Source organism: Protopterus annectens, chromosome 6.part0 (genome assembly GCF_019279795.1).
Source record: "Protopterus annectens isolate FY-2018-M chromosome 6.part0, PAN1.0, whole genome shotgun sequence".
Taxonomy (NCBI): Eukaryota; Metazoa; Chordata; order Ceratodontiformes; family Protopteridae; genus Protopterus; species Protopterus annectens.
In genome coordinates this window covers 972058651-972130739 of record NC_056737.1, presented here as the reverse complement: position 1 = coordinate 972130739, position 72089 = coordinate 972058651, and positions in this window count along the sequence as shown.

The following is a 72089-nucleotide window of genomic DNA, read 5'->3' as shown; positions in this document are numbered from 1 at the left end:
TGTAAGACACTGAAATCACTGGTTGTAGCAATTTCAATGATCAATGCTACTTTTGTTTTCTTTCCATGCACTGCTATATCTGGTTTTCTCACATCTATGTTTGAACTGTTGGTAATGGGTGATCCTATGTGATATAAACTTTACCATTTTCTATAATGCTTCGTGGCTCATGTTTCCAGTACTTCTCAGCTACATCAATATTGTAATGTTTGCACAGTCCCCAATGCAACAGTCTTACCCTATTATTGTGCCTTTCAGTATGCAGTCCTTCTGCCATTAGTATATCAGAACCAACAACAAAATGTGTGACTGTTTCCAGATCTGTTTTACAAAACCTACATTTGTCTGTTTCTCCCCCATGTTTAATGGACTTTGTAAACCAATGTTTACTTACTCCACTATCTTGGGCTGTCAATATTAACCTTTCATCTTTTGGTTTAAATTCACCTCTCCTTAACCATTCCTGTATTCAATCCTGATTAACATCAGCTTGTTCCAAGAGTTTTCTGTACTTGCAACTATATTATGCATTTTCCACATTTCTTGCCTTCTCATCTGATCCTTAATTAGGAGTATTGTTTTTCCTGTCGGTAACCAGGCTGGAGTCTGTTCGGGGTACACATAAACATAGTTCTTACTCATGGCTAAATCTTCATGTAAAGAAGTTAGGTAGTGCATCTGGGCCTGGGATTTTCCATTTAGGAGCTTTCCTTAACTTTGTTTCAGTCTCTCTGGCTGTTACTTCATCCCATTCCATATCCTGTATGTAGAGCCAAGAAACACCAGAAGGGTAAAGTACCAAACAAACAATGCTGTAGCTGACAAAAAAGAAAAAAGAAAGTATGGTACTCCACGACTATTGAAGCTGACCAGCAAATAAAAAGCAAAAGCCAAATATTCCTTTATTGTAGAACCAGTAAGCGCTTTCACGTTTGTGTCAACGCTTCATCAGACTTTCTAAATAACATATAATACAAACACTGTTTAAATATATTATCTAATTTATAATGAACCAATGAAATTCTTTCTTTAAAATCATTAAACTATCTTAAAGTGGCTGTGCTTCTTTAACATTCTCTATGTTCAATCACATAACTTACAAAAACATAGAGCAACACATATAAGTAAAGAATCTAACAAATATATATATATATATAAAAAACAACAAATATTTGTTAAAAACTCATATTAAAAAACATATAATATTAATTAGTATCTAAAAAACTATATATTTTATTTATTGCGTTTAGTCAATGTTTCAGTGCTCGGTCTTTTAAGAAGGGTTTTAAAGAAACCATTTTATTCAAACCATGGCCTCTGTCTGCCTGTAATCTGATGATCCATTTTCCCTCTTCTTTCTCTGTGTAATTGCCTATGTCCCCCAGTCTTTCTGTGGTAGCTATAGATTCTAAAACTAAAAATTTAAATTTGTGGGAAATGTCATTGCGAATGATATGTCTGGCTATTGCATTACTCTCATTCTCTCTATTAATAGCGCACATATGTTCTCTTATTTTTTCTCTTAATGTCCTGTTTGTTTTGCCAACATAAAAACTGTTGCATTTTTGGCATAAAGCTAGGTAAACAATGTTCCTAGTTCTGCAGTCTGTATAGTGTTGGAACTCATATCTCTTCTGTGTGTCTGGATGAACAAAAGTGATAGTATTAGCTATGTATCTACATTGATTACAGTGATGACAGGGAAAAGTCCCCTTCCTAGTTGATAATTTAGGTTTGATGTTTCTGTGTTCATAACATAGTATTTGTTTTAATGATTTCGTGTTCTTGTAACTAAATCTGGGGTAGGTCCCTGCTATCCTTCTGATATCATCATATAACAGTAACATATTCCAGTTCTTTCTAATCAACTGTGTTATTTTTTTATTTTTTTTCGTATAGGGAATAAGAAATCTATTGGATGTTTCCCTCGAGCTATTTACCTGCCTACTCTGTGAACATCTAGTTCTTTTAATATAAGGTTGGCCTACTGTATTCCATTCTATATTTTGTAGTGCCATCAAATAATTTTCATGATAGCCTCTTTCTACAAATTCTGTCCTTACATCTCTAATAGTTTCAGAAAACACACTATCTTCACTAACTATACGTGAGGTTCTAAGAGCCTGACTCTTAACTATGTTCTGATGGATATGTGATGGATGCATGCTATCACGATGTAAAAGTGCATTTCTTCTACAATTTTTCCTAAACACTTCTGTGGTAATCACACCATTATGTTTTTTTAACAACACATCTAAAAATTAAATTTCAGTCTGAGAATTCTTCCCAGTCAAAGTGAGAAAAGTCGTTGTTCCATTAATATATGTAATAAATTCATTTAATGCAGAGATATCCTCTCCCCAAATAAGAAAAACATCGTCTACAAAACGCCTATAATATTTAATAAATTTAGAAAAGAACATGTGTTCCAAAATATACGTATATTCCCGGTATGCCAATGCTAAATTTGCATAAGAATTGGCACATGGTGTACCCATTGCTACTCCCATTACTTGTAAGAAGTATCTCCTGTCGTATGTAAATACATTATTATTGAGTATCAAATCCATTAACATTGTTAATTTGATGATGTTATCATTGTTAAACTCCTTCTGTAATAAAAACAATCTCAAATACTCTATTCCAACATTATTGGGTATGCTCGTAAAAAGTGATGTGACATCTAATGTGACCATATAATCACCATCTCTTATGAGACCACCATTATTATAGGACGCTAAGGTCTCTAAAAAATGTTGTGTATCTCTCAAAATAGAGCTAGTTGACTCCACTAATGGCCGTAGTTGCTTCTCTACATAAATAGACATGGCTTCTGTCAGCCATCCTTTACTGGAGATTATTGGTCTTAATGGTGGATTAACTAATGTTTTGTGTATCTTGGGGAGTCCTCTGAATGTGGGTATTAAAGGTTTTTCTACCAAAAAATACTTGTATAATTGCTCATCTATAATATTGCAGATCAAAATATCATACAAATCATCATATACCCCTTTGATCAATGTGTCTAACTGTGACAAGCTCAAACTCTTATATGTGGTGGTATCATTTAACATATTATCTATAGTCGTATGGTAGAACTCCGTGTTTAACACCACAACCGCTCCCCTTTATCTGCTGGTCTAATAATGATGGAACAGTTATTCTCCAGCGTCTTAAAAGCTTGTCTTTCTTCTTTACTTAAATTATAAAACTCTGGTTTCACTTGTTGTTTATTTAACTGAAATACTGTTAATAAATCCTTCTCACATGCTTTTTCAAAACATTCAATCAGAGGGTGTAGCATGGGCATATAAGACGAAGGTTTCTTAAAAACATGTTCATATTCAATGTCATTATTAATCTCACTATATTGTAAAGACAATGCTAAATTTCTAGAAAAGCACTTTACATCAATTATTAAATCTACCACATCAACGTGCTGCGAAGGGATAAAAGACAATCCCTTGTTTAAAACTGCTTCTTCATCAGGTGTTAACACATAATTAGATAAATTTATTGTAAGGTCCGATTTCTTCTGAAACTCGTGTTGCTCGCACTCTTCTTCTGCGACTTTCCGTTTCCTCCCTGTGTATTGTGGACTCCACGACTGTTGCTGCACAGGTTGAAATGGTAGCGGAAAAGGGAGTGATGATAAATCCCTCATGGTGGTAACTGGCCCAATGTTCTGTTTTTGGAAGTTATGTGATGGAACATAGAGAATGTTAAAGAAGCACAGACACTTTAAGATAATTTAATGATTTTAAAGAAAGATTTCCATTGGTTCATTATAAATTAATTAATATATTTAAGCAGTGTTTGTATTATATGTTATTTAGAAAGTCTGATGAAGTGTTGACACAAACGTGAAAGCGCTTACTGGTTCTACAATAAAGGAATATTGGCTTTTACTTTTTATTTGTTGGTCAGCTTCGATAGTCGTGGAGTACCATACTTTCTTTTTTTTTTTTTCCATTCCATATCCTGTACATTTGAGCTTCTTATTCTTTCTTTTACTTCTTCTATCCATTCAGCATCGTTGTTATGTTCCACAGGATCTTTACAGATATTTCTCCAAAATGTATCTATTTATTTTTTTTAGTGGTGTTTCAATTCCTTTTGCCTTGTTTCCTAATTCTCTATAAAACATTTTTGGGTCATCAATAACTTGCTTATTTTGTACTTTTCCTTTATATTTATCTACATATCTTCTAAGTTTTTCTGCCTGTGCTGATATTTTTAGTTTATTATTTGCAATAGCGTACAATAGATCCTGGTCTGTTCTGATACTGCTCATTGTTTTTAGCATGTCTTTCTGAGTATTTTTGTTGATCTGATCTCTCTTCTATACTCTTCTAACAGTGACACTTCTTGTCTTAATTGCTGTACAGTTTTCTCTATTTGATACTTTCTGATAGCATTTCATTTCTCCCCTTCCTTTTCCTTACTGTCCTGTGTTTTTGTGGTAAGATTTTATCTGTTATTATTTAGCTGCACAGTAATATATCCTATTTACTTCTGTTATATCATATGAATCTCTGTGAACAGTCCTAATTAATGTGTTCATTTGTTTTATCAAAATTCTAATGTTTTTATTGACTTTCTGTAGTCTGTTTCCTTCATTGATCTTAATATATCTATCCATCTCTATTAAATCAGTCAACTCTTCTCTTAGATCATTTTCTTCTAAACTGAAGGCACATTCTTTGTTCTCCATTTCCTGTGGGTATTCATCAAAAAGTTCCAGAGCATCATCCTCTGCCACATTCCCTTCAGTTTCATCCTGTGTCATCCATTACTCTTTCATATGGGAACTCACTGGCTTGTCACTCCACAAGATTGACTGCGTCAGAGTTGCCACAGTTTCCTGTTCCTTCCCTTCTTGTGCAACTCCAACTGAACTTTTGTACTAGTTTCCTGTGGAAGACTCCAAAGTATCTTCATATGGCAACTAATCAGATGTATCCTACTCCAATAGTTTCTCCATTGTTTGAGGATCCATTGCTTTATCCTGCTGTGATGTTATCAGTTAGATTTTCTACACTAAATCCTTCACTTCACAGGTAATCTCAGTTTCTATTTCTTTAACTTCTCCATTACTAATCCTCTGTTCTACTTTTCTTCTTTGTTTTCTTATTTTTTGTATTGTAAAAGTTTCCATATCCAGATCCCTTTGCCTGTATTTCTCTTCCAATATCTTTGGTACTGCTCTTTTTGTATTGATTAGTTTTGCTTTCTCCTTTGCATAAATATTGCACCATATGGAATCTCTTCTTCTTTCCCATGTGAATATTTCTTTTTCAGATGTCTACTGCTCCTCCAGTTTCTCCTTACTTGGGGGACTCGTTGTTCCATCATGCTGTGATGTAACCTGTGTAGACTTCTACATCAAATCCTTCACTTTGCAGGTATTCCATAACTTTAGCTTCTACTTTTTCAACTTCTATTTTATTAATCTTCTACATATCCTCTTTGTGATATTATTTTTTCTATTGTGACATTTCCATATCTGGATGCCTTTGCCTGTATTTCTCTTTGAATATCTTTGGAGCTGCTTTTTTGTATTGATTAATTTGGCTTTCGCCTTTGCATAAATATTGCACTGTATCACATCTCTCTTTCTTTCCCATGTTCATATTTCTTTTTTATACCTTTTAAAAATATCTAGATTTTGTTCTTTATATTTTGTACTTCCTCAGTCGCTTCATTTTCCAAACAGCCCAAGGTTTCTTGGTTTATATAATTTTTTTCATAAATCTGTTGTATTATTGAACACAATGTTTTATTTGAAGCTTCTGACAGTTTTTCTTGTGCAAATATGTTTCTTTCTTCTAATTTCTCTCCTAATCTTTTTGTATATCTTCTGTCTAGAAATGCTGCGCTTCTTGCCTAATAGTAGCAATACATAATTTCTTTCTTATCCTCAGTAGTCTGATCTATCATCTTCAGGTTGACAGACAAGATCAGACAGGAGTCCCCGTGGGCTATGATGTTTGCAGATGACATTGTGATATGTACTGAGAGTAGGGAACATGTGGAGGAGACCCTGGAGAGGTGGAGATATGCTCTAGAGAGAAGAGGAATGAAGGTCAGCAGGACTAAGACAGAATATATGTGTGTGAATGAGAGGGAGGATAGAAGAATCGTGAGGATGCAGGGAGTAGAGGTGGCAAAGGTGAATGAGTTTAAATACTTGGGATCAACACTTCAGAGTAATGGTGAGTGTGGAAGAGAGGTGAAGAAGAGAGTACAGGCAGGATGGAGTGGGTGGAGAAGAGTGTCAGGAGTGATTTGTGACAGACGAGTACCAGTAAGAGTGAAAGGGAAGGTCTACAAGAGTGTAGTGAGACCAGCTATGTTATATGGGTTGGAGACAGTGGCACTGACAAAAAGGCAGGAGTCAGAGCTTGACGTGGCAGAGCTGAAGATGTTAAGATTTGCACTGGGTGTGACGAGGATGGACAGGATTAGGAATAAGTATATTAGAGGGTCAGCCCAGGTTGGAGGGTTTGGAGACAAAGCCAGAGAGGCAAGATTACATTGGTTTGGACATGTGCTGAGGAGGGATGCAGAGTATATTGGGAAAAAGATTCTAAGGATGAAGTTGCCAGGTAACAGAAAAAGAGGAAGGTCTAAGATAAGGTTCATGGATGTGGTGGAGAGGACATGCAGGTGGTTGGTGTGACAGAGCAAGATGCAGAGGACAGGAAGAAATGGAAACAGTTGATCTGCTATGACGACCCCTGATGGGAGCAGCCCAAAGAAGAAGAAGATGTCTCTTTTTTGGCCTATCAGTTTTTGTGATTTTTGTGGACTACTACTTCCTTCTACAACAGGGGGACTATCCTCAAACAACAGGGGAGCTATTGTATGTGCTATGAGATAACCCTGAAGTTCATCTTTTATTACTTGTTACAGAGCCATTACCAGAAATAGTGCAGCCAAGGAGACAAAAGTCCCAAAAACCATATACCAGTATGTCATTTGATAAATCCCCTCCTCAGTAGGGAAGGAGCCCAAATAAAGTAGATGCCATAAGGGAACCAGTGGAAACCCAGTCTCCACTAAGACCTGCACAAATCTCTCAACTGTCCCTGTTTAGGAGGAATGTTCTTATTTTCAGGTCTATTAAACTTGGTCGCCTTCTTCGAAATAGTCACCAAAGTCATGGATGAGGGCAAGACAGTGCACAACAACTACCTTGACCTAGCCAAAGCCTTTGACACTATTTCCCACTCAGACATAATAGATAAACTCTCCCAGCTAGGCATCAACACATATGTTATCAGATGGGTAACTAACTGACTCACTGATAGAACCCACTTAGTCAAAATAGGGGAAGCCACCTCTAGTAGTAGATCTGTAGCAAATGGTATGCCCCAAGGATCAGTCTTGGGGCCTCTACTGTTTGGGATATACTTTTCTGAGGTGCAGGCCAAAACCAGTTGTCTGTGGCTGACCAAGTTTGCAGATGACTGTGAGCTGGGCACTGTCATAAATTCCCCTAGTAATGTGAACATCCTCTAAGAGGGCCTTAATCAAACTAATGACTGGTGCCAGAAGCATGGCCTCAAACTGAATCCCAAGAAATGCATTATTATCCCCATTGGGGAAAATGGTGTCCCACTAATTATCACATTAATAACAATGTACTAAGCATGCAGTCAGTCATGAGGGACTTGGGCACCCAGGTTGGTAGCAACCTGACTTTTGACCGCCATGTTGCCTCCGTTGTATGGAAGGCTTTCTACATGGCCCACCTCATAAGTAAGGATATTTCATCCAGGAACAAGGAGGTCAAAACATCCCTGTACTCCTCCCTTATCAGACCCATTATCGAGTACAATGCCCCTTTCAGCATGTACCTTGCCAAGCACATGCAACAGTTGGAGAGACCACAGAGGTTCCAGACCAGGAAAATCCATGGTCTCAAACACCTATCCTATACAGATAGACTAAAAGCCCTGTCCTTCTACTCTGTCTCATACAGACTGCTCAGAAATTACTTGTGTCTGGCATACAAGGCCGTCTCAGACTATGCCTTGATAGAGTTGCTGCATGTCCATAAGTCAAACTCCACTCTCACAACCCACACGCAAGGTCTCAACCTGGTCTGTGCCATTAATAGAACTTGTTGGTGGGATAGAGTTGTGTCCCAACGACTCCCCTGTCTGTGGAATAGACTTCCTCTCCATGTCAAGCAGAGTACCTCATGAGCCCTCTTTAAGAGGAACCTGGAGAACTGGATGGGAAACAGAAAATATACCCCTGGGATGCCACCTGTGTCCCTGCTGAACAGGAAAAACAGGTGCTGACTTTGTGGGAACATGGGTGAAATTCTTGGCTAGACTTATAAGGGCTTCCGGGGCCAATAGCCTAGTATCATCCTATGAGCCTATTAACCTATGAACTATGATTTACCCCTGCACAGGATGTCCCTATTTTTTTTGGTGTGTCCTTATTTTCAGGCTTAATTTACCCCTTCACACAATTTTACGAATCCCCTCATTAAATGTGATTTTTGAAGCTGTCTAGTATACAGAAAATTGCACTGCGACATCAACATACTAGTGGTAACAATAATTTAAAGAAAGAAGACACACATCATACATCTCCCTTTTTCTGAAGCAAAAATAAATTGTCTTGTGTGGTAGAATGTTGCAATACAGTTAATTAAAGTGTATATATTTTACTATATCTTTGATAATATTCATACTTTTCAATAATTTTTGTCACTCTCTGTTCTTAAATGTGCTTCTGTATAGTACCTAACATTCCTACTTGGAGTGGGAAGAGTTTTGTGCTACATGTTTTGTTTTTTTTTAATTCTCTGCTGTTTAGTTGCACCTACATTTTAGGGACCTTTGTTCCTATTTTCAGTGAAAACGGCCATTCAGAGGTTGTTGACCCATAACTTGAGTGAGACAAGCTACACACTGTTGAAGATCTTGCAGCTTTTGAAGATACAGCACCCCCATAACCTAGCAGTGTAACTTGTACTGTTATTAAACACCTGGCCCAGGTGAGCATGTCATTAGTCCACCTGTACACCTTTCATTGCAGTGTACTGATGCCTGTGTTGTGCCTTTACCCCTGTACCTTTGCAGCAATGTGCAGTGTGAATGAAGACATGTAGATCCTCATCTTCATACATGCTGATCCATATGATTAGTCTCTGTGTTGTGTGCTATGTCTCTGTAGTTCTTGGACTTTGGCTACTATTGTGCAGATATAATGTGTGCACTCTGATCACATATAAGCACATGCTTGAAAGTTCATATATATTCATGGATTATTTTACACTTGCGTGGTCAGTGCCTTTATTCCCTCCTTTTTGTGTTGTATCCCTTTCTAGTTTGTTGACTCATCTTCTCTTTATCAGATCACAAACTAATCTTGCTGGAGGTCCTCATCCCACCCCCACCTGAAATAAAAAAGACCACAGTAAAAAACTTCTCGAAAGCCGACTTCACACTTCTAAAGACTAGTGTGGTCTCCTTTAAGGCCCCCGAGCCAGCGGAAAACAGTACTCAAGCCACTGAATCACTTACAAATGCCTTCTACCAGCACCTGCAGGACTGCATGGATAAGGCAATCCCAAGCAAAACAAAGACTCTTTGTACCAAGGGCAAGCGTCCAGTCTGGTGGACCCCAGCCATAAACAAACTCTACAACAAAAGGAGGAAGCTACTACAAGATAGAGTAAAATCCTTAAAAGGTAAGACACCTTTGATCACTATAAGTAAAAGCTAAGAGCTCTCATAAAATCATCCAAAGCAAATTTTGAGAGAAAAATAGCTAAAGACTCAAAAGACAATCATAAGGCCTTCTTTAGCTATGTTAGAAACCTGGGAGGAAACTCCCAGATATGCTCAGAACTAGTTCAAAATGATGTGAAGATTACTGATCCTACAGACATTGCCAACATACTGGCTGACAGATTCAGTGCAAACTTCTCCCCTCCCCCCAAAAGGAGAGATATCTATACCAAATGGTTGCAGCTCCCCAAACATCTCAAACGCCCAAGTGAGAACTGCTCTCTCCAAAGCAAAAAACACAGCATCCATGGGACCTGATGGTGTCCCAGGCTGTGTGCTCCACGAACTCAACGAGGAATTAAACCCACAGCTAGGACAGCTGTTTAATCATAGTCTCACCTTTGGATACGTACCCAGGGAGTGGCGCACTGCGACTGTGGTCCCACTTCACAAAGGCGGTGCCTCCACAAACCCTGGAAATTACCGGCCCATTAGCTTGACAAGCCTTATCTGCAAAGCTATGGAGAGGATCATAATGGACCTCATAAATAAAGACATAGGGAATTTGCAGACTTTGGATCCAACCCAGTTTGGCTTTGTCAAAGGCAGATCATGCCTTTTAAACTTGGTCGACTTCTTCGAAACAGTCACCAAAGCCATTGATGAGGGAAAGGCAGTCCATACAGCCTACCTCGATCTGGCGAAGGCCTTCGACACAATACCCCACTCGGGTATCATTGAAAAACTCATCAGCTTAAATGTTAACCCATATATCACAAGATGGGTTGCAAACTGGCTGAGCGACAGAACCCACAGGGTCAGAGTTGCTGGCGCCATGTCAGACTCAAAGCCTGTCACAAGTGGTGTCCCACAGGGCTCAGTCCTGGGCCCACTCTTGTTTGGCATCTACTTTTCTGAAGTACAAGCAAACACAGGAGGGTTATGGCTGACAAAGTTTACAGATGACTGCAAACTGGGCGCCGTAGTCGAAAACACATCTGACACAGATATCCTTCAGAAGGGTCTCACAGAAACGGATGACTGGTGCCAGAGCCATGGCCTAAAGTTAAATGCCAAAAAATGCATAGTCATACCCTTCAGAAAAAACAAGGTTACCCCTAGCTACCATATAGGTGGTAATCCTCTGAGCACAGAAGAAGTTATCAGGGACCTGGGGACCCAGGTTGACAGTAGCCTGTCATTCGACACCCATGTAGCTAAAGTAGTTAGGAAGACCTTCTACATTGCCCACCTTATCATGAAGGGATTCACATCTAGATCAGGGGAGGTCATAGTCTCCCTATACTCATCACTCATCAGACCAATGATTGAGTACAATGCCCCATTCGGAATGTATCTGACCCGACACTTGCAGCAGCTGGAGAGGCCACAAAAGTTCCTCACCAAAAGGATAAAGGGTCTCAAAAATCTGTCCTATGCTGCCCGACTGAAAGAACTCCAGCTCTATTCAGTCGCTTACCGCTTGCTCAGAGGTGACCTTTGCCTGACATACAAGGCCATGTCTAACCCAGATTTGATGAATATGCTTCACCTCAAAAAATCTAGATCCGTCAGAGCCACAAGGGTGGGAGACTTAAACCTCGACATGGCTATTAATAGGACATGCTGGAGGGATAGATTCATCACCCAAAGACTCCCTATGCTGTGGAACAAAATCCCGGTATATGTGAGGCAGAGCACCTCGCTGGCCTTGTTCAAGAGAAATCTTGACCAATGGATGGGAGATCGCAGATATACTCCAGGGATTACCTCAGTGTCACTGCTAGACAGAGGCGCAGCAAAATAATGGGTATAGTTCCCCATACAAAAGGGGTGGTGTAAGCCACAAAACTATGGGCTAGGCTTATAAATGCCCTCGGGCAGATAGCCTAGTATGAACCTACGAACCTACGAACCTACTGTCCAGCTTAGGCTTATATATTATTTTTCCTTGCTTCACAGCCATATGTGTCATTTATATCATCTGTGTTGACTTTGCTCAATATGTTTGCCTTGTGTTTACTTTCCTGTCCAGTGTTTGATCCAGTCCCTGTTTCTCTTTTATTTCCCCTATGTATGACATGCCTTTCCTAGACTATAATAAATTTCCCTGTCTTGGCAGCTGTCCCTCACACATTCTTTCCTATCATATATTTTGCATTTTCCTCTACTTGCTAACCCACCTCTCTTTCCTCTTTCCTTCCACCCCCTCTCCTGATATTGGCTATACATTGCATTATGTCTGTTCCCCCACTTGGGCCTGGTTGCACATTTTTCCTGTCTGTATACTTTATTCTGCTGGTTTGTGGCCTCCTGCAGATAATGCGATACAGTTGGCCTTTTGGCTGCCTTAATGTTTACAGCATAACTACCTATATCTATGAAATTGTTGCTGTGGAAAATCTGTTCCCATATAGCAGAGCTTGTTGCCTTTTCTAGTCGATATTAGATTTCACACATCTCTGTGAGGTATGTAGGTAGCAGTGTTGTCTTTGTCTGTGATAATATCCCTCTAAGGCATTGTGGATTTTACTACTATTACTCAATCAGATCAGTATGTAGAAATTCCAGCTTCACTTCCTGTTGATGTTGTTATGAATTTGTACTTCTTCATTATCAGACATTTTTTTCCGCAGTTGAAGCCATCTACAACACTTAGCAGACCCTGTGGAATCTACTCTATAGCCTTTTATTTTTTCATATATTTTTGTGCATAGCCCCAAATGCATGTTGGCTTCTTTTGAAACAATATGCTTAAATGGAAAGTAAATCAATGGTATTGTTTAGAGTTGATTCATGAATGTTGTTTAAATAAAATTAAAGAAAAATTAAAAATAGAATAAAAATGTCATAATGATACACTGACTATTCAATGTCAAATTTAATGTTTCACTCTCCCCACGCTAAGACTGAAATTGATCCCATGGGATCAGTGCTTTTCCCTGGTTAATAGATTTAAAATAAAAAATAAAATTAAATAAATGTTGGTGCCATTTGAACTGGAAGTCAAGGATATAAGTCACAGCAAGACACAAGTTTCGCAAAGCATAGAAACAAGCCAAATGTGGCAGACATATGAAAGTTGTTGATGTCTTTTTAAAAGTTAAACCATCATGATCATTTTAGTGGTACATAGTTAATAACTCTTCTACTAGTAGACATAATAGACTCTTGAAAGATGATGAGATGTCTGAAATATCTTGACTGTTAAGCCAGTTTGTATAAACTAATCATCCTGGTGTGGTTTTGTGGTTGAAATGTGTGGTAACAGTACCCAAGAATGTGGAAGGAAAATGACATAATAGAGCAAGTCTGTCTGAGTTCAGGTTTTAACTGATGGCTAATGCACAGCTCGGTAAGTACTGCCAATGGCCTTCCTGAATTGTTTTTTAAGATAAAGATAAATTCTGGAAAATTTTATTGGAAAATTGTACTGCACTGACAGATGACATGAAATACTATTCAACAGTACTAAAAATATATTTGCTTTGTTATGTATTGATAGTCAACAAGACCTAATAAATTAACATTTTGCAAATAACTTTAAGAAAACTAAGTATAGTTATTTCTGTGAAAATGACCTTTCATTGAGAATATGCTTCTTTGATTAGCTTTTGTTTTTCCTAATAACAGTGTTTTGCTTTTGTTAAGGGTTATCGTTGTAACCTCAAACTTAATCTTGCCATATTATCATGTGTTGTTCTCGACTTCCAAATCCGCATATACCAGAGAAGTGTCTTATCATTGCCTGACTAGTACTAAAGAACAGAAGGTTCTTGCTACAGGGTTACAACATAACAAAATATGTTTAATGAAGAAAGCCAAAGGATTGTTTACATAGTTTATATGAGCTCAGTCTTTAAAAATCAAGCTCAAGGCTTTTCCATTCCTCATTTCTGCAGTAGATGTGGTGTTTTCTGGTATCCCTGCACATTCCAGATTCTTTTACTGTAATTCTTTCAACAGTGGCATGTTGTTTTAATAAATTTAAGTTTAAAAAATACTTACTCTCAACTAAACAGCATGATGCACACACTGATGCCATCTTCCTGAAGTGAATCATCATACTCACATTGATAATGCTACTTTAGATGTAGAAGGTCTGACTGAGCAGCCTTGTGTCCTTTGTTTCAGAGACAGAGAGAGTGGTTTGATTTGCACAGCAGTGATGTATTAATTTGCGCAGATTGATTTGGTTTCTGCTGAACAATTCCTTGTTTTACTTTGAGCTATTTTATTCTTAGTGATCTTTGCCCCCTTGCCTGCTAACCATCAAGACTCCTCAGTCAGACAGATCACATTCATTTGTAATTTTTGAAACTTTCCCTCTGACCTGAGGCAAGATCTTTCCAGAGAGGGAGCTATCATTCAGGCAGGCATGAGGGTGCTTTGCATACTTGCCAGCACCACTGCAGTGGGAGACTTTAAATGGCCCGACCCCACCCTCTAAACAGGAAGGTGAGCAATCTGTGTCACTGTGAAGGATCACAATACCTACCCTAAGTAGGTGCATACTCCAACACACCCAGCACACCTACCACACCCAGCACACTCCAGTACACCCAGCACACTCTAGCATACCCAGCACATCCAGCACACTCCAGCATACCCAGCACAGCCACCACACCCAGCACACTCCAGCATACTCAGAACAGCCAGCACACCCAGCACACTCTAGCATACCCAGCACATCCAGCACACTCCAGCATACCCAGCACAGCCACCACACCCAGCACACTCCAGCATACTCAGAACAGCCAGCACACCCAGCACACTCTAGCATACCCAGCACATCCAGCACACTCCAGCATACCCAGCACACCCAGCATATCCAGCACACTCTAGCACACCCAGCACATCCAGCACACCCAGCACACACAGCACACCCAGCATATTCCAAAGCATCTACTTTGAAGGCCAGACATCCACTCTTAGGCATCATATTTCCATCCCATTCCTTCTCCAGGGGGACCTATGCAGTATGTTTCTGCCTTTGCTTCACCCTCCTCCAGGATGGGCATGCCCATCCTCCTTTGTTAGCACCATCAAATGGCCACACTGCTAATCAAACTGAGGTCGCCTGGACCATAGTCAGCATTTATCCCTCTGTGCCACCGGCAGTGTGATCTTTCACTTTGAGCTATTGGAAATAAATATTTTTTTTACGGCTTATCACTTTTTACTGTACTGTACTGTAGCAGCTGTAGGTAAGTGGACAAAGTTTAACTTGATGGGCTTTGTTATGCAGCTGTATATAACTTTGTTTAAACTGCTGGCTGTTTTATGAAAAGAAACAAAATAAATATAAATATTTCATAGATTCTTGGCAAGTGGATGGCAGTGTGATCAAGAAGAAAATCATCATCTTTGAAAGTATGGGCATATATTAATTTTCTTTTGTGTTGCTACCTTGGCAGGAATACTGTCATGCTGGTAAGAGGTTCAGGTCCCTAACTGGTGAGACATTTCCATGTGGTGCATTTGGTTGGGGACATATGTCTGAAGTGACATTCATCTGCAGAGACATATGGCTGTTGCAAATTCTCTCTGGGTAAAATGAAGCATGCAGTGCCATGTCCACAGCTTAAATAAACAAATGTACAAGAGAAAAATAATGTCCAAGGCATCCAATATACCAACAGACCACAGATAGTATGGGAAGCATATTCAGCAGAACACCCATGGGCATATCAGTGGCAGTATCAATGCAGTACACAATGGCCAGTGCCTTTATTATTGGTGTAGACCATTATCCCCTACACAGTGTCTAAGAAACGTTCCCTAAAAAGCATACTGGAGCAAAAGTGTGACTGCAGGAGCATGCCTGATTTCCTCCATGTGATAGCACACGTCTACACTTTGCACTTATATAAGCATGTATTGTAAACCAATTATAAAACACTTTACTTCCCCTGTTCACATGCACTTCATTGAAACTGTGGGCATAGCACTGCGTGCTGCTCTGTACCCACAGGGAATCTACAATAGTGATACATCTCAGTAGCTGAATGTCACTTCAGCTATGTAGCCCCATCTAACTGTACCACAGGGAAATGTCTTGCTGCCTAGGGGCCTGAATCCATTGGTAAGATCTCAGATATTCATCTTCTTGTATGTAATCCCCAGGATGAATAAGAGGAGTATAATGTAATGGATCAGATGCAGGTTTTAGAACTAGGTTTGATTCATCTGCATAACCCCTGATGAGCTTGCCATCTATGGGCAATAAAAGGTGGTATAAGTGTTTTATTACACTTTTCAGCTGTGCTGTTTCATGCACAATATTAAACTAGTTTTAGACATCCAAGATGGCTGCCGACTGATCAAGCAGTTTATTTCAGCTCTCCTAGTGTGAAGAAAAAAATGATAAATAAGGGCTAGTAATTCTGACAGTTTTAGTAAAATTCAGTCACTGGCTAGTAAGTACACTGCCCACATGCCAATGCAGAAGAAACGTAGAGACCCTGAAAGAAAAACAACTAGAAAAGGTGAAGAAAAAACCCACTGACTGGAAAGAATTCTGCAGCTGTTCAGTAAAATGCAGTTCAAGCTCCAGCTTTGGTGCAAGGCATGACTTCTAGTAATCTAGAGGAAAAAAATAAGTCAGATGTGTTCAGAGGTGATTAAAATCAATGATACACCAAAGGAGTATATAAACTCAAATAACAAAAAATGGAAGAAGCTTTAAACAGATATTCAGATGAACTGATAAACCTGCATGCTTGAAATGAAGAAAAGGCTGCCTGACTATGAGACTGCTCAAAAAGAGCTATTTCAAAAATGGCAGAGTTACACAACAGAGCAGGCAGGGAAAACCAGAAAAACTGGAAGGAACAGACTGTATTAATTTTATGAAGGCACAGATAAGAAACTGGACTGGTATTCTACAGCTAGATTTATTAACTGAAAGGGCACATTGTGTGCATTCACCAAACCTGGCCATGAAAAAGGAACCAAGACTTGTAGTAGTAAAGATGCAATCATACAACTAGAAACAATTGATCCTGACAAAACTGTTGCAAAAGGGCAACATATTAAAAACTGGATACAGTAGAGTGTTTGTGAAAAATAACTATTCACTGTACACCAGGCAGAAGAGAATCACAGCAATCAGGGAATGTTGAGAAGCAGGTGTGAGATACAAGCTGCTATATCCAGCTGTCTTCAGAGTATTTTTTGTGCAGTATCAGTCATTTTTGATGCAGAACAGGCTAAGGAGTCAATACAAAAGTTTGCCCAACAAACAGTGAGTCATAAAACAGAAGCAAACTCTGCTTCTCCTTCTTCTGCTAATAAAGTTTATATACTTTACCAGTGAAACCTAAGGAAAATACTTAAGAGACAGAAAAAAAAAGTGCAAAAGCTGATTATAAGAATTGGGAGTTCCTTAGTCTTGAACCGGAGTCTGGGTTGGGAGATGAAGGTGAACAGGAAGAAGACCAGCAACACTAAAATTAGTGAATAAATGTGAGACTATAAAGCATTAATCCCATTTGTGAAATATGGCTTTACAAGGAAAAATGGAAAATTGGACTTTTGTTGACTTTGCTAAACTTGTGGGGAACTGGAATGCATATGCCCCACTTCGTTCGTCATTAATATTTGGAAGGACACTGAAGGTAAGGAGAAGAAAAGAAAGAAAAAGAAAATTAACTATAAGAAAAAAATTTTGTTCTTAACAGTATTTGTATAAAACATTTCATGATATAAATTGCACATTATTGTAGTAAAGCATTTTCAGTTATTGCTGTATGCAATAAAAGATACTAAAATAAACAAGTGCCATTTTTTCATCTTATTTTTTAGTTTCAAGAAAAGTAGGCTTTATAATGTAAAATGAGAAGAAAGGCTGGATAAAAGCATGTTTAAATTAATATGTTGTAATCTTGAATGGCTGAAGTGTGGAATGGAGTTTAAAAGTGCACATATTATAATATATGTAGAGATGATATGTTGTCTCTTACTTTTACATAGGTGAATGCCTGGATTACGGTCTTTGGCTTAATCTAATAACACGTTTTTGTATAAACAAGTAAATTAGAGGACATTGAATGTAATGAAAAGTTTTTCTTGGGCAAATAAATGTTCAGTATAAGTTGAGAGGTTTGCAAAGCTGTACATTTGGTACTTGCATTTCTATGCAGACAAGCTGACTACAGGGGGAACAGTAAAATCCAGAAAACTCTTTAAGGCTTAAGGTTAATATTTTCTAAAAGCATATAAGCTGTTTTTCACATTGGGAGGGGAATGAAGGTAAGACAAGAACATACAACAATTACAGTAAGTAGGAGCAAAGACTGTCACATGATTTTAAGTATGGACAACCTTAATATCCAGTTAAGTTATGCCTGTGTCTGTGCAGCTGTTAACTTGGGACAATTGTTCCTATCAAGAGGGTTAAACTTCATTATTTGAAGATGTACATAGCTTTGTGTATTTGCTTTAAGTTAATATGTTATGGTGGTATGTTGTTTTTTTTTCAAGTGTTTTCATTAAAACAATAAGTCTTGTAAAATATGGCATAGGCTCATATGGAGATGCCAAGGTATAAGAGATCAGCCTACCAAACATTAGTGGGTGCATGAAAATCAAAAGCTGAAAACAGGCATTAAAAATAGGTAGGAATAATGACTTCTTATCATAATGGCACCACTAAACATATTATTTTGGAATGTGAATGGCATCACATGTATAGGCAAAAAGGTAAGAGCATTGAATTATATTATGAACTGGGCATGTGGCACAATGGTTGTGTAGTTGTGGTTTACTTGTGATATCCACTGTCATGGATTCAAATCACACATATGACCTAAATAATCTATGAAAATGCAGAGTACAATAAGCAAATCTACAGAAGGCATAGTGGCACAATGGTTGTGTGGTTGTTTTATATATTGTTTTATATATTTTTTGGCATTGTTTTCTGTTTCTCATCTTGCTGAAACTGCTTACCCCCTATTTTTGAGGTGGAGTTTATAAAACTGGTCTAACAGCTTTTGTGTTATCTGATTACTTCAAGGCTTGCTGATTTAAAAATAGTTTCTGTTTGTAAATTCCTGCATACACTGTTGGAAACTCCTGGTGTCTGGCTGGTGTGTTATTCTCAAACAATCTGGAAATATATCTCTGATTGATAAGTATATTTCTTGGCATTTTAAACTTTCAGAGTTCTGCATTGTCTTAATTTTGCCTAACTGAATTGCTTTATATATTTTCTGGCATTGTTTTCTGTTTCTCATCTGTCCTGAAACTGTTTTTCCCCTCCTCCCCACCCTATTCTTGTGGTGTTGTTATAGATGGTGGCTTTGCAGTTGCCCGCCCCTACTGCAAATTTGATCTGAGACACCTCTCCCAATCTGGTGTTCACTCTACTTAATACAGAGAGAACATTTGAGAAGGCCAACCCACTTAGGTTCTTAACCTTGAATTTTTCTTCTGTTCCTTCTTCCTCTCTCCTTGCACTTTACTTAAAAAATAAAAAATAGCACTTTATTTTGCTTTTGCATCTTCTTAAAAGTATTCAATTGTATTTATTCTGCTCTATTTATTACTGCTTGGTAGTAGCCTGATTAAATTGTAACTGTTATTCTAAGCCTTTTGGTTTAAGCATTTGGGCTCCAGACCAGTTGTTTTACATTAAGATGGTTTGTGGTCTGCACTGCTGTGGCAGGACAGGTAGCTTGTACATCCTTCTAAGTTGGGAATTGCTAATTGAAGGCTCAGTGTCTGTTATTCTAAAAGTGTATTAGTTCTGGTTAAAGCACTTGGGCTTCAAGCCAGTTATTTTTCATTAAGAAGGTTTGTGGTCTGCACTCTTGTGAGAGGAGAGGCTAGATTCTGCCCTCCTGAGCTGGGAATTTTTGGTTAAAGGCTTATTGTGCCTGCTTATTTGAATTGTTTCTTTCTGATATTGGTGTGCCTTGTTTGCTGTAGCATAGACTAGATTCAGACATCCTGAATCTAGCTTTGTTTGTATAACTTGAGCACTAATTCAGGCCACCTTTTTTGGAGAAGGTTACCCTGCACCCAAGTGGCAGGAGTGTGCAGTTAGAACTTATCTGATTGAAGACTGCTGGAACAGGGCTCAGTTTTGAGCTTATTTACTGGCTAATTGGGTAATTTTTTAAATCAGTTTGCTTGTTTTTTATTGTTATATATAAAAAATGCACTTTATTAATCTGCTTTTACTGCATTTGTGTTTCTTCCTACTTTATTACTTTGTTTTGCTTTTGCTGCTTGTTCTTAAAAGTACTTAATTACATTTATTCTGCTGCATTTATTACTGCTTGTTAGTAGCCTGATTAAATTGTAACTGTTATTCTTTTTTTTTCAATAATATTTCTTTATTGTTTTTCTTTCTTTATTCATTTACAAAACATTTGCCCAAAAGGTATACAAGTGATGTTCAAACAGAAATTCTATCAATATTCTTACAACATATTTACACTATTTACATGAATGCTTCCATACTCTCTCTTAAAAGTAAAAAATAAAGGTTGTTTTCTCCAGGGTTAGTATTTTGGAAAAGTGTAGTTTCAATTATTGTTATGTTTTGTATTGTGTACATTGAAGAGGTAGTTCAGGTTCTATGTTTTATGTCAGTATAATATTGAAAATTTGTTCCCATGTTTTCATGTTGTAGGGCTTTTTGTTTTGTTTGTTTATTATGTATTTGTGGGCTAAGATGTGTTTTATCGCTAAGGTCCTAAAGTTTTCCCATGAGGTTTTAGATGGGGTCAGCCAGTTAGTAGCTATGTAGAGTTTCATTAGCAGAAAAATATTGATGAGGATGACAATTTGGGTTTTAGATAGGTTATTTGGGGGGATATGTAATATAAATTCCCAAGTAAGCATTTATGTTTGATATCCCATCTTTTGGAGTTGTACTTTCAGTGAGTTCCAAAGTTTAAATAAACATTTACAGCTCCAGAACATATGCAAAAGGTCAGCAGTTTCATCTTTACAATATGGGCACTTTGGAGAATTTGTAGGGTTAAATTTATGCAAGATAAGGCGTGTGTAGTAGGCATTATTGTATATCATAAGTTGGGTAAATGATAACTTTTGAAGGGAAATGGATTTTACCATTAAATTAATTGCATGTGCTATTTTATTTTCTTCCACCAATGGCAATTTTATTTCCATTATTTAGCTAAGAGTAACTGATTTTGATATTTGATGTATTTTATCAATTTATATGAGCATGTTATAAATTTGGTGTTTTGTAAAAGGGCTTGCCATAGTGATATACATTTCATTAAATCCTCTTTAATGATGGTTAGATTTTTAAAGTAATTTGTAGACATTTCCTTAATCTGCCTCAAGATCAATAGATATGCTTTGCACTTTATTTTGCTTTTGCATCTTCTTAAAAGTATTCAATTGCATTTATTCTGCTCCATTTATTACTGCTTGGTAGTAGCCTGATTAAATTGTAACTGTTATTCTAAGCCTTTGGTTGAAGCACTTGGGCTTCAGACTAGTTGTTTTACATTAAGAAGGTTTGTGGCCTGCACTGTTGTGGCAGGACAGGTAGCTTACATCCTTCTAAGCTGGGAGTTGCTGATTAAAGGATTAGTGTCTGTTATTCTAAAAGTTTATTAGTTCTGGTTTAAGCACTTGGGCTTTGGGACAGTTATTTTACATTAAGAAGGTGTGGTCTGCACTCTTGTGGGAGGAGAGGGTAGATTCTGCCCTTCTGAACTGGGAGTTTCTCTTTAAAGGCTTATTGTGCCTGCTTATTTGAACTCTTTCTTTCTGAAATTGGTATGCCTTGTTTGCTGTAGCATAGACTAAATTCAGACTTGCTGAATCTAGCTTTGGTTGTATAACTTGAGCACTAATCTAGACCATCTTTTTTGGAGAAGGTTCCCCTGCACCCTAGTGGCAGGAGTGTGCAGTCAGAACTTGTCTGATTGAAGACTGCTGGAACAGGGCTCAGTTTTTAGCTTTTTATTTGTTAATTGGTTAATTTGTTTAAATCAGTTTGCTACTGTTATATAAAAAAATACACTTTATGCATCGCCGCTTAGCTAGGGTTAAACTATTCCCAGCGCCATAAAGTCTGCTTTTTAAATGTTCCCTTAAAACTAGCCAGTTGTTTAGTTTTAGCAATCAAATCTGTTTTTTTTTTTGAGCTCAGCACTTGTTCAGAACTCATTGTGAGCACTAAATAAGCTACAAATTACTACAGCACTCAACTTTCCTCACTTTTCTAGAGGAAAACAGTTTTTAGTACTTAATAAATCAGCACCTATCCAGGCATGTCTAAGGGTCAGCTCCCGGTGTTTTCTCCTGTCTACCTGATGAATCTGGGCATCTTGGGGCAATGCAGCAATTGCCTCATGTACACAGACAACCCTCTCCTTCTACCACCCAACACTACAACCTGTGAGAGATGCACTTATATAGCCAAACTGGAAGCAAAGCTCTCTTCACCCAAGACTGGACTAGACAGTGAAGAGGAGAAGGAAAACCCTTGAACCACACCACACTCATCACATAGTCCCTCAAAACCTACACCACCAAAACAGACACATCAAAACACAAAACACACACCTACATTCGCGGAGGCTCTCAATAAAAATCTGCTCAAGCAACAGAGACCTCTAAAGCAGATAAGCAAGCAATCTCCACCCCCCAACACAACCCAATGACACACAGCCCACAAACTCAGTGTGCCACTCAACCACAGACCATAAGGCATAACAACGCACCCAACACTCTAGACATAGGTGACTCTATAGTCAGGCACAGTGATGTTACACTCACCAGGCTAAACAAGAGAAAGTTACTTTCAGCTGCCTGTCAGGTGCCAGGATCTGCCACATAACGTACACACTCAGGTCACTCCACAACAAGTACAAATATGACTCTGTCATTGTCCATGTTGGTGTGAATGACCTGCGAAGTACCTCCCTGGACTACATGAAAAGAAACATGGAGGAGCTTTCAGATCTTGTAGCTCAGGCAGGTATGACCCTAGCCCTGAGTAGCATCCTGCCGTCACCCAGAATTATACCACAGTACAAGGACAAAATGATTGACTTCAACAATTGGCTAAGCTTCTGGTGTCATTCTAAGGGGATCCAGTATCTGTTTGCCTGGGATGACATGATCAACAGACCACGATGCTTTGCCAAAGATGGTCTGCACCTGTCACCCTTGGGATTCCAGATACTGGCTAAGGCTCTTGCCACCACTATAGTGCCTTTTTTAGGCAAGGTTCAAATGACAAATTCACCACCGTAACAGGTACAAGCAAGCAAAATCTGAGGGTAATGCCACTCAATGCTAGAAGTCTAAACCTCAAAATGCATTCACTCAAGGTACTCCTTAAAATGGAGAACATCGACATCTGTACAGTGACAGAGACCTGGTTCAAGGCTCCAGAGAGCACCCCTGCATTATCAGGCTATAATTCATACCACACCTTTCGGCAACCTAACCTGGACCGAAACACTAAAGGCAGAGGCATGTCCATATTCATTAAGGATATCACACCTCCAGGCTAGTTTCTCAGCATAATGCATCCGAGATTACCCAAGTGCAACTAACTCTGGGCAAGACAGCAATCTAAATTGTAACTTGCTACAGATCCCCCATCTTGCCCCAGGATTCCCACTCCTCATTTCTTGATACATTGGAAAATATTAGGGTACAACCCAACACCCTCATAATGGGCAATTTCAACTACCCCACCATTAACTGGGAAAACTACTCATGTACCAACTCTTTTGCTCAATGTTTTCTGGAATTCATAAATTCCAACGCCTTGGATCAACGTATCCACACCACCACCAGGGGCAGCAATATCCTAGACCTGGTCATTACCAACATGGGCAACCGGTGTTCCACACCAGAGGTCAATTCCTCGTTGGTCATATCTGATCACAAGCTAATCGCCCTAGACATCCACATCCCGCCCCCACCCCCATTAGGGAAACCACCGTAAAAAAGTTCTCCAAAGCCAACTTCACGCTTCTTAAGACAGAAGTGGCAAACTTCATGACACCCATGCAGACAGACAATAGAGGTATGATTGCTGAATCCTACACAAATGCACTTTGTAGGCACTTAAACGAGTGCATGGATCGTGGTATCCCTAACAGAACCAACATGCTATCCTCCAAAAAAAGGAAGCCAATCTTGTGGTCCCCTGCCATAAACAAACTCTACAACAGAAGAAAGAAACTGTTGCAAAAAAGAGTAAAAATCCCATGATTGGAGGAACGCCCTGGTCAGCCTCAGTAATAAGCTGAGATTCCTCATAAAATCCTCCAAAGCTAGTTATGAAAACAAAATTGCCACTGATTCTAAAGACAACCACAAAGCATTCTATAGCTATGTCAAGAATCTCAATGGCAACACTTAGATCTGCTCTGAGTTACAGCACAATGGCACTAAATATACAGAACCAACTGATATTGCCAACATCCTGGCAGATAGGTTCAGTGCTAACTTTACTCCTCTCTCACTCCCTAAAGGGCCCTTCTCTATACCAGAAGAATGCAAAGTTCCTGTAATCATGGCTGCACAGGTAAAAACTACACTTTCCAAAGCTAAGAACACAGCATCCATGGGACCTGACAACATCCCAGGCTGCGTTCTACAGGAACTACAGAATGAACTGACACCCCACCTAAGCATCATGTTCAGTCATAGCCTCACCTCAGGCTTTGTGCCCACTGAATGGTGCACAACGACGGTTATCCCACTCCACAAAGGGGGAGCCACCACAGACCCCGGGAACTACCACCCCATTAGCCTAACGAGCCTGGTCTGCAAGGCCATGGAATGTATCATCATGGAACTTATAAACAAAGACATTGGTAATCTCCAAACTCTGGACCCCACACAGTTCGGGTTTGTAAAAGGCAGATCATGTCTCCTAAACCTGATAGACTTCTTTGAAGCAGTCACCAAAGCCATAGACAAGGGTAAGGTGGTTCATACAGCCTATCTAAATCTCACCAAGGCTTTTGACACCATCCCCCACTCTGGAGTTATAGATAAACTCACTAAACTAGGTATAAATCACTATGTCACAAGATGGGTTGCCAACTGGCTCACTGACAGAACCCACACTGTGAAAGTAGTAGACTCCAACTCCGACTTCAGGCCAGTGACAAGTGCAGTGCCACAGGGTTCAGTCCTGGATCCTCCCCTGTTTTGTATCTACTTTTCTGAAGTACAGGCTAACACAGAAGGTATTTGGCTAACGAAGTACTCAGATGACTGCAAACTAGGAGCCATAATCAAAACTCCTAATGATGTGGACATCTAACAAATGGGCCTCACTGAGACAAATGCCTGGTGTCAAAGCCATAGCCTCAAGCTCAATGCCAAAAAGTGCATTGTCATCCCCTTTGGTAAAAACTCTGTACCCATGAGCTACCACATAGGTGGTAGTCTACTTAACACAGTAGTCTCTCCTTTGATAATCACATCACCACAGTAGTCAGGAAATCCTTCTACATGGCATACCTCATCACAAAAGGTTTCTTATCCAGGAAAAAAGAGGTAATTGTTCCCCTCTACTCGTCACTCATTAGATCCATTATAGAGTACAACGCCCCTTTTGGTATATATCTCACAAGACATCTACAACAACTGAAAAGGCTGCGGAAATACCTCACAAAGAGGATTACTGGCCTCAAACAGATGCCATACGCAGACCATCTCAAAAAACTGCAGCTTTACTCCATCACATTTCGCCTACTTAGAGGCAATCTCTGCCTAACATACAAAGCTATGTCAAACCCAGAGCTGTTGGCCATGCTCCATTTAAAAAAATCCCGATCCCTCTGAGCTACATGCTCTAGGAACCTAAACCTTGTCACCACAATAAACAGAACATGCTGGAGGGATAGATTCCTGTCCCAGAGACTTCCCATACTCTGGAACAAACGGGTCTATATTACTAGAATGAACGCTTAAATGTTCAAATCTGTAAAGGTCGACCTTTACAGATCGAACACTTAAACGTTCAAAATAGTAAAAAAGTATATAGAAAAAAACATGTAGAAAGGGTTTAGGCAGGGGGCAAGCCCCCCTGCACCCCCACACCCCCCCACTACTTAAATATACCAACTCCGAGATCGCACTTCAGTGAACTACAGTGTGGAAATGAGAAATTTCCCATTCCCTACACTGTAGCGTGATCTTGGAGTTAGTATATTAAAGTACGGGGGAGTGCAGGGGGGCTTGCTTAAACCCTTTAGTTTTTTTTTCCATTTTGTATATTTTTTTTTTTAATTTTTGTAAAATTTCCATCACTTAATTGTTCGATCTATAAAGGTCGACCTTTAGAGATTCGAACATTTAAGCGGTCGAGCATCTAATATAGAACCGAACAAACTACCTATCTATATCAAACAAAGCTCCTCATTAGCACTCTTCAAGAAAAATCTTGATGATTGGATGAGAAATAGGAAATGCACCCCGGGAAAACCTCTGGGGCTCTTCTTGACAAGGGCACAGGAAAATAATTTTCTTGTGTGACGAGAGCCAGGGTACCTTTTTGGCTAGGCTTATATAGGCCCTAGGGCCAATAGCAGGGCCGGCCTTAGCTGAAATGGCACCCTAGGCGAAGTAGTGGTTCGGCGCCCCTTAAGCCTCACCCACACCATACTCATGAAACACCCCTATTTGAGCCACACCCACAGGATCACTCCCCAAGAAAGCCACTCTAGTCATTTCCATAAATTATTTAAATGCATAGGAAGAAAAAGATAACCTGTAATGTAGTTAAACTGCAACTACTTTTGCGTATGTATTTTCTACTTTAAATACCAGAGCCGAATCATGATCAAATAGGCCCTAGGCAGAATAATAGACCCCCCCCCCAGAGCAGCCACTCCTGCAACAAGCTCCTACCCCCCCTCAGCAGCAGCCCCCTCCTCAAGTCATTCCAGTGTTCTATTACTTGGTTATTTCCCATCAGTTACCATACATACTGTTCTCTTATTTGCTTCTACAGTGATTATAGATATTGAAATAAAACAGCACAAACACAGATAGACAAACAATACAGTCTCACAATGAAAATAGACTTAAAATGAGCAGTAAACTTCTATGCCCTTGAAACTCAACATTTATTAAAATGGCAACAGTCGTTAACTGAAACGGCATGAAAACCCACATTTAGAAAAGGCATCTGGCAGTGGAGAAATTGTTTACCTTTCAGCTGCTTTCAAAACAGACTCCTTGCACACATTTTTTAGGGCCATGCATACATGTATTTGCTCTTTGATTCACCTTCCTGATTTTATTGAACTATATTGCTTGTGTAATACAGTTGTTGTTGTGTCTTTCGGCTTTTCCCGGTTAGGGGTCGTCACAGCGGAACTCCGGTCCGCTAATGATTGGTAGTACCAGTTTAAATTTATAGTTTTTTTAATAAGCAATGAAACAAAATTTATGAACCAATACCTACCCATTTCAGAAAATTTCAACCATAAAAGGGCCACTCAAGACTTCCGTCATTACAATCCATCAATATTACTCAGTAAGCAGAATCCCTGCAGAAGTAAAATCATCTGAATTCCACATTAAAGAAATCTGTAACTAATGAAGAGGTTGCTACCATCAAAACAACTTCACATATCAATGTTTTATCTGCAAAATCAGTGCCTGCTGACCTTGAAGAATGAATTACATATATTACATTAAAAACGTTAAGTTGGTAAAATTGCAATAGGAAATGACTAACAAGTTCATAGTGACTAGGCATCTCATACAAAGGACATACTCAAGAGCATAGAACCTCTATCACCCCTTATAATGCACCAAATAATCAACAATCATAATGGCACTGCAATATCAACACTCCATCTACATGATGTGGGAGTAGAATCCACAGTCTTCTGCACCAAGGGCAATTAAGCTACTAACATTGCTTTCAAATTCTACAACAGTGTGCCATCTGCTAAAACAAAAACAGCTAGTTGCACATTGACAACATTTTCACTTGTTACAGTGAGTTTTAAAGTTGTAGTTTTGAATATTTTTTCCAGTAAGCAATGGAATAAAATGTATGACCCAATAATGGCAAAACTGCCCAATTCAGAACATTCTAACCATAAAAGGCCCCTCAGACTTCTACTGTTACAACCCACCAGTATCAGTCAATAAGCACAATCTCTGCAGAAATAAAATTCATCCTAATAATTCTCTGAGATTTGAAACTAATGAAGAGGCTGTTACTGGCAAACAACTTTACATTTCAGTGTGTCATCTACAAAGTCAGTGCTTACTGCCGTTGAAGAATTAATTGCCTACGTTACATTAAAGAAAAAAAAATGTTATGCTGGTAATATTGCAATAGAGAATGACTGAGAAACCAACAACAAGTTCATAGTTTCAAGGCATCTTAAACAAAGGAAGACACACTAAGGAGTGCAGAACCCCTAACTCCCTGTAAAATGCAACAAATCGGTAAATAGGGCATTACATACCATTCCTCCATACCATACCTCTCAACCTCTTAGCACAAGAAATCTGAACAAAGCCTAAAATAATGATGGGGGGGCAAAGACCTGCAAACAAAAGCAGATTATAAATATTGCTCTAATAGACTTAGAAAGTTGCTAGAATAACAGCATTTACCTTAGCATGCATTTTCTGAAGGAAATGAATGCTGAAACTCAAATGTATGACATTTAGTTATTTAAATCCTCAGTGATTTGTTAGAAAACCACACATTTTATGAGGAATGGGCCAAAAGTATGAGGCAAAAGTCCGGACAGTTGAGAGGTATGCATACCTCTCAACCTCTTAGTGCAAGAAATATGGACATGATGTGGGTGCAATGGCCGTAAAAATAGGGATAGATTTTAAATAGTACACTTTAACTTAAAGTTGCTAGAACAACAGCATTTGTGTTAACGTGCATTTCCAAAGGATATGAAGTCTGAAAGTTTTATATATATATATATATATATATATATATATATATATATATATATATATGTGTGTGTGTGTGTGTGTGTGTGTGTGTGTGTGTGTGTGTGTGTGTGTGTGTGTGTGTGTGTGTGTGTGCATATATATATATATATATATATATATATATATATATATATATATATATATATATATATATATATATATATATATATCTCATTATTTAGGTGACTTTAGTTCTGTGATTTACCACAGAACTGCAAATTAGTATGATAACAACAGAGACGTTCCAGAGTGAATGCAAAAGAGAAACTAGACTGATAATAAGTAACATAGTAAAAACATCTAGATATGGGAGGCCCATTAAGACAAACAGTTGGACAAGCCCAAATAATTGTTCTAGAGTTTCAGTCCACTCAAAAGACTGGCAAGTACATTCATGTAAATGTCTACAAAATCTAAATAAAGACTGACTTTTATGAAATAAATTACACTTTATTACATAAAAATATTTTAAAATTATCACTGTGGAGCAATGCATGATACTTCACAGAAGATGTGTAAAATAACGTGGAATACTAGAGAGATATGTATAATTTTATGTACATTGCTTTCTGGATGTTTGACTGATGTGTGCTTAATTGGGAACCCACTGGCAGGTAAGAGATAAAAAAATGAAGTGAAAGTGTATGCTCAAGTAAGCATTTATACAAACAGACTAATATACACAATTTTCAGTTTACTATCAAATTTTCAAATCTAACTCCATTGACTGCACTTTGTTTAAATACGGAAAGTTGAACACGGCAATGCGGAACTCCAAAAGCCAACCTAGGAACGGGTTTTAACATGGGTCAAGATGGGTATTCACTGCTATTGCCGAACTACAAACCTCGCCCCTATCTCTTAAAACCCATTCCTAGGTTGGCTTTTGGGGTTCGACATTGCCGTGTTCGACTTTCCGTGTTCGAACAGTGCTGTCGATGGAGTTAGATTCGAAAATTTGATAGCAAACCCATTTTTCACAACTTCACAATAGTAGAGAAGGGAGACATTCCCCACTTATTTGCAGAGTGTTCTTACAGAAATACTGATCCCACAGAGAACAGGTATTCCTCCTTTGATCTCAACTAGCTGTTTTGGGCAGTGACATCATGAATGATTGGTCATCCATCAACTTCTGGAAACTGTGCCCCCTATGATCAATAAAGGGGTGAACAAGTAGGAAACAGTTCCTTGACCACAAGTACTGGAGAATGCAAATGGCCTAAACTACTGTGGCACACATCAAAAACAATATTGTTGAAAGGAGTAAGCCCACCTGTACCCTCACATTCTTACTTATATATACTAACTCTTTAGTTGTGTAACATTAGAAAAACAAGAAAATCCCTAATACAATGCATAACAGTCTTGCACAAACAGTAACACAGCAGTAAGCACATTGCAAAACAAAACGCTCTGAAGAATTGCAAGATCAGGGAAATGTGATCATAAACTTAAACCCACAAACCCCATGGCAAATGATAGGCAAGACATATTTTATTATTTATTTACCAGGAAAGTCCAAATTGGAACAAAGCCAATTTTCAGCAGAGGGAAACACTCTAGATGCATGTTTTTATAACATGGGAGGAAACCAGAGCACCCAGAGAAAACCCACACAAACACAGGGAGGACATGCAGACTTCGCACAGAAGGCACGCCAACTGAGAATCAAACTAAAGATCCTCTTGCTGTGAGGTGACAATGCTACCACTGCACAACTGCATGCATCCTTCTAAATATTGGAGAGTTCACAGACAGGAAATGAATGCCTAGAAGGCAGTCATAGAAAAGAAATCATGGAGGCTGGTCATGCATCCAAGTTTTTTTATAGGGCATTCTGACAGATATTACAAATGTTTTAAAAGTCATCATCTGACTGAAATAAATTGTTTCATTTTTCTTGTATTAAATAACTACATAACTTAAATGGCTATAGTTCAGTCTTTTTTTCCAAGCAGTCTGAATACAACAAAAAAATAAAGCATCTAGTAGTGAAATGGACATACTCAGTTTCAATTTTTCATATGCTTTCTTTCCCCCAACTCTTTGCTGACTTCCTTTACATTTTAAACACTGATCATCAAAAAAAAAAAAAACACCTTAGAAGATCAAACCAGCAAGTGAAAAAGATGAGCATGTCCTTTTTATATATTTTTAGAAAAGACAGTATTGAGTAGTGATGATATATTTTTGTAAAGACACAACCCATGAACCACAATTCATTGATTTAATAATTAATGTACTGTACAAATTGATCTATGGTTATAAAGAAAATTAGTATTAGGGTAAGGCTAAACTTAAAGGCAAAAATCACAGAGGTCTGCATAAATCATTGTAGCTAACAGGTATGCTATCTTGTGTTTTCAGAGATAGTACAGTGTCATGCATCATCAACTCTGGAAAAATATCCTGCTAAGTGAAAGACACCAGTGAATTAACAGTGTCTTGGATTTTATGTCCTTGCCATAATTTCTTTCAGCTTTGTGCCTTTCTCCGGATTTCAACTGACAAGTCTGACAGCATTTAAAAATGTAGGTTGCATTGGTATAAATGTAGACTGCATCGGTATGAAAAAGGAAATGTGTTATGGGTATGGTGTAAGGTTCTCAGAAAATGTAGATCGGCATTATTTTCTTGCATGTCTGCTTTTTACAAAATTAAAAGAAACTCAGCAGAAGGCACATTATTGTAAAAATAGTGTGTTTTCTTTTCTGTTTCTCTAGCAACACACACACACACACACACACACACACACACACACACACACACACACACACACACACACACACACACACACACAAACTTTCTCTCGCACACAGAAGCCCAGTTTAAACTACACAGACACACACATACACTTACCTAATTTTTAATCTGAAGCCACATGCGTACACATGGCATTAACCCTTCTCTACAACTGCTTGTTTAATTTCTGCATGCAACTGTAGAACGTGTTTACATCCACGTTGGCATACATGGATGTGACGCATGCATGTTCCCCCTTAAAGGAGAAGACTCCACTACCGACTCCACTACCATGGAGTGAAGTTTTTTTTTTTTTTTTTTGTTAATTCTTAAAGTCCTGGCCAAACCTGCAGGTATAAAAGTGGGAGGGGTACTCGCTTCCCCCTCCTCTGCCTATGATTCCGGCGCCCTATGGTTTATTTATTTTAATTAATTTGCTTTCTTATTATGCGTTCGTATAATAAGAACAGTAAATTAATTAAAATAAATAAACACAAATTGCTCCCTTTACAAGGCCATCCTGTAGAGCGCCCTAGGCGGTCGCCTAGTTCGCCTATGCCTAAGGCCGGCCGTGGCCAATAGCCTAGTACCTACCTATGAACCTATGGAAAGAGGTGAGTATGTGAATTTGATAAAAAAAAGATATTTAGTAGAATATCAGGGCCAAAGGAAAAAGGGAGTACTTATAATAAATCGCTAGAGGAGCTCCAATAGTGATGGAACAGGAAAAAAGACAAAAATGGTAGATTTGTAGTAGTAAGAGGCTACTGACAAGAGTGAAGGATTATGCTGGCATGTATTTACATGCCACCTAAAACTGTTATTATGGAGCTTAAGAAAAATTTGGGAGTAATAATCAACTTCCAGCAGGGAATATTACTTTTAGGTGGGGACTGGGACTTGATGTTCAATAGTAAGGATGAGTCTGGGGGATATAGAAGGCAAAATATAACAAAACATGGCAGATTTCTGAAGATATTTATGAAAATATTTGGCATAGAAGACTTTTCGTTGTGGAAGATGCTCCCAATGCATTTTTGTAGCTAATAAAGGGGACTTACTACTACCCACCATCCCAATTACCCTTAAGAGCAAACAACACTACACTTGTTACACAAAAGGGATTGTATATTTAGCTTACTGTACATTCTGTTGGGCTTATTATGTGAGAAAAACGGAAAGACATCTCCATCAGAGGATATATCAACACTTGTATGATGTCAACAGAAAAAAGGAAACTAATGCACTTTACAGACATAATTTGTCATGTACAGAAGCCAATTTTAAATTTTGGATTTTGGAAATGGTCCCCAGGGACAGTAGAGGGGGTGAGTGGGAAAATAAATTGTGTTTTAAAGAATTAATTTGGCAGCTACGTTTGGATTCGAACACATCCCTTGGGATGAATGACCATGTATCACTTTTACCAGCCTTAAGATTAAGAGCCAACAAAGCAAAGCAAAATAAAGCAAAATAGAACAAAATGAACAAAACTAAAACAAATTAAATAATAGGATATAAGAACGTGAACCATTTTTTAGATATGATTTTGTATAGTGGAAACATGATGTATCAGCTTTTTGTCTTGTATTATATAAATATCATATTTATTTATTTATTATCACATATTTCATACTTTGAATGTATTATTTTAAACATATCTGTTTTAAATATATCTATTTATATTTACATGTATGAATTTAGGTAGCATACTACAGGATAGGTCTAGTTTGTAGTATTAAATTTAGTGTTTTTAGAATAACTTTTTAACAGTGGTTATTGAACCTCATGATGATAAAAAATATGTGTTTTTGGTTTTACATTGTACACTTACGTGTCATTAAGTACATACAATTTATATTTATTTTTATGTCATGAAGCATACATATTCTTTATATTCTGTACTACACCTTTAACTAAACCAATGAATGAACTAATTGGAATTAATTGGACTTTTAAATTAAGCATAAATATGTCCGCACATGTGATTTCACTATTCTGAAGAAGTTTCTAGAGTGGAAATGAAAGCGCTTAATCAATTTAATTTTATTTTGTAAACTGGTTCTAATAAACTGTCTTTTATTTACACGGTCGCTGACTGAACAGTTTGTGCTTTGCAATTATTACGGACTGTGTGTGGGATTGCCTTCATTGGGATCCTGTTAAGCGGAGAAAAGTTTGTATTATTAGTGCTTGTTTTTTTGTTCTCCGTTCATCCATTTCTTTGGTGTTATTGGCTTGTTGTTATGGAGTTACAGGATAGCCGGGGGGCCTCACAACCTTTGAGGAATGAAAGATCATTGATCGGTGAGCTTACTAGACTAATACAAGCGTTCTCACAACCGGATATGGACTTGCCGGAAATGGAAACCTCCATTCCTTGTGCACAGCCGACTGCTGGTAACCACGCTAAGACCAACTGTTATTCAGGAGGAAAATCAAAACAAATTGAGGGAACATCATTACAGAGTTCCATCAGAAACTATGGTGAAAACCCATGGACTCACTCAAACGAGCGATTAAATACATGACAAAACAAGGAATCCACCATGTTTTTGGACAAATACGCTGATATTAACTTCAGTGACTGGTTAAACAGAAGCTTCAGTCCCACGGAGCTTCAGAACCATGAACAAAAGAAACAGGACACTTCATATACTGAAAAATGTAAGCTTTTGAAAGAATATATATGTTAAAATTAAAAAATTTAAATCTTGACAACTGGTTTCTTATTGAATGTATAAAAAGGAAACATGTGCCTAAAGGTCTTAGGCTTAACAAGTTTCCTAATGATATTATTTTGGGTACTGCCTTTTATAATGAAATTGTGGACATTTTAAATAATTGTGGTTTAGCTCTTATGAGAGCTATGATTAATAACAATAATTTAATTGAAGAGTTAAAGGATAAGATAGACAGAATTAATAATGAAATATGTGATTATTTATTGTTCACTGTGCAGAATACAAATGTAATTATTTGAGGGTTCTCAATGATGTTGACAATATCATGATTGAAAATCACAAAAGGAAGATGGGCAAACTAGACAGGGACGACAGGGCCTATGAAAATCAAAAGGCTTATACTTTGGGTCGTAAAAAAAGAGTACTCAAATAATCATTTTAAAAGGAGAGAATTCACACAAACAGGTCATTACAATGTACGGTCTCATCAATGGGAGCAAGGGAGAAATGATACACAGGTGGAAGGGGATGTTCGTTGATACGAACATACTTACAATGGGGGGAACAGCGAATATAATATCCCTTTAGAGCAGGAGAGGTCCAGGAGGTCCTAATGGATCCAGAACCTACCCACCCATCCAACATATGCACAAGTTATGCAGAAATACCCTCAGAGACATCAGGGGAACCAACAATATTGAGCAGGGACACTATACTACTACCTCAGACTATTAATACTGAGAATTTTGAGGTGGACATGGAACAGTGTGGGGAATATAATATCAGTATTAACACTCACAACAGTGTTATCAACCAACAAAATGGAGATTTTTTTATTTATAATTATATTGATATTAATATTGAGGACAGACATTTTTCTTTATTTAAAAAGGGCTTCACTTTTGTTCCAGCCAAAAAATTGATTTAGCTGGAATTACTCTAGATATAAAATTATTTATGAGAAAGCTAAATTTGGAGGCATTGGCCTCCATTAAAGAGGTTCAAAACAATTTGCCCACTAGACCCCACAGTGAGTTGGTGAGGAAAAGTACATACAACCCCCCCCCCTTACACAATGACATCAGTAACTTTGAGAAAGTTTTAATAAAAGAAATAAAGCTTAGTTACTATCAGAACAAAAAAAGATATTTTCACACCAACTTAAATTCAGAGGAAAGGACGACTTTGGATGAAATTATACATCACAATTCAGGTATAAGAATTATGAAGCCCGATAAAGGGGGTGGGGGTGTTTTAATGAGCAAATGGTCTTACATTACTAAAATGATGGATATCTTAGACACACAGGGACGATACACCATTATTTCAAGGAATGAACTTAATATAGCATATAAAAAGCTAGATCTTATTATTGAGGACAATTTATTACAAGGTTTAATTGATGACACGTTATATAGATTTTTTTAAGGTTGCTAAACCTTTTCTCCCTACCATGTTTGGCATCCCCAAGGTGCACAAAAATAGTATAAATCCACCTTTAAGACCTATTGTGACATCAAATGGCTCTAAAACCCAACCGTTAGCAATTTATGTGGATACAAAATTGAAGCCCTTTTACAAATTATACCCACACATTTTGATTGATTCCTGGGATTTGTTAAATAAAATTAATCAGTTACAATACCAGCTCCATTACTCATATCTTACTGCCGATGTAAAGGATTTGTTTTCCATCATTCCACACAATACAGGACTAGAGTGATTTGAACATATGTTAACGGAATTCAAATTTCTTAATGAACATGAATTTAGACTTGTACTAGAGAACACTGAGTTGGTTCTTAAAAATAACTTTATTTACTTCCAGGGAGACATTTTTCAACAGCTGGATGGTGTGGCTATGGGGGCAGCATGTACCCCCATTTATGCCAACATAGTCATGTTATACTGGGAGTTACACTTTGTTTTTACTTCCCCATTTATGGATAATATTGTTAAATATTTTCATTTTTTGGATGATATATTTATAGTTTGGAAGGGTACCCAGGATGATATTCCAAACATTATGGAAGTTTTCAACAGCTCTACTGAGTTTCTTAGTTTTACACATGAATTTAACACAGATGAGATACACTACTTAGATGTAGCTATCTCAAAGGATATTTTAAATGAGAAATATGTGTTGAAAATCTACAGGAAAGATTGTTTTTCTAATTCATATCTACATTACAACAGCAACCACCCCCCTTACAGAAAAAGAACATCATAAAAGGACAAATGGTTAGGGTGGCAAGGATGATATCCAACTATGTAGATTTCATGAACGAAATGGAATATGTACATAAATTATTTTTGTTGAGAGGTTAACCTGACTGTCTTATTAATTCCCTTAAGGAGGAAGTGATCAAGGGGTGGGGTACAAGATTTGTATTCTTATTGAACTCAGAACACAACACAGTGAACATTAGTTATAACAAAATTGGTGAGGGTAAAAATGGGGGGACTTACACAATAAAAGATACCACTCCCTTTTTAGTTATGACATATAATTCAGATACCACCCTGATGAGAAGGGCCATTGATAAGACATGGGACATGTTTAAGAGTATACCCAACAGGTTAGTAGTATTTGATAAGCATTTGAGTTATAGCTTTAGAAGGGGCCTTAATCTTAAAAACATTTTTGAGAAGACCATACAGGAGAATAGTGAAGAAACGTTTAATAAAAAGGGAACTTTTCATTGTGGAAGATGCTCCTAATGCATTTTTGTAGCTAATAAGGAGGACTTACTACTACCCACCATCCCAATTACCCTTAAGAGCAAACAACACTACACTTGTTACACAAAAGGGATTGTATATTTAGCTTACTGTACATTCTGTTGGGCTTATTATGTGAGAAAAACGGAAAGACATCTCCATCAGAGGATATATCAACACATGTATGATGTCAACAGAAAAAAGGAAACAAACGCACTTTACAGACATACTTTGTCATGTACAGAAGTCAATTTTAAATTTTGGATTTTGGAAATGGTCCCCAGGGACAGTAGAGAGGGTGAATGGGAAAATAAATTGTGTTTTAGAGAATTAATTTGGCAGCTACGTTTGGATTCAAATACATCCCCTGGGATGAATGACCATGTATCACTTTTACCAGCATTAAGATTAAGAGCCAACAAAGTAAAGCAAAATAAAGCAAAATAGAACAAAATGAACAAAACTACAACAAATTAAATAATAGGATGTAAGAACGTGAACCATTTTTAGTTATGATTTTGTATAGTGGAAACATGATGTATCAGCTTTTTGTCTTGTATTATATATATATATATATATATATATATATATATATATATATATATATATATATATCATATTTATTTATTATCACATATTTCATACTTTGAATGTATTATTTTAAACATATCTATTTTAAATATATATATTTATATTTACATGTATGAATTTAGGTAGCATACTACAGGATAGGTCTAGTTTGTAGTATTAAATTTAGTGTTTTTAGAATAACTTTTTAACAGTGGTTATTGAACCTCATGATGATAAAAAATATGTGTTTTTGGTTTTACATTGTACACTTACGTGTCATTAAGTACATACCATTTATATTTATTTTTATGTCATGAAGCATACATATTCTTTATATTCTGTACTACACCTTTAACTAAGCCAATGAATTAACTAATTGGAATTAATTGGACTTTTAAATTAAGTATAAATATGTCCGCACATGTGATTTCACTATTCTGAAAAAGTTTCCAGAGTGGAAATGAAAGCACTTAATCAATTTAATTTTATTTTGGAAACTGGTTCTAATAAACTATCTTTTATTTACACGGTCGCTGACTGAACAGTTTGTGCTTTGCAATTACTATGGACTGTGTGTGGGACTGCCTTCATTGGGATCCTGTTAAGTGGAGAAAATTTTGAGTTATTAGTGCTTGTTTTTTTGTTCTCCGTTTATCCATTTCTTTGGTGTTATTTGGCATAGAAGACATGAAATCAATAGTATGAACTTGGAGACAATTTACATATTGCTCCCCAAGGTTCAATAGCTGGGCTAGAATAGACAGAAATTATATTTCACAGCAGCATGTGCATTTAATTGAAAGCTTCGCCACATATCCAATAACTATTTCAGATCATGTGCAAGGAGCAACTAAGATAAAAATGCAGGTAATGAAGTAAAAATGAGATGACACTTTCCCATCTACCCGTTAAAAAGAGAGGAATTTAAGGAATGGGTGGTGGAAATTACTGCAGAATTATTAGGGAAAAAATTTCTTCACAAGTTATAGTAAGTGGGATAAAATGAAAGTGTCATTTAAAAACAGGGTAGAAATAAATGAAAAAAGATATAGTTAAGAAGTAAGAAGAGTTATTTAGAGGGACTGATAAAGGTTAAAGTATTGCATAACAGGGAGAATCTCACAGAACAAGAAGAGGCAGAACTGCACGGTGCTACAAAGAAAATAAGGGAAACCTCGATGATATGCATGAGTTTAGAAATATTGGTGTTAAGCAACTCTTTCTTAATGATAATTCCAGAGCACAAAAATTCATAGCACGACTTAAGCGATAGAAAGCAGAAAGGGTTGTTGACAAACTTAAGCAGACTATAACAAGAAAAATAACTAAAGATCTTGCAGCGGTTTTAGACATACTTTCGACATTTAATGAAAATGTTTATATAGCATAGGAATGTGGAAATAAAAAGTACAAAAAGAAATATTTATGGAAGACTTAAGTATGCCAAGTTTAGAGGAAAATGAGGCTGTACAATTAACAGTTAAGCTAGGGGGATATAAGGAAAAAAAATGAGACATATAATTAATCTGCGGGAAAGTCTCCAGGAATAGATGGCATTTCTGTGGAATTTTGGATGCTAGGAGGGAAGAAAGTGATAAAGATCTGGAAGGTTTTGTTTAACAGTATTTTAAAAGGTGGGAAAGCACCAACATCATGAAAGAAAGCTGTGGTGGCTTTAATACCTAAAGAGAGTAAAGACACATAAGACTCAGCTTCTTATAGGCCCATTTCAATTTTAAATCATGATTATAAAGTGTCTTTGATATAATAGCTAAAAGAATGGTGAATGTGTTGCCAAAATTGATAGGCATGGATCAATGTGGTTTTGTGAAGGGGAGGCAAACATTTGACAATATTAATAAAATCCAAAATAAAGCAGAATGTAAGAATATTCCACTATTGTTAGTGCATCTCGATGCAGAGAAAGCATTTGACAGAGTAAGATGGGATTTTATGAGTAGGGCAATGGAAACACTTGCATTCCCTGATACAATAATAAGATTAATTAGGAAGCTATATGAAGGATCAGAGGCAAAAATTAAAGTGGAGGGGTTCCTCTCTGATAAGTTTTGTCTGAACAGTGTAACCATGCAGGGATGTCTTCTTTCCCCTTTGTTCTTTGCATTATATTTAGAGCCATGGGCAAAGATAATAAGGAACTCAGAAATTCATGGATATAACTAGTGTCGTAGTCCAGAAAAGTTGGCTTTATTTGCAGATGATATTATTTCATATCTGATAAAACCAGAAAAGGGTATCTCAGTGCTATGGAACATTCTGAGACAGTTTCATTTTTTTTCAGAAGATAATATTAATGAAGACAAAACAGTAGCTATAACTCTAAACTATGTGCCCAGACATGAATTAGTTCATATTCATGGGGACATGATAAAATTAAGTATTTAAGATTATGAGTTAAAAATAATTCTACTATGGCAGCTAAGGATATGTGGGAAAAGGCTAAACAAAAGATAACTGAAAAACTGAGAAACTGGAAGCTTTTGGTTATGGATATGGATACCAAGATACAAGCAGTGAAAATGTGTTTAGTTCCTTAAGTTTTATATCCAGGTCAAGTATGTTTTTATCAAACAGAGGAGAAGTTGTGGATGGTAATTAATAAAGAATTGAAGGATTTAATCTGGGAGGGTAAGAGGGCAAGGGTTAATTAGGGTAAGTTGATCCTTCAGTAGAACAAGGTGTTTTAGGATTACCCGATTTGAAGGGATGTTTTAGAGCTACTCAGTTAAGGTTCATATATATAACACACACAGGAAGCTATAATTCACTGTGGAAAGGGATGATGATAAAGTGGGGGGAAATTCAAGAAATAAGGTAAAAATGGGATTTTTGGATGCAAATCCTTAAGGGAAAATAACAACAGCCATACAGAAAATTTAAGATGACTTCCCTGCTTAGTCTACCAGAAGCATATCGGCATCAAACAGGAATGGAAATCAAACCAGAAGTAGATAAAAATCAGGCAGCCGAATGTGCTAAAAAAAAAAAAAGAAAGAATATAAGGTGAAGGATCGGATGAGAAGGCAAGAAATGTGGAAATGCATAAATATAGTTGCAAGTATAAAAAACTCCTGGAATAACCTCATGTTGCTCATGACTGAATGCTGGAATTGTTAAGGAGAGGCAAATTCAAATCAAAAGATGAAAGGTTAATATTGGCAGCCAAAGACAGTGGACTACGTACACATTGGTCTACAAAGTCCACTGAACATGTGGGAAAAACAGATAAATGTAGGTTTTGTAAAATGGAATTGGAAACAGTTGCACACCTTGTTGCTGGTTGTGACATACTAAAGGCGGAAGGACTATATACACTGAAAGGCATAATAATTTGGCAAGACTGTTGCACTGGGGATTTTGCAAACATTATGGTATTGAAGTGGCTGAAAAACACTGGAAACATGAGCCATAAAGCATCATAGAAAATGATGAAGTGTACATCACATGGGATCACCCATTACCAACAGCCCAAAAGATAGATTGTATGAAAACCAAATATAGAGGTCCATGAAAAGAAGACAAAAGTAGCAGTGATCATTGAAATCACTACACCCACTGACTGCAGTGTCTTGCATACAGAGAAACACAAAGTCATAAAATATCAGGATTTACAGGCAGAAATGAGAGCAATGTGGAAGAAAGATACCCGGACAGTTCCAATAGTAGTAGGAGCAACGGGTCTTATAAAAAAGAATCTACAATTGTATTTAGATATGTTATCAATACATGTAACTCTGTATGAACTGCAGAAGGAGTCATTACTGGGCACATTGTGGGTACTGCAAAGAGCACTTCTGGGTGGCATCAAAGATTGAAATAATACTAATTTCATGAACTTTAATTGTACTTTGACTTAGGAATGGGGTCCATTCCCGTCATGGTATTACAAACCCAAAAGACTTGGAGAAATTAAAAAATGGAGCGATGATAAGTCAGCAAGCAAAGGAGAGTAGTATCGCTTAAATTGAATTCATCCTCAAGTCTTAGCGAGTATCTTCACAAGTTGGACCCTGTTTTTCACAAAATCTCACCAAGACAACACTTATATATAGACTGTACTTTATACAGCATATATCATGGACAGAAGTAGGTCGAAAATTAAAAAAGATAGCTGGGTGCACAAGACCCAGGATAAAAAAGTGTCCAATCCGGTAGGTGCACTGGTGCCAGAACTGGAAAAAAATGACAGTGTAGAATCCTCAAAATATGGAAACATTCCTGCAATGGGGCCAGGCCAGGCCCAGGGAGAGGATGGCCCCTCCGTTGTAGAAGGAAGTAGCAGTCCACAAAAATCACATAAACTGATAGGCCAAAGAAGAGCCATAAAGGTGATAGAGTGGACTACTGAGGATAAGAAAGAAATTATGTATTGTTACGATTATGCAAGAAGCCCAGTATTTCCAGACACAAAATATACAAACGATTAAGAGAGAAATTCAAGGAAAGAAAAATATTTCCACAAGAAAAACTGTCAGAAGCTTCAAATAAAAAATTGTGTTCATTAATACAACAGATTTGTGAAAAACATTATAAAGACCAAGAAACTTTGATCTGTTTGGAAAAAGAAGCATCTGAGGAAGTGTGAAAATATAAACAACAAAACCTAGAAATTTTTGAAAAGTATAAAAAAGAAATGTGGATATGGGAAGAAAAAGAGATTTGATATGGTGCAATATCTATGCAAAGTCGAAAGCCAAATTAGTCAATACACAAAAGGCAACCCCAGAGGTATTCAAAGAAAAATGCAGGCAAAGGCATCCAGGTATGGAAAATTTTACAATAAAAATATCACAAAGAGGGAATATAGAAAAAAGATTAGTAAAGTAGAAGTTAAAGAAATAGATGTTGAAGTTATGGAATGCCTGCAAAGTGAAGGATTTGGTTTTGAAGGTCTAACACAGGTTACATCACAGCATGATGGAATGATTCCCCAAAGTAGGGAGAAACAAGAAGATCAGGAGACATCTGAAGAAGAAATATGGACATTTTAATGAAAAAGAGATTAATATGGTGTAATATTTATGCAAAGGAGAAAGCAAAACTAATCAATACTAGAAGAGCAGCGCCAAAGATATTTGAATATAAATACTTGCAAAGGAATCATGACATGGACAACTTTACAATTCAAAAAATAAGAAGACGAAGAGGAAAAGTACAAAATAAGATCAGTAATGCAGAAGTCCAATAAATAGAAACTGAGGTTATGGAGTACTTGCAAAACAAAGGATTCAGTGTAGAAAATTTAATTCAGAAAACACCACAGCAGGATAGAGCAATGGACATTGAAATTAAGGGGAAAACAGTGAAACAGGAAGTAACAGGTCAGTTGCCATATGAAGAGATTGGCATAATGGTTAAGGTGTTTACCTTACAGTTACAAGGTACAGGGTTTAATTCTCACATGGCTAGGCTTACTATGGGCTAGGCTTATAAATGCCCTCGGGCAGATAGCCTAGTATGAACCTATGAACCTATAATGGGCATAGTTTCTCCAAATTAAAGGGGTGGCGTAAGCCACAAAACTATGGGCTAGGCTTATAAATGCCCTCGGGCAGATAGCCTAGTATGAACCTATGAACCTATGAACATGCGGTAAATGGCTATGCTTAAAATGGCCCAGAAGGGCTGTTAGCCTAGTACTAATCTATGAACCTATGAACCTAAGATATTTTGGAGCCTTACACAAGAAACCAGTATAAACATTCACTTGAAGCTAGACAGCAAGGGAAGGAACAGGAAATTATAGCAACTCTGATGCAGTCAATGTTAAAGAGTGATAGGCCAGTGAGTTCCCATATGGCAGAGCAAGGATGACACAGGATGAAGTTGAAGAGAATGTGCCACCAGAAGATGCTATAGAACTTTCTATAGAATGCCCACAGGAAACAGAGAACAAAAATGTGCCCTCAGTTTAGAAGAAAATGAACTAAGAGAAGAGTTGCTTGATTTAATAGTGATAGATAGACATATTAAGATCAATGAAAGAAATAAACTGCAGAAGATCAATAAAACCCAAAAAGTTAGACGTTTGATAAAACAAATGAACACTGTAATTAGGACTGTCCATAGAGATCCATGCGATATAACAGAAGTAAACAGGATACATTACTGTGCAGCTAAATTAATAACAGGTAAAATTCTACCACAAGAACACAGGATAAGAGAAATGAAGGGGAGAAATTGAATATGATCATGGAAGTATCGAACAGAGAAAACTATAAAGCAATTAAGACAAGAAGTGTCACTGCTAGAAGACTATAGAAGAGGGAATAGATCATCAAAAATACTCAAAAAGATAGATGTGATTAAAGCAATGCACAGTATTATAACGGATCAGGATTTATCATGCACAACCGCAAATAATAATAAACTAAAAATATCAGCACAGGCAGAAAAACTTAGATATCAGATAAATATAAAGGAAAAGTACAAAATAAGCAGTTTTTTGATGACCCAAAAATGTTTTATAGAGAATTAGGAAACAAGGCAAAAGGAATTGAAAGACCGCTAAAAAAAGAAGAAATAGATACATTTTGGAGAAGTATCTATGAAGATCCTGTGGAACATAACAAAGATGCTAAATGGATAGAAGAAGTAAAAGAAAGAATAAGAAATGTAAAGGTACAGGATATGAAATGGGATGAAGTAACAGCCAGAGAGATTAAAATAAACTTAAGAAAAGCCTGTAATTGGAAAACCCCAGGCCCAGATGCAATACCTAACTTCAGGCAAAAAGTATTAACATCTCTGCACAAAGATTTAGCCATGAGTAAGAACTATTTATATGCGCACCCTGAACAGACACCAGACTGGTTAACAACAGGAAAAAACAAAGCTCCTGCTTAAGAGTGAACCTGCAAGCTACCCTAAAAATTATAGACTAATGACTTGCCTTCCAATGACATATAAACTAAAAAAACTGTCTTTCGGCTTTTTCCGGTTAGGGGTCACCACAGCGGAACTCCAGTCCACTAATGATTGGCAGTGAATTTTTACAATGTTGGGTTGCCAGCCTGGCACTTGACCTTCAAAGAAGGCACACCCACACATGCTCGCACTTACCTGCATGTCTTTAAATTCACTTAACTGTGGGGAGGACATGCAGACTCCGCACAGAAGGTGCACCAGCTGAGAATTGAACTGGAGAGCCTCTTGCTATGAGTCAACACTAACCACTGCACCACAGCCGCTTCCAATGACATATAAACTAAACACTGAAATGTATGCCGACAGAGTTTATAGTCATTTAGAAGAAAACTCAATTATGGCAAAAGAACAAAAGGGCAATAAAAGAAAGCCATATGGAGCAAAGGATCATTTGTTGTTAAATAAAGTCATACTGGAGAACTATGAAAAGGGGAAGAATCTAAGTATGGCATGGATTGACTACAAAAAAGCATTTGACAGTATCCCACATTCATGGATAAAAGAGTGCTTAAAAATGTATAAGATATGCCCTACACTGATCGATTGCATTACAGTGACCATAAAACAGTGGCAAACCACTTTGCAATTAAGCCATGATAAAGGACAAATTATTATTCCAGGGGGAAAAAATGCAAAGGGGGATATTCCAGGGTGACTCCCTGTCACTGCTGCTATTAAGCTGTCTACTTAACAGATTAGGCCATGGCTATAATTTGGCACCTAGAAAACAACAAAGTCTAAAGACTTCTCATCTTATCTTTGTCAATGATTTAAAACTGTATGGCTCATCAGATGAGGAACTGAAAGTACAACTGCAGGTTGTCAAAACCTTTTCAGATGATATAAGAATGTCATTTGGTCTTGATAAATGTGTAAAAGCAACCTTTAAAGCAGAAAAGCTGCAGCACCAAGAAAACACCAGTTTGGGACAAGAATGTGATATAAAAGAACTTGAGCAAGAGGGAGTATATAAATATTTGGGAACTGATGAAGGATCAACAATAAAACATGAACAAATGTGAATAAAACTTAGTAAGGAATATTTTAGAAGACTTAAATTGATTCTGAAAATAGAGTTGACATCTAGGAACAAAATTCAAGCTATAAACTAGTTTGCTCTTCCTGTCCTAACTTACAGTTTTGGAGTGACTGACTGGCCCCAAAAGGTGTTGGATAGATTAGATAGGAAAACAAGAAGGATGCTTCATGCTCATCAAATGATTTATAAAAATCAGTGCATACCAAGATTATATATTCCCCATTCAGAAGGAGGTATGGGCCTCCTTGAAAGTGATTGCATGCATAGATCTGCAATCGTGGGACTGCACTCATATCTGCTGACCTCACAAGACCCAAATGTAGTGAAAGTTTTGAAACATGAGGAGAATAAATATAAGATGACTTCCCTGTGTAGTCTAACAGAAGTATATTGGTGGGAATGGAAATCAAAACAGAAGTAGATAAAAATCAGGCAGCAACTGAATGTGCCAAAAAAACAAAAGAAAGAATATAAGGTGAAGGATCAGATAAGAAGGCAGGAAATGTGGAAAATGCATAAATACAGTTGGAAGTATAGAAAACTCCTGGTAGAACCTCATGTTGATCAGGATCGAACACAGGAATGGTTAAGGAGAGGTGAAAAGAAGATAAAAGTATCATTGATCATTGAAATCACTAAAACAAGTGACTGCAGTGTCTTGAGTACAGAGAGACACAACGTCATAAAATATCAGGATATGCAGGCAGAAATGAGAAGAATGTGAAAGAAAGGTACTCATACAGTGCCAATAGTAGTAGGAGCAACAGGTCTTATAGAAACGAATCTACAATCGTATTTAGATATGTTACCAATATATGTAACTCCATACGAATTGCAGATGGAGTCATTACTGGGCACATTGCCGGTGCTGTGAAGAGCACTTCTGGCTGACGTCAAAGACTGAAATAATACTAATTTCATGAACGTAAGCATACTTTGACTTAGGAATGGGGTCCATTCTCATCATTGTATTAGAAACCCAAAAGATTGGAGAAAATACAAAAATATATTCATAAAGTAGCAGAAAGTATTCTGAGAACTAAGCCAATGCAAGAATGGAGAAGGAGATTCTGCTGATAGGGATGACTGCAATTAAACGTGCAGAGAATAGACAAGAGGGGGCAGGAATTTACTAGCTAAAACTGGCAACGGAACCAAGGTATTAGAGTAAATAAGAAGAGAGGAAAATGAAGTGTAGTGGGAAGAGGTCAAGAAGACATTTGGACTTCAGGCCAGAGGGTGCCTTTCCTGTCAGGAACTGATATCACAGTATAGGCAAAGAGAAAAGGGTATGGGAATCCTGAGTCAAAAACTTACTCTGCAAGAATTTTTAGTTGAATATAGATCAAAAGCTGCTGTTAAAAAGGGATACTTAGTAGGGCATATATAATATTATACAATAACTACAGGAGCCAATCACAGGAGGTTACAAAATAATGGAAAGAGAGACTGGAAAAGCAATTCACATGAAAACAATTGGAGGATATATGTATGGCATCCAGGCATGCAACAAAGTCTAGAAGATTTAGGATATTTGCTTGGAAGTGATTGCATAGGTATTTTTATACAGCAAGCAGACTCCAAAGAATTTTTCTTCAGGTAGATGGCAAATATTGAAGGTGTGATGGGGAAGAAAGAAGTAAATGGGAGGATATATTTTGGGAGTATAATGAGGTGGCAGACTTTAAAAATTCCCTACAGAGTTTTAATATATATATATATATATATATATATATATATATATATTAAAAACCACTTATACACTCAGTCTATATATATATATATATATATATATATATATATAAATATTTAAAAATAACCAAAATATGGTAAACAAAGCCTTAAAGTTCATTTTAAAAATTAATTTTAAAATGTTAAAGAACAGTCATATCTTCCTTGCTTTTAGAGTCAGTATAATGTTTAGGAATAGTTTATTGATGACGCCTGGTAAAACAGTGGCATTCAATTTAATTTGCCAAAATACTTCCCTCGACTTCAATCTAGCATCTCACAAACCACCTTTCATTCTTTTGTACCTTTTCCAGGATAAAAAAATAAAACCTTTTTAAAATTCTGACAAGAAAAAGGGTGTTTGAACAGTGTACTTCTTTCATCCCTCTTCCCAGTAGCTAGATTGTGTTGATAAATTCTTAATTTTAACTGTCTTTCAGTCTTTCCTATATAAAATGTGGAGCACGTAAGGCACTTGACTAAATATACCACTCCAGTGGTATTGCACCCTAGTGGTATTACAATTGAATCTGCCATTGTTAGTTAAAACTAATGAAGAAGACTCAATCGCAATATTGGGCTCATCATGTATAAACCTACATTGCTTATATGAACCACATTTAATCATGCCATGTCAACCACTCTGGGCCTTAAATCTTTCAATGATTTCCTTAATATTCCTACCCCTCTTTTAAACAATAGTTGGTAATTCATATAATTTTCCTTTCAAACTGAATAAGTCCATCACAAGCTTCCAATTTTTGTAAGTCTATATTCAGCCCCAAAAGACAAAACCATAGCATTCTGAAAATTGTTCCACTGGCTATTAGCAGAACTGGGGTTCAAAACTCCACCAGCCAAAATAGGTTTATATTGCATCTAATTTGAGATTTGACCTCATCAATTACATCTTGACTCATATCATAGGGATACTCCTGGGCTAAAAATAAGGTACTGAGAAATAAGAAAGTTGGTTTGTGGGAGGCTAGATTGGAGTGGAGGGACTTATTTTGACAACTTAAGCTGAATGCCACTGTTTTACCAGGGCTCAATGTTAAACTATCCCTAAATGGTATACTGGCTTTAAAAGAAAGGAAGATATGACTGTTGTTCAAAATGAATTTGTAAAATGAAATTTAAGGTTTTTTTTCAGTATTTGTGGTTATTTTAATGCTCTCTCTCTCTCTCTCTCTCTCTCTATCTCTCTCTCTCATACTTCTCGGAGACTTCAATATAGACTGGGCCACCTGTTCATCAGAAACCCCAACCACCCATATTAACCTACACTCATTTATGCAAATCATTAACACCCCTACTAGGGTAGGTAAGCCCAACCAAAAATAAAGCATACTTGATTGGGTACTCATCAATAGTCACCTCCATCTGTGCACCTCTGGTACCCTCCCCGATAGTCTAAGCGATCACCATCTCACATATATAGTTAAGCACAAAGCTATCAATCCCCAACAACCCTTACTAAGAAATGTTAGAAATAACAAAAACTTTGACTTAGCCAAATTCCAACAGGAACTAAAATCATGTAATTGGTTTAGTTTAAAACTCCTCCCTTTAGAGGAAGCAGTTGTGAATTTTAACAATAAATTCCTTGAGATCCTTGACTTGGACGCACCTATTCACTCAAAAGGAACAAAGGCAAAAACTGCACCATGGCTTTCAAAAGAGACTAGACTCAAAATTAACCTTAGAAACAAAGCCTGGGCTTTATGGCATTCAACTAAACACCCCCAAGATAAAATTAAATACAGGCAACTTAGGAATGAAACTAAAAAATTCATGCTACAAGACAAAAAACAATACTACTGCAAATTACAGACAGAAAATCAAAATAACCCTCAGAAGTTTTGGGCAAGCATGAATGAACTACTACACCCTGGACAAACTACTACCCCCCGTCCCAGTTGCCACTACTGATAAACCCCCAGAGGATGTTTCAAATAGTTTTAACCGATTCTTTACTGAGACAATTCAGGCCTTAGCCAGCCAACTACCTCCTACCTCCCTTGGCCCAGAAAGTACCACCTCTAGAAACCTACTCTTGTTTAGTTTTCAACCTGTCGCCACATCACTTATCCGTACCCTAATCAAAAAACGAAAACCCACCACACTATTGGCTGACCAACTTCCTGCTGAATACCTACAAAAATCAGCTGATGCTATTGCATAACCGGTATCGATACTTATCAATCAAACCATAGAAGAAGCTAAAATTCCCACTATCTGGAAAATATCCTATGTAATCACACTCCATAAAGGAGGTAGCTCTATTGAATTCTCCAACTATAGGCCTATAGCTATACTGTCTCCACTTGCAAAGATTATGGAAAAATGTATTCAGAGACAGTTCATGCACCACCTAATCCATAACCACCTCATGGCAGATACCCAGCAGGGTTTCAGACCTCACCACAGTACTACCACAGCCCTACTAGCCTTTACCAACACCATAAACCATAATCGAAACAATAACCATATTTCTTCAGCCCTCTTCTTGGATCTCTCCAAGGCATTCGATATGGTTGACCACCAACTATTAATGCACACCTTGCAAACACTCAGTCTAGATCCTAAAGCCCTTTAATGGTTTAAATCCTATCTAAGTGGTAGACAGCAGGCTGTTCTTTGTCAGAATAAACTCTCTAACCTACTACCTAACACGCTTGGAGTACCACAAGACTCTATACTAGGGCCCCTGTTACTTTCCATTTTCATCAACAATATGAATACTGTCATCCCAAAAGTCAGCTGTATCCAATATGCCGATGACTCTACCCTGATTTGCTCAGCCACATCCCCAATAGAGTTACAGTTAGCCACCCAGACCACCTTTAACACAATAGAAAACTGGCTTTCCCAACGATGTCTGATTCTAAATCCTAAAAAACGAAAATGCTGTTATTATTACCTACACAAAGGTCTACTGCCATTAACTTTATAATAAAAGCAAATGATGGAACAATAATCTCCCCTTACCTCTCCACTAAACTATTAGGTGTCATTATAGATAATAATCTAAAATTCGACCTACATGTTAACCAATTGATCAAAACCATCAACAAAAAACTAGGCTCACTTTACAGAATAAAAGCCTTCCTAACCCCACAGCCAAAGTTGCCATAGCTTGATCTCACCTTCTCTCTACTCTTCTGTATGCATCCCTTCTTCTCTCTAATGTTAACAAGACTAGCATGAACAAACTCTCAATCTGTTATAACCACATTGCCAGGTTTGCCACTGGGCTGCGTTTTAGGACACATCCCTGCATCAGTCTATTCCAGCTTGGCTGGCTTGAACTACCCAGTCTAATACTAAATAACCAATTGGTTATGGCCCATAAAAATCATATATTATCCTAACAAAACCCCTGCACTTAAAGATTTTGTCACCCTCTATAATAATCCTAGACTGCTGCACTCCTCCAACAGACTCCTTATTCAGATATGTAAAACTAATAACTCAGCCAGTGACTCTCTCTTCGTAATTTCTGTAGGTAGATCATGGAACTCTCTACCAGCTGATATTACCTCACTCTCTTCACTTGGTCAGTTCAAAACTAGGCTCAAACACCACCTGGGAACAAACTGGCTATGTCACTGTATCAAAAATATACTCTGAGGCTTAAATAAAAATCTGCAAAAGCAACAAACCATCCTAAGCAGACATCCAAGCAACTTCCACCCCCCAACACAAACCATGAAACACATACTTCACAAACCAGTGTGCCATGCAATCACAGCCCTCAAGGAAAAAAATAACATACCCAACATACCAGTAATAGGTGACTCTATAGTCAGGCACACTGATGTCCCACTCACTAGGCTGAATAAGGAGAAGGTTACTGTTTGCTGCCTATCAGGTGCCAGGATCTGAAACATAACACAAGCACTCAGGTCACTCTAGAACAATTACAAATATGACTCAGTCATTGTCCATGTTGGTGTGAATGATCTTTGCCATTCCTCCCTGGACTACATGAAAAGATACATGGAAGAGCTCTCTGATTACGTAGCCCAGGCTGGTATGACCCTGACCTTGAGTAGCATTCTGCCCTCACCAAGAATGACACCACGGTATAAAAAAAAAATTATCAATTTCAACAATTGGCTAAGTTTCTGGTGTCATTCAAAGGGGATCCAGTGTCTGTCTGCCTGGGATGACATGCTCAACAAGCCATGCTGCTTCACTAGAGATGGCTTGTACCTGTCACCCTTAGGCCTTCGAATACTGGCCAAGGATCTTGCCACCCCCATAGTGCCTTTTTTAGGCAAGGCTCTAAAGACAAACCCACCGCCATAAATAGCACAAGTAACAAAAATCTGAGTGTAATACAACTCAATGCCAGAAGTCTAAACCTCAAAATGCACTCACTCAAGGCACTCCTCAGTATGGAGAACATCGATATCTGTGCAGTAACAGAAACCTGGTTTAAGGCTCCAGAGAGCACCTCAGCACTACCAGGCTACAACTCATACCATACATTTCAGCCACAGAACCCAGACAAAAATACAAAAGGTGGGGGCGTATCCATATTCATCAAGGATACACACACCTCCAAGTTAGTGGCACAGCACGATGCTTCAGAGATTATCCACATGCAACTAACAATGGGCAAAACTGCAATTCAAATTGTAGCTTGCTACAGATCACCCACCATGTCCCAGGACCCCCATTCCACATTTCTGGAAACACTGGGTAACATAAAGGTCCTACCAAACACCCTAATATTGGGTGATTTCAACTACCCAAACATTAACTGGGAGAACTACTCAAGTACTAACTCCCTTGCCCAACATTTCCTAGAATTTATAAACTCAAATGCACTGGAACAACTGGTTAACACTCCCACCAGAGGTGACAATATATTGGACCTTGTCATCACCAACATGGGCGACCAGTGATCCACACCAGAGGTCAACCACTCGCTGGTTAGATCTGACCATAAACAAATCACTTTGGATATCCACATTCTGCCCCCACCCCCGGACAAGGAAACTACCATGAAAATCTTTTCAAAAGCAAACTTCACGTTACTTAAGACGAGGTGGAAAATTTCAAAGCCCTCATGCTAAAAGATAACGCTGTCCAAGCTGCAAAATCCTTTACTAATGCATTCTACTGCCACCTACAAGAATGCATGGATCATGCTATCCCAAGCAAAACCAAGACTCACAACTCCAAGAAAAGGAAACCAGTCTGGTGGACCCCTGCCATAAACAAGCTATACAATAGAAGGAGGAAACTAGTACAGAAAAGAGTAAAATTCCAAGAAGGGAAGACATCCTTGATCAGTATCAGCAAGAAACTATGATACCTCATAAAATCATCCAAGGCGAGCTTTGAAAGAAAACTTGCCAAGGACTCCAAAGATAATCACAAGGAATTCTTTAGCTATGTCAAGAATCTAAGTGGCAATGCCCAGATCTGCTCAGAGTTAGTGCAGAATGGCACAAAATACACTGAACCAACTGATATAGACAACATCCTGGCGGACAGGTTTAGTGTAAACTTCACCCCCCTCTCACTCCTAAAAGGGCCCATAACCATACCAGAAGAATGTAGAGCCCCTGAAATCACAGATACTCAGGTTAAAATAGCCCTCTCCAAAGCCAAAAACACAGCATCAATGGGACCATATGGTGTCCCAGGCTGCGTCCTACACAAGCTCAAAGATGAACTAACCCCTCACCTAAACATACTCTTCAAACTCAGCCTCTCCACAGGCTACATACCCATAGAGTGGTGCACAGCAATGGTTATTCTGCTCCACAAAGGTGAAGCCACAGCAGACCCCGGAAACTATCGCCCTATAAGCCTGACTAGCTTGGTCTGCAAGGCTATGGAGCGCACCATCATGGAACTCATTAACAGAGACATTGGGAACCTCCAAACACTGGACCCTACCCAGTTCAGCTTTGTTAAGGGCAGATCATGCCTCCTAAACCTGCTGAACCTCTTTGAGACAGTTACCAAGGCTATAGACGAGGGAAAGGTGGTACACACAGCCTACCTAGACCTCGCAAAGGCCTTCAACACCATTCCCCATTTTGGTATTATAGACAAGCTCACCAGCCTGAACATAAACCCCTATGTCACAACATGGGTTGCCAGTTGGCTCATGGACACAACCCCACATGGCGAAAGTTGTGGGAGCTAGGTCTGACTCTAAACCGGTTACAAGTGGCATTCCCCAGGGCTCAGTCCTAGGACCCCTCCTGTTCGGCATATACTTCTCAGAGGTACAGACAAGCACAGGAGGACTATGGCTGTCCAAGTTCACAGATGACTGCAAACTAGGGGCTATAATTGACTCATCGGCTGACACAGACATTCTCCAAAAGGGTCTCACTGAGATGGATACCTGGTGTCAAAATCATGGCCTCAAGCTCAATGCCAAAAAGTGCATAGTTATTCCCTTTGGAAATAACAAAGTACCCACAAACTACCACATAGGTGGTAGTCCCCTAAATACGGAAAAATGTAATAAGGGATCCGGGGACCCAAGTAGATAGAAATCTCTCCTTTGATAATCACATTGCCAAAGTGGTTAGAAAATCCTTCTATGTGACCCACCTAATCACAAAAGGGTTTGCATCCAGATCAAAAGAGGTCATTGTGCTCCTCTACTCATCACTTATCAGACCCATCATAGAGTACAACGCCCCATTTGGGATGTACCTTACAAGACACCTGCAACAGCTGGAAAGACCACAGAAGTACCTCACCAAGAGGATCACTGGCCTCAGATAGATGCCTTATGCAGCTCGACTGAAGAAACTCCAGCTGTACTTGGTTGCATACCGCCTACTCAGAGGTGATCTCTGCCTGACATACAAGGCCATGTCCAACCCAGAATTGATGGACATGCTCCACCTAAAGAAAACCTTATCCCCTTGAGCCACACGCTCTAGGGATCTAAACCTCACCACAACAATAAATAGGATGTGTGGATGGATAGATTCCTGTCCCAGAGACTTCCCATGCTTTGGAACAAGATTCCAATCTACATTAGGCAGAGATCCTTGCTAGCACTCTTCAAGAGAAACCTTGACGAGTGGATGGGAAACAGAAAGTTTACCCTTGGGATCACTTCAGTGGTTCTGCTGGACAGAGGCACAGGGAAATAATCTAAGGGGGCGGGGAAAGCCAACACATTCTGGCTAGGCTTATAAATGCCTTCGGGCAGATAGCCTAGTACCTACCTCTGAACCTATGAACCAAAGCCTGGTTAACCTGTCTCTGGAATGTGTAAATCTGCTAGGTAGCTTACTATGTAATTTTATCCGATTCTCCCACTGAATAACACTACCTGATGATTTGTTATAATGTTTGCTCTTCTAATCACTGAAAATATTCTATATGTAATTTGTATTGTCTGCCCATCTAATCTCTGTAAATAATATATTTGTTATTTGTTATTTGTAATATGTGGCATGTTATGATGATTTGTTATTCCATGGAGCTTTTCTCCCCGGGCCTCCTCTGAAAATGGGCATGCATCCAGTTGGACTATCCCGGTCAACAAATGCAAAATATATATATATATATATATATATATATATATATATATATACACACACACACACATTCAGTGTATACGTAGTTTATATATATATATATATATATATATATATATATATATGTATATATATATATATATATATATATATATATATATATATATATATATATAGTTTTTTTTTTTTTTTACTATTTGTTTTGTAATAACGCTATTTCTGAATGTTCATAATTAGGTTATTGGTATCTTGAGATGACTAGTTGAATTGAGGGGATCTAATGGCACTGTCTTTTAAAATATTTAAACTTGTTTTATTCAAGTGTTACCAGATTCTGATGAAGTTCCTTTGAGACTGAAAGCACTTAATCTGTTTGTGTAATAAAGTGTTTCTTATTGTCTGAAAATTTTGGGTGCAAGAACAGCATTTTTCTTGTTCACTCTGTCAAAGATATTAAGTGAGCAAATGGGTGCAGCTAAAGAAATTATTTTTTGAGATGGGATACAGGATCTGAATTGTCTAAATTTAGTAAGGCCTAACTAGTTAGGTTTAATTCTGGTGGCTACAAAAAAGCAATAACTAGAGAATGGAAATTAAAGGCTAAACCAACTATATTTGAGGCAGTAAATGTTGTGAGCTAGTTTTACATTACACATCAAAAAAATTAAGCAAGCAATTAGATATTGGTTAGAATAAAAATAGAAACATCTCTGTAAACCATACATCTGCAAATAATCAATGTTCTGATCTTAGGGATGCCATGTGTCTTCTTTATGCAAGACACTTCCTGTTTGGGTGGTTGTGTCCCGAGAAAAAAAATGAATGATTACAAATATCTTCAAATTTTAGGAAAATATGTTTTTTTTAATTTTCTACTTGATGCATAAAACAGTTATTATGAATATTGAACACCTTAAGATGATATGAAACAATCCAGCCAACTCAAATGCTAAGGTGAGCTTTTGTTTTGGCAAAAAAGAATAAAGTCTATCCATTTGCATTGATTTTAAGTATGGTTTGTCCTGCAAAATGCCATGTTCCTGTAAAAAATATCCCACTTTTGGCATCTGCAAAGGTGATACCCCTATCTGATCTGGAAGGATTGCATAAACATTTGTAGTCCCATAGATTATCAGCTACATTATTACCTTAAGAAAGGTTTAGCAATACTATCTCTAAAGCTCCTGCTTGTGGAGTCCAAGGCAATTAGATTAAATCTGCAACTATGCAATATGCGTAACTGAACTACCCTAGAAGTATATAAGATTCCTGGGATGGATTCTTTTTGGCATTTACTTCTCTAAAGTCAAATCTAATGTCAATGACCATTGGCAGAATAAATTTGTAGATGACTGCAAATTAGGAGCTGTCATTGAATCACCTGCCAACATAAATATTTTCCAGGAAGGAGTGACACAGACAAACAACTGGTGTCGGAGCCATGGACTAAAACTCAATGCCAAGAAATACATAATAGTATCCTTTGGGAAGTCATCCACCCCTAGTAATTAGCATATTGACAACACACCTCTAAGGGCTGACCTAGTAGTCAGGGACTTTGGGACACACATAGACAGTAACCTAGCCTTTGTCCAACATGTGTCTACAATAATGAGGAAATCATTCTATGTCATGTAACTTATAAACAAAGGCATCTAGGTCCAAGGAAGTCATTGTTCTACTGTATTCAGCATTCATTAGACCAATCATTGAGTACAACACTCCCTTTGGTAACCAGATATATCCAACAAGTCAAACATACCAGAGGGTCCTCACTAAAATAATACAGGTTGCAAGTTACATGTCTTATGCAGACCACCTCAAGACCATATCCCTGTATTCTGTCGCATATGATATAAATAGGACCTGCTGGAGACAGGTATGTATCCTAGAGACTACCCCTTCTCTGGAGCAGGCTGTCCATCCATGTGAAGCAGAGTTCCTCCGTAACCCAATTCATATATAACTCAGACAATTGAATGGGGAACAGGAAATCCATCCCTGGCTTGGCACCTATGTCTCTAATGGACACAGTGAGCCTGTAAATAGTTCATCTCCAAAGAAGCCCATGCTTACACTTATCAAGGGTACTAGAACTTGTCAGAGATTTGGGATGCGTAGCTAGGCTTAAAAAGGCACGTGTGGTTGTTAGTCTAGTAAACACCTATGAACTTATGAACCTATAACAAGTCACATTAACTGCTCTCTGAACAGGAAACACTAAAGAAACACTTCATCTTTGTCATCGTGTTTCCAGTAGCATGTCTCTTTGAACAAGCAATGCATTAGTTTAGCCAATACTGTGACTATTATCATTTTTAGGCAACTACCTATAACTACCTATACAGCAGCTAGTTTGCTGTGTTGAAATAAGTTTATGTTGCTTACTAACAAAAACTGCTACCCATTGCTTCTTACAACCACCCTCCTGTGCTTAGCCCATTGGAAAACATGAGGTACTGTTGTTTGCCATTAATTTTATATAAAAGCCTTGAGAGACTGTTTATTTATTTTTGTATTTATGCATGTATGTATGTATGTATGTATGTATTTATTTATTTATTTTGTTTTATTTATTTATTTTTTAATCTGTTGAGTAGGTACACCATCTTACTCATATGAGTTGACCCTAACCATAACCCTAACCCTACACATTATGTTACTAAAACCTTTCGCCTAGCAGTATCTCTACCAAGACAATACTTGATCTCAGTTTTGCAGCTGGGGTTAGTGATATAGGGCTGTTTTAGTGGGAGAAAAGTATTCAGTGTTCTATACGTCACTCTTATGAGTCATTCATTATTTATTCTCTCTGTTTTGTTCAACCTTACATGATGTGATACTATATATGTTCTCTTACAGTATTCTATATACTCATGTAGCTACACACACATACACACACACACACACACACACACACACACACACACACACACACACACACACACACACAGACACACACATACATATATATATATATATATATATATATATATATATATATATATACATAGACACGCACATACATATAATATAATATATATATATATATATATATATATATATATATATATATACACACACACACACACACACACAGTCTAGCAATAGACATATCTGCTCTTAAGTTTAGAAATGTTTTATTACCATCCTACCTATACATTCAAATATTCATCACCATTCTTCCCAGTGTATCAAAAAGTTATCAGTGCTCTGCCTAAGTCATCAGTTAAGAAAACTTCACCCCATTTATACAAAACACATCAAAAGAATCTCTGCATAACGTACATGCAAAATACAAACAAGCAAACCACCCTAATCAATGCTGCCCACCTAACACAAACCCTAGAAATTGTTTTTTTTTATTTAGGGGGAAAAATAAACTAAAAAAAAGAAAACAGTAACCAAAGCTAGTCATCTGGAAGGTGGTATTACCAGAAAAAAACAATCCAAATATGTTAATACACAGTAGCTAAAACTAAAATAACTAAAAAAAAAAAAATAAAACTACAAAGAGCTTATATGTTAATGCTCTCAGTATAGTGCTAAATATAATACAAAAAATATCTAACACAATTCAAAATAATTAAACGTTGTCAAAAACTAGAGTATAAAACCCTCCCACTAGACAGCACATCAGTGCTATAGGAAGTGTGAGACAAACTCAGCCTGACTCCATGGAGAAGCAGGACAGAGTTCTGAGTGTGACCAAGGCAACATGCTTTGATCAGTGATCCTGGCACTGGAGGAGAAAGGTGGGGGATGGCAAATGGCATGGCCTGTTCACATCTTTGGGGGTGGCTGAGATTTCACTGGTGAAGACTGGGGAGGCCACCGTCCATGCTTTGGAAGGAGAGGAAGCACTGTTTCATGGAAATGCCACTTACCAAAGTGAGATGAATGTCTTTCAAGGTCAATCCATTGCACATCTCCTCCCAGCCACTTCATTAAATGTGCATGTGGGATAGGGCTGCATAATAAAAAGCACTAACCAGCCCTAATGGCTGTCTGAATGACATTTTCTCTCAGTCAACTATCATCTCAGTGAGAGAATGAATAGGCTAATTAGCTGGAAGGGGTTGATAACTGACACATAACGGAGGTAAAATGTGCCAAAAAGTAAAAGCTGTGGGACAAACCAAGTGCCTTCGCCAAGAACCAACTTGTAGGGATACCAAACCTTAAAAAATTGACAGTTTACAGTCTTTCATTAAACATTTATGGCCATGATTGCTTATTAGCTTATAAGCTTTCAAGTTCTGTATTTTGGCTGAAAGAAAGAAGCTTGACAATTTACAAGTTGTGCAATAAGATTCCGTAGTTTTGATCACCTATTAGACCTATTATAAACTGTCATATTTCTGTCTCAGTGTGTGTGTGTGTGTGTGTGTGTGTGTGTGTGTGTGTGTGTGTGTGTGTGTGTGTGTGTGTGTGTGTGTGTGTGTGTGTGTGTGTGCATGTGCGCGCATGTGTGTTTGTGCACAGGGAATTGTTATGGCTAGGCTTGTATAGCCTAGTACCAACCTATGAACCTATGATATACGTCTTTAGCTATTTATTGATTTATGCATTGAGTTTGGAATTCTGAACACTTCAATTGGCTAGCAAGATGACTGGAATGTGTAAAATGCTTTTACCATATACCTGAATCATTTTATAAAATGGCAGCATAACAAAATAAAAATAACTTCCTAAGTTTAGTAGCACAAACTAGGTTGTGTACTGAACAGATATTATCACATATACCCACTGGAATCCTACCATACAACACTCTGAATATACTGTAATAGCTGTTCAGTATGTACCCCAGCATGATAGATGATAGATAGATATAAGATAGATAGCTAGATAGATAGATAGATAGATAGATAGATAGATAGATAGATAGATAGATAGATAGATAGATACATAGATACATAGATAAATAGAGATACTCATTCTCTTGACAGCACAAGGCAGCAATGTGTATCTAGTCTGACTTTTTAAATGTTTTAAATGGTGTTAAAATTCTATTTCTCCTCCATACTCCTTCTTGAATACCTGTCTGAATTCTTTCTCCACAAATATTCTAGTAGTCCATTCCATGGGTCAGCTATCCTCCATTTGAGAAAGAACTTTTGGAGATGCAGAGAACAATAAATCTACACAATCTGCTGTCTGTTCCCCTGCCTTCACCTCTGTTATTCCCATTAGGATGACAGCTTCACATCTTCCTGAGATGAAGTTGTGCACCAATAACAGCTGCCTCTGTCTCTTCTAGTCTCAACTGAGAAAAGTTCTAGTTTTTCTGTCCTCTAGTGATTTCCCTTATCTGCCATTTTATTGGATCATTCTTGTAGATTTCCTCTGGATCCCTTCCAGCAGCAATGTCCATTTTCTTATATGGCATCCAGAACTGCATGTAGTACTCAAGGTGTAATCTGACCTAGCATGTAGAGTGGAAGTACAACCTCTTTCCTTCCGGAGGGTGACCCCATGAGGAAACATCCCAGTGTTCTATTTACTACTGTTCTTGCCCTATCACTTTGCATTTCATTGCAGTGAACATCAACCAACACCTTTCTGCCCAGTTGCTCAAACTTTCCAAATTCTCCCCTAAGATATTTCCCCATCCACCACTACTGCACCTATTGTTGTGTCATCACAAAGAAGTTGATCCGTTCTCTCATTCCTCAGATAGTGTCACCCATTGGTCTGATGAACAAGTTGAAGGCTGACTGGCATTGAGGAAGTTTATACCCATGGATCCTATGCTGGAGCTTTGTGGGTGTCCATGTCGTCACCCAGTTCTTCCTGGCAAGTATGAATTGATGGCTGTAAACCACACTGAGGATCAGGTGAGTAACTTGGTTTACTATCAAAACTGTGAAAGGCATTCCATCAAGTAATGACTTACTCGACAAATAAACTTAAATTACAGACATTGGAAAGGCACAAAGATGACATTGTTAATGTCAACAAGTCCATTTTCGACATAGCTGACATTACCCAGCGTACCTTACCAGCCAGACATGTCCAACTAATGTTTTACAGGGGGCAAGACCCCCTACACCTCCCACACCCTCTGTTAATTTTATATATATTATATATATATATATATATATATATATATATATATATATATATATATACAAATTCCGAGATCACACTATAGTGAGGAAATGGGTACATTTCCCGATCCCCCACTGTAGTGCTATCTCCATGCAGAACATCAACTTCACAACAGCAAATGCCCACTAGTATTCATGGTTGTGAAGTTGATCATTTTTGGTTTGTTTTTATGTACATTTGCAAACTCATTTTGAACATATGCATCTCGATACCTTGCCCTTCATCAAAGCGACTGTAAACCAAAAAACTCCATGTGCTTTGTGGATGTTAGCAGTTATTTGTGTACCAAATGAAAGGCCATCATCAAAAAGTACTCCAAGGTCTATAATTATTCTGTCAACTTTTAGTCGCTGCTCATCAATAGTGCATAAATCTGGTGAGGACTTACTGTCAAATATTAAAATGTTACATTTTTTTACATTGAAGGCAGAGTTACACCTACTGCACCCTTTGAGAGTAATACTAAGTGCTCATTTGAAGGGAGGTAGAGTCAACAGCATTAAGTACAATGCTCCCAAGTGTGCAGTCATCTACTTACTTTCAGAAATGGAGTCAGTTTAAAAATCTGAGAAATGAATGGGAAAAGGAGTGACCCCAGCACAGAGCACAGAGAGAATCCACAAGTGACAGTGAATAATAATAATAAGAGCCCTTCTATTCTTACCTTTGTGTATCCAGTTGTGGCCCCAAGTTATTAGTGTTTCATTTACCTTTAGATCCATGATCTATGTCCATGCAAACAACTAATATGTACCAGAGTACTTGACCCAGGATAGATCCCTCTGGTACTCCAGTAGTCACTTCCAGAATTTATCAAATGCCAGGAAACAAAGACAAAGTAAAGCTCCAAAAACATAAAGGGCAACAGACTGTCTGGAACACAAGTCCACATTTATTTTAAATACTAAAGCACACCATTAAGTGCTTTCATCATCCAATCATGACTTCATCAGAATAAAAAAAACACTACAAAGCCAAAGTCTGTCACCCTTTATAGTTTTGGGACTTCCAGAACTTATGGCATAAGGTAGGATACAGCCTTACCTGTACTGTATCCTGCCATTCATCCATGCAGCTATCCAGTTTCATACTCTCAGTCCTATCCCAAACCCTTGCAGAAGCCCTGGCTGACTATCTCTACTGGTATATCCCTTTTCAGAAAGGTTATATTTCTTACATCACAAAATGTTTTATATTCTATTGTTGCAATGCCTTGCATGTAACAGCTTTTTTTATTTATTTATTGATTTATTTAACATTTGTTTACCAGGATAGTTCATCTGGGTGGTGGCCCATTTTCAGCAGATGCCCAGAGAGAAAAGCTCCACAAAAGCAAAAACTACAGTACAATACAAGCTTCACAAAGCAAAAATACAGTTCAATACAGTACAGAACAGTACAATACAGACAGTTTACATACAATAGTAGTATTCATTACAACACCAGAAAGAAAAAAAATTGTAGATTTCCATACAATATTATACATTTACAATACACACAATTGCAGAACTGGTGTATATTGAAAGTTGCATACAACTATATTTGGATACTTTAATCATACAGCTAGAATTTCTAGGAGTAACAATTTTGATGCAGTCACTTATGAATAGTGTGTAGTATTTTTCAGGAAGAACTTATACCTTATAAGGGGTTAGTTGAAGAAAGAAAAAAGGAAGTGGTAATGTTTTGTAGGTATGTCATGAAGGATATGAGGAGTTAGTTGAGTGCAGAAGAAAAGATATGGTAGTTAGAAGAAGTATTGTCTTGGGACAAAAGCACTCCTTGTTTTTCACTTTTAAATATAAAAGTTCTCTTCACCGGTTCCTACATGCACTAAGTCATGTCTTTTAGACATTTTTAAGTGAGAGTAGAGGACCATGGTGAGTCTATTTATCATCCATCTGTGGCACTTGCATCCATCCATGGCACTTAGTGTACTACTTCCTGTTCCTGTATATACCACACTCATCACTAGTACATGGTATACAGCGCCATGCTCTAGTGCTCCCTGCCCTGTTCTAGAATTAGAATACATAGCTACAGAGGTAACAGGCAGATGCAACACAAACAAATCACATCAAAACTAGGATCAATGAGTGTCCACCCTAGCAAGTGGACTCATCCTACTCCTGCTCTCTCTATCCCTTTTCCTGGCTTATGCATCTAGTTAAAAAACACCCTATCTTAATGTTTCAGGTGTAATTTTTCTTTCTCATCTTCATTCCTCTTTTGTTGGCTGTTGGCATGTGTCAAAAAGTCTTAAAGCACATTAAAGGAAACTGCCTGCAGTAGACAAGTTATTTACACACTGTAGAGCACAGCGTGGCAGATACAGTTAAACATCAACTTGACAGATATTGAGAAAGCCATTGCCAGCACTCATTGTCACAGTCTCTGGCATATACAGAAAGCCTATGGCATACTGCAGCAGATAGTTTTCTTCATTAAGAGCTTCTGTGACAGCTTTACCTGCAAAGCAGGCAACAGTGAGTACAGCTTTGAAGTATAGACCAGTGTGAGACAGGGATGCATGATGTTAGCATTGCTCTTCAACTTTGTCACCAACTGAGTGATGCAACACACAACAGATGACCAAGCCAGTGGTATCAGATGGACCTTGTTCTCTGTGCTGGAAGATCTTGACTATGCAGATGACCTTGCTTTGCTATCTCACGTACATTAGCATATGCAGAAAAAAGATAACTCATATCAATATCTATGCACAACAGGTGGGCCTGAAGATCAACACAAAGAAATGCAAAGTCATTTCACTCAGCAACCCTAAAACCTTCACCAGTCATGAGGGATGGAGAGGACCTAGCCATGACTGAATAGTTCATCTACCTAGGCAGCACTGTCAGATGTGGCGGGGAAGACAGCGACATCAAGAGTAGACTAAACAAGGTCAGGAATGCCTTCAGGATGGTGAACAATGTGCAGAGGTCATCTTAGTACAGCACCAACACCAAGATGAGGCTTTACCAGAGCCACATTCTGCCCACACACATATATGGATCAGAATGGCATGATAAAAAGCAACATCACCAAACTGTCAACGTTCCACAAAAATAACCTGAGAAGAATCTTGTGCATTTTCTGGCTGAGAACCATCTCCATCTAGGAACTGCTCACCAGAAGCAAGACTGCATGGATGCCATCTTTATAAGAAGAAGATGGAGATGGATCAGAGATACCATCAGAAGTGAACATGACTGCATCTAAAGAATAGCTCTTCACTTGACCCTTGAAGGCAAATGGAAAAGAGTCAGGCAGACCAAAGCACAACTGAAGGTGAAACTGAAAACAGACTTGAAAACCCTAAACCTTATCTGGGAATCCATACAGAAACTTACCCAAGACAGACAAAAGTGGAGGTTCTTCATTGCTGTCCTGCATGCCAGTAGACAAAATGGGCAGTAAGTAAACAGGCTAGTGCCATAACAAGTGAACCATGATTTAATTTTATTTTTGATCTTTATTTATCAAGGTTTGTCAGACATCATGAAGTCCACAGTGTCCTGGTTTTAGCACAGAGCTTTATTCATCTATAATTACATTGTAAATAATAGTTTACAACTGCAAGTTACTCAGCAATTAATTACTTTCCAGCAAAGTAGTAGTATAATTCATCCGGTAAGTTACGGTTAATTGGGATGGTCTTACATGTCATTAGTTTCTTTTCAAAAGAATCGAGTGCAAGCCTCAAACTCTGTGTCATATTGCTCAGACATTACAGGTGTGAAAACAAAAACATTACAGGTGTGCAGAAGTAGAGACAGATGATGAGTGCAATGTCTTTATGTTCCTTTCAATAAGTATACAATTGGCGTAATTTCTCGTGTAGCATACTTCTGTCTGTATTGCAGACTCATAACTATGTTCTGAAACTTGGACAAATGAAAAAGGGTAGATCATGTTACCAAACCTTGACCCTTTAGCCTCCTTTGAGACATTAACTTGCAAAACCTACTAGATTACTGTGGTTGTCATTTCTGACATATAATTTTATTTTGTTAGCTTGGAATCATTGCTGAGAAAACAAAGCCTTTTTCTCAGGAGCAAACTTCGGCAATGTTGACGTGAAAACAATATCGTTTTCCATAAAGAACCAACCTATAGTCATAACAATAAGAACATTAATGAAAACAGTTAAGACAAACCGATAATAAGGATGCTGCTTTTATAAACACGAGTTCAAGGTCTAGTGTAGTAAGTTGAAAGGTAGAATTGTAGATACAGTAAACATTTATTAACTGCACATGCAGTTTTCTAAAACAAACTTTCCACTTTCTACTTCTTCATAAGGTTTCTGTTTTGCAATTATTATGATAATTTCATGAAAATAAAAATTAAGCTTGTAAGCAATTTATTACTATTCATTGTGGTTTTTAACTGTTCAGTACCACACGTAGCATTGTCTCAAAGTTCTTTGCAATATACTAATGTTCTTTAAGAACTACAAGATGTAACAGATGCAGAAAAATGTGACTAAAACATTTTTCTTTAAACTCCTTTTAGTGGTGACTATGTTAGGCAAACCACTGTCTCACAATTGTATTCCCACAGAGGACACATAGCAGGAAATTGCTATTTTCCTGCACATTTTTGTCTCGCATTTCCAGAGAATTCTGCTGCCACATGAAGAGTGTGATAGAGACCTTCAAGTACCAAGCGGTGAATGCAGTAATTCCAGGGCTGATGTATAGTTATTTTTAACTTAAACAGCTGAGCAAATGTTTGAAGGTATGAAAAGAAAAGCAAATTCAGTTGAGACTTGAAGATGAAGATTTTGTTAAAGTTAGAACCAGATACTTTATAAATTTCTGAAACTTAGTGTCACACTGGATGTTTGTAGTGGAAAGAGATTCAAGTTCTAAAATGTCAGAACAAAGGACCCTAAAACAATAATAAAGCCACTGAGTGACTCATATTTAATGCCAGTGTGGAAATCCTTGCAGAATTACATCAACAAACGATTCTGTAGAACAAGCTGGGCTTTTAGAATTCTGTTTAAACCCACTATACCCTTCTTGTGTCTGTATTACAAATGCAACAGCTTAGTTTACATCCTAGCAATAGTTTTGCTTTACATTTGATTGAAGGCAAAAAGAAACAATTTGCCATTCCGATCTGCCCTTTAAATGCATTCAGTGTTCTCCCTTCTTTGTCATTTCCTTCTGTTTTCCCCTTTTTTCACCTGACCTATGTCCTCTTCAGTGCCTCAGTGGAATCTCTCTGCACCACCAGTTCTGTTAGTTTATGCTATGTGGCCACAACCTTAACTGTGAAGAAGCATTTTCACAGATCCAACTAAAACTGGTCCCTACAGTCTGCAGCTGTACATTTCCTGCTGCCCCCATTGTTTTTGTTCATATTATCCCCTTCATAACTCATTGACCTGCTATTACCCGCACAGCTCATGTTCCCCAATCATAAAATCTCTACCCATACCATGTTCCCAACATCCCACAGGCATTTCTGATGGCTTTGCTCTATACTCCTTTCAGCAGTCTAGGCAAGATATTTCCAGTTACAGAGGTCAGAATTTCTTCTTTGTCCATCTAAACAAATACATTTGATGAATGAGTCTTTGGCCCATTTCTACTCTATGCCCAAATATGGCAGAGAGAGGGAGTTACAGAAATTATTCAGAGGCCTTAAACAACAATAAAAACATTAAAATGGAGAGGAGATAAACACTTACACTAGGAAAATCATGAGGGCATGGACTGATTTACATATAGACTAGTTGATAAATTATTTTACAGAATGAGGAGCCAAAATCTATACAACGCAGAACCTCAATCATTTATATCCACTTTAGGCTATCAAACATTTTGGCAAAATCCAAAAAACTGTCCTTCTCTAGATAACAATGCATTACTGTTCAGAATAACAATATCTGATGAAGTTCAAACTGCCCTCCCCTTCATAAATCCAACTTACATTGCTCAGCAGAGGATTTATCTTGGCTACCAACATCCTTTTTCAAAGGGTTGATATCATATCCACAACATAGGGTGGAAATTGTCCAACTTTATCCTACCTTATGCTGGCTTAGAAGGAAACAAAGTCAGACCTTCCATGAAACATTCATCAAATCCTCCATTCTCCTCACAAAACATGTCCATTAACCCCCTCATAGACCTGATCCAAGGTAGCTCTGTAGAATTTTGGGGAGGCTCAGCTAACTAAAGTGTTCTACCTCATTTTCGATGACTGAGAGCCTCATGAGTTTCCATCACTGAGACTGGTATCTTCAAGAATGTAATTTGTGAGAAAGTCATCTGAGGTACATCTCACGCAATACGAGCCCCAGCCTTATCAGCAACCATTTGAAATGTTGGAACCTGCTAGAATGAGTACCAAAATGTTGAGAATGAATGGCTGAAAGGTTGGACTTACATATACTAAGGCCAAGCTATCATCTCTCGGAATAGTCCCTTTTCCCTCCAAAGTACAGTGATCTCGGAGTTGGTATATATAAGTTCTGAGGAGTGTGGGAGTGCAGAGCTTGCCCCTCCAACTGTAAAAATAAGTTTTATGGAGAAGAGCATCTTTCACTCTTCTCTTGTTTTTTTTTTTTTTGGTCTGTTTGTTTTTTTCTCTTTGGATTTTCAACACTTGGTATTTTGAGTGCCGACATTTCAAAAGGGAGCCCTTTGTATCACCTTCTCTCCTCATCTAAAGATAAGCATCTCTTACTCCATCTGATTAAAGCCTAGAGAAGAACACTTTAAAAACTCATTCAGTGTCAGAGGTATCATGTACTAAAAGCCCATCTGATTTTTGAGTTGTCAGCACCCAGCCATCAACTGAACTCCACACCAAATAGTGTGCCAACAACATATTATTGTGGGAGCCCTCCCACACACAAATATTACTTCTCAACTCGCACTTGCTAAACAAGCAGGACTCTACCAATTCTGTGTACTTTATGATTCAGACATTTAACCCTGTATTGCCATATTACCTGTTTAACTTTCCAGATACTTCTCAGCTGTACAGATTTTCGTAGAATGTCCATATTTTTGCCTCAAATTTTTGGTTTGTTCCTCATAAAAACTCTGTTTTTTGGACAAATCATTGGGATGATCTAAGGATTCAAGTCACTAAATAATGGCATGTATTTGAGTTTCAGACTTCATATCCATCAAAAAATGCATGCTAACACAAATCCTGTTAATCTAGCAACTTTCTAAGTTTATAAGAGCAATATTTAAAATTGTGTACCTATTTTTGGCCCTTTGTCCCCCAGTTAAGTTGGGCTTTGTCCAGATTTCTTGTGCTAAGAGGTTATGAGGTATGAGTATAGTTGGTACTTTTTCAAAATCTCATCTCCCTCTCAGCCTTCCTCATTTCCCCATAATGCCTCTGTTTTTTAAATGAGTAAACAGCAATCACTGGCTCAGCTCCATCACAGCTTTTTATGCTGTCCACCCATCCCTAGCACATGTAAGTTCCTTGTGAATAAATATTAATTCTTAGAAAAAGAAGGCCCTATGCAGGAGTGAATTCAATGTTATGGGGAAGGACTGGAACAGGTTGAGAATGAGTTTAAATTGGGAGGATATTTATTTTGGAAAGTGTTTCCTAGAATACTGATTCAGAATACATTCATATTTTCATCTATCTATGTAATAGAATGAATTCATAACAGACTGTATGAGACCACTATTAGTAACATCATTATTTCAGATCTGAGTGGGTGACTTTAACACAGATGTTAAAAAAGGGATGTGTAAAGGAGAATTATAGAACTTTCAGAAAGAAGATGGAATATATTGGCATGGGTTGGAAAGGGTCTATATTAGATCAGCGAATGCTTAAACAAGTGAACGCTGATTGATCAAACTTATTTAAGTGAATGTTCAAAATATTGAAGCAACAGAAACCCAAAATTTTTCCTAGAGAAAGAATTTGGTTGTCCGTTTCTGTTGCATTGGTATTTTCAGTGCTGTGGTGGAAAGTTACTGGTCGAATTAAGGTAAGTGTGCGATTGTGTGGATGTGAGTGTTAGGGTAGGTTAGGTGAGTTAGGGTTAGGGCGCGGGTTAGGTATGTGTGCGATTGTGTGGACGTGAGGGTTAGGGTGGGTTTAGGTGAGTTAGGGTTAGGGAGCGGGTGAGGTGAGTGTGCAATAGTGACAGACCTTAGGGTTAGGGTTTGGGTTAAGGTAAGTGGATAGTTAGTGGTGTGTGCATAGTTTAGTGTAGGGTTAGGTGTCAGATTTTAGGTGTATGTGTGTGGATTTCTGTTTGTTTGGTGTGCTTGTGTTGTGTGTATGTGTTTTGGATCAGCAATTTTTTTCCCTAGGAAAAAAATCTCTGATCTGACAGTTCAAGATTGTAAGCTTTCGCTTGCATAAGGTCGATCAATCAGCGTTCACTTTTTTTAAGCGTTCGCTGATCTAATATAGACCCGGTTGGAAAGTTTAAAATACCAAGGGAACATAGCTGCATTCCTCACAACCAGTCTCAGTTTTGATGAACATCCCTGCTTTTGCCTCATATTTTACTCTGTCCCTTGTAAAGGTTTTGATTTTCTGATAAATCACTGAAGATAATCAGAAATGCCACATGTTAAGAGTTGCATACTTACTGTTGTTGAGAAAATGTATGTTGATGCAAAATCTGTTATTCTGTTTACTTTTTAAGTGAGTTACAGTAGTGCTCACACATTTTTTTTATTTTGGGCCTTTGTTCCCCCATTATTTTTGGCTTTGTCCCTGACTCTTCAGCAAAGCAGTTGGGCCTATACCTAGCTCTCACTTTCAGGAATAGTGTACCTAGCTTTAACCTACAGGAATAGTATACCTAGCTCTTACTTTCAGGAATAGTATACCTAGCTCCTACTTTCAGGAATAGTATACCTAGCTCTTACTTTCAGGAATAGTATACCTAGCTTTAACCTACAGGAATAGTATACCTAGCTCTTACTTTCAGGAATAGTATACCTAGCTCTTACTTTCAGGAATAGTATACCTAGCTTTAACCTACAGGAATAGTATACCTAGCTCTTACTTTCAGGAATAGTATACCTAGCTCTTACTTTCAGGAATAGTATACCTAGCTCTTACTTTCAGGAATAGTATTCTTTTTTTCTAGACATTTTCAAACAGAACAATATTTGGGGTAGTAGCAAAAAACAATGTCATCTATCCTATCAGTTCCATGCAAATAGATGGGGAGGAAATGAAGGCTGTCACAGATTTTATTTTCCTCAGTTCAAAAATCTCTACAGATGGAGACTGCAACCTTGAAATTAAATGATGCTTGCTTTCTAGAAAGAAAACTGTGGCAAAACTAAAAAAATTTTAAAGAACAAAGACATCACATTGCTAACAAATGTCCTCATAATCATAACTCTGTTTTTCACAGAAAAAATATGTCTGTGAGAGTTGGACTGTAAGGCTGTATATCAAAAATATTGACTGTTTTGAACTGTACTACTGGCAGAAAGTTTTGAGAATTCCATGAAAGCAGATCAAATCAGTTGGTGTGTCTTTCGGCTTTTCCCAGTTAGGGGTCACCACAGCGGAACTCCGGTCCGCTAATGATTGGCAGTTGATTTTTACATACCGAGTTGCCAGCTCTGCCGCACAACCTTCAACGAAGGTACGCCCATTCACGCATGTCTCCATGCAGAAGACGCTCTAGCTGAGAATCAAACCGGACAGCGTCTTACCGTGAGGCGACAAGTCAATACTTAAAAAAGTATGTCCAGATTGTTCAATGGAAGGACTCATGGCAAAACTAAAACTCAAATACTTAAGCTACATAATGTGAAGACGGGGTTTGCTAGAAAAACACTGACACTGGGAAACAATGAAGGCAAAAGAAGGGGGTGGCAAAGGATAAGGCTGACAGACAACATTCCTGATGTGGTTCCCCTACACATCCAAAAGGTGAAATTGCTTGAGTGTCAGTAGCATGCAGAAAAAAAAACAGCATATGATGAATACTGTTTCCCACAGGAAATCATTGCCAGAGCAGTTTCTAAGAGTGCTCTTGCAATGATGCACTTGTTTGGTGGAGATTTCTCCCTTCTCCCTTCTTTGAGCTGGTGTGACAGTGGGGATGATCAATATAAGTTAAGGTGGTGACAGTACAGGAATGTTTGCCCCCCGCATTGGGGATGCAGGGGAGCTTGGCCCCTTGCAAAAAAAAAAAAGGGAAGAGTACCACAGGTGATGGAGTATTAGTCAGATCCAGGTTAATATAGCGGTTTGTGAATATTTATGGGAATACTAGGTAGCCATGTGATAACTAGGTAAGTACTTACAATTACAAGGTAGAACATGACTATATCTTCCAATGCTGATTATTTCATTTCTTTCTATTCTTGATTGCTTTATATTTTCATATTGACTGCATCTCTATTCACAGTGATCTTCTCACAAGGTTAGTACTTTTTAAAGGTAGCTGTATTCTTAATCAGACAGCATAATAATTGCACGTATCTTTTTCACTTTAGGCTTGGGAAGGATTATCAGTAAAATGTAAATTCATCAAACGTATTCTGATACTTACAGCTTTCAACTTAATAGCTAACAGAATGTGAATATTCACACATCTTTTCTGGAAATACTTCATTAACTTTCAGTTTTGTCTTTTGATTTTCTACGTCTATTAAATTAAACATCCTCTCCTAAGATTGTCACCTTATCACTGTGGTTGGATTGATGTTTCTTAGTTTTAAAAATAAATGAACTTCACCTATTGAAGACTACAGCAGCCATTTGAGGAAGTTATTAAAGATGATGCTTCTAATAATAGTCAAGTTATCTTATTTATAAACACTTTTTTATATTTAAAGATGAATATAATGCAGGATGAGGTGTCTGTATTTCTAATCGATGTCAACGCTTACTGGAAATGGCAATCGCTTGACATTACACTATGATGTCATGTGAGCACAACGCAGCTCCATTCTACAAAATGTTACAATGTTGCTCTGAAAATTGTAATTCAGTACTCCAGACATATATTCAGAAATGTGACAGTGTTTTTATAGCTTTCCAAGTCATACGTTTAACAGAGAAATTGAAAATATTTTAAGCCATAGAATGTGGCAAAAAGTGTAAATACTTTTCCCAGTACACTGCAATAGCTCTGAGTAGATGTTGTTTTTTTAAGGTCTTGCATATTCAGTTGGATTTCTACCAGAAATAAAGCTATAAGTATACATATTCTGCAGCAAATATGCATGGTTAGGTCCTTGTAGAGTCTTAAATGATCCCGGAGTAGAATTGGCAGAATGATTACCTCAAGTAAGGGCATTTACAAGGGTCAAATAATCAAATC